The sequence below is a fragment of the Heterodontus francisci genome, chromosome 30 (assembly GCF_036365525.1).
Source record: "Heterodontus francisci isolate sHetFra1 chromosome 30, sHetFra1.hap1, whole genome shotgun sequence".
In the NCBI taxonomy this organism is placed as follows: Eukaryota; Metazoa; Chordata; class Chondrichthyes; order Heterodontiformes; family Heterodontidae; genus Heterodontus; species Heterodontus francisci.
Window position 1 is genome coordinate 62,946,907 of NC_090400.1, and position 57,352 is coordinate 63,004,258.

The following is a 57,352-nucleotide window of genomic DNA, read 5'->3' on the forward strand; positions in this document are numbered from 1 at the left end:
CCTGAGTCACTGGGCAGCTGGCCATCCGACTGACCACAACCCCCTCCCCCACTGCTTCAGTAAGCGACAGAGGGGAATTCCTTGTAGTGATGAATGAGACTTTATTGTATGCTCAGGAAGCCAGCACAGCAGGTCAATGAGAGCTGAGCCACAAACTCACCAGTGCCCGTCCAAATGTTCTCAACGCATCCGGAGGGATCTTGACAGGGTGGATGTGGAAAGGCTGTTTCCCCTTGTGGGAGAATCTAGAATTAAGGATCACTGTTTAAAAATAAGGGGTCGCCCATTTAAGACAGAGATGAAAATTTTTTTCTCTGAGGGTGGTGAGTCTTTGAAACTCTCTTCCTCAAAAGGCAGTGGAAGCAGAGTCTTTGAATATGTTTAAGGCAGAGGTAGATAGATTCTTGATTAACAAGGGGGTGAAAGGTTATTGGGGGTAGGTGGTAATGTGGAGTTGAGGTTACAATCAGATCAGCCATGATCTTGTTGAATGGCAGAGCAGGCTTGAGGGGCCGAGTGACCTACTCCTGCTCCTAATTCGTGTGTTCGTATGTTGCTGATCAACTGATTTACAAAGAAAGAGGCCGCAGTTTTCCAGCTCCCCTGTCTAATGCGGCAGGTGAGGTGAGATCCTAACTGTACAGCTCCAGCTCCATTGATGAGTGACAGCAGTAAGCAAACATTTCTACATTCATACTCATCAGCAAAGGAAGAGATATGGAGAATATTTTTACACAGAGGGGTGTTAGGACAATGGACGTGTGGGAAGCAGAATCTATAATCATAGCCGTTTGATAGTACAGAACTTGAGCACTGCTGAAAATAGAGACATTTTATCAAAGCTTTTCGTCTTGCACTCATCAGGACAATTCACAAGAATACCAATGTAAAGGAAACAACAAATTTACACTGTATGAGAAGAGAGCTGATTGGTTGGCAAGTGAACTCTGATTGGTAGAGGCTTTGCCATGGGAAATGCATCAGTTTACAGTGACTGACAGTTAACTGCCAAGCTTTGTTCGAAATTGAAACCAGGCAGCTTGACTCTGATTGGTCAAGGCATTGTCCTGAGGAATGAACCAGCGAATGGCTGTAATTTACTTTGTTTAACTGAAACAGGCACAATGTTAACTGCCAAGCTTTGTCTGCAAAGAACAGGGCCCTGTGTATTAATATATGTAGCTTCCAGTTTGTGCAAATGTGCCACACTGCGAGCCCTACTGATAGTTAGGTTGTCAGTGTAATTCTTAGCACACTGAGGATTATTTAGCAAATGTTGTCCAATTGCAGAATCACATCTAATGTTGGACACTGTGTTTAGAGTTTTGCAAGCACGGGCTAGTTGGGTACGGTCTGTACCTTGCCTGTTGCAAACAGGAGAAAGGACATGTTGTTTGATATGATCTGTCAGCATGAAACAGCTAGCTTCACCTGTTGCTCAAATTTTTGGGAGACATTACCCTTCCAGGGTAATATGAGGTAGACTGGGCACTTTTCAGAGCCAGTTCATTCCTCAGGACAATGCCTTGACCAATCAGAGTCAAGCTGCCTGGTTTAAATCTCGAACAAAGCTTGGCACTGAACTGTCAGCCACCATAAACTGATGCATTCTCCACGGCAACGCCTCTACCAATCAGAATTCACTTGCCAACCAATCTGCACTCTCTTTCATAGAGTATAAATTTGTTGTTTCCCTTACATTGGTATTCTTACAGACTGTCCTGATGTCTCTATTTTCAGCAATACTCAAAATCTATAATCACTTCTAAAAAGATTAATATTTGTAAAAGAAAAAATGTAAGGGTTATGAAGACAGATTGCAGAAGTTAGGGCTGTTTTCCTTGGAGAAGAGAAGGCTGAGAGGTGATTTGATAGAGGTATTCAGAAGCATGAGGGGGCTGGACAGAGTAGATAGAGAAACTGTTCCCACTTGTGAAAGGATCGAGAACGAGAGGGCACAGATTTAAAGTATTTGGTAAGAGAAGCAAAAGCGAGTGGTTAAGGTCTGGAATGTGCTGCCTGAGAATGTGGCAGAAGCAGGTTCAATTGAAGCATTCAAAAGGGAATTAGACAGTTATATGACAAGGAAGAATGTGCAGAGTTGTGGGGAGAAGGTGGGGAATGGAACTGAGGGAATTGCTCTTTCAGAGAACGAGTATGGACACGATGGGCCGAATGGCCTCCTTCTGCACTGTAATTTGTGATTTGGCCAAGGAGGGGGAGGGGACTGAGGGAGGCACTCTCAGAGTAAAGGCAAAGGGGTGATGGGTCAAATACACAAACGCTGTGTGAAACTAAATTCCGACTGTGGCTCAGTGCAGCAGAGTCCAGTCTGCCAGCCGGGGATACCGGGCGGCCAGCCGGGGTTACAGAGCTGCCTGCCGGGGATACGGAGCTGCCATCCGGGGATACGGAGCTGCCAGCTGGGGATAAGGAGCTGTCAGCCGGGGATACGGAGCTGCCATCCGGGGATACGGAGCTGCCAGCTGGGGATAAGGAGCTGCCATCCGGGGATACGGAGCTGCCATCCGGGGATACCGGGCGGCCAGCCGGGGATACGGAGCTGTCAGCCGGGGTTACGGAGCTGTCAGCCGGGGTTTCGGAGCTGTCAGCCGGGGTTTCGGAGCTGCCAGCCGGGGTTACGGAGCTGCCAGCTGGGGATACCGGGCGGCAAGCCGGGGTTACGGAGCTGTCAGCCGGGGATACGGAGCTGTCAGCCGGGGTTACGGAGCTGCCATCCGGGGATACGGAGCTGCCAGCCGGGGATACGGAGCTGTCAGCCGGGGATACGGAGCTGCCAGCCGGGGTTACGGAGCTGTCAGCCGGGGTTACGGAGCTGTCAGCCGGGGTTAAGGAGCTGCCAGCCGGGGTTACGGAGCTGTCAGCCGGGGTTACGGAGCTGCCAGCCGGGGTTACGGAGCTGTCAGCCGGGGTTTCGGAGCTGCCAGCCGGGGTTACGGAGCTGTCAGCCGGGGATACGGAGCTGTCAGCCGGGGTTACGGAGCTGTCAGCCGGGGTTACGGAGCTGCCATCCGGGGATACGGAGCTGCCAGCCGGGGATACGGAGCTGTCAGCCGGGGATACGGAGCTGCCAGCCGGGGTTACGGAGCTGCCAGCCGGGGATACGGAGCTGCCAGCCGGGGATACGGAGCTGCCAGCCGGGGTTACGGAGCTGCCAGCCGGGGATACGGAGCTGCCAGCCGGGGTTACGGAGCTGTCAGCCGGGGATACGGAGCTGCCAGCCGGGGTTACGGAGCTGCCAGCCGGGGTTACGGAGCTGCCAGAGGGGGATACGGAGCTGCCAGCCGGGGTTACGGAGCTGCCAGCCGGGGTTACGGAGCTGTCAGCCGGGGATACGGAGCTGCCAGCCGGGGATACGGAGCTGCCAGCCGGGGTTACGGAGCTGTCAGCCGGGGCTACGGAGCTGCCAGCCGGGGATACGGAGCTGTCAGCCGGGGTTACGGAGCTGCCAGCCGGGGATACGGAGCTGCCAGCCGGGGATACGGAGCTGCCAGCCGGGGATACGGAGCTGCCAGCCGGGGTTACGGAGCTGTCAGCCGGGGATACGGAGCTGTCAGCCGGGGATACGGAGCTGCCAGCCGGGGATACGGAGCTGCCAGCCGGGGATACGGAGCTGCCAGCCGGGGTTACGGAGCTGTCAGCCGGGGCTACGGAGCTGCCAGCCGGGGTTACGGAGCTGTCAGCCGGGGCTACGGAGCTGCCAGCCGGGGATACGGAGCTGTCAGCCGGGGTTACGGAGCTGCCAGCCGGGGATACGGAGCTGCCAGCCGGGGTTACGGAGCTGCCAGCCGGGGATACGGAGCTGCCAGCCGGGGTTACGGAGCTGTCAGCCGGGGATACGGAGCTGCCAGCCGGGGTTACGGAGCTGCCAGCCGGGGATACGGAGCTGCCAGCCGGGGATACGGAGCTGCCAGCCGGGGTTACGGAGCTGCCAGCCGGTGTTACGGAGCTGCCAGCCGGGGATACGGAGCTGCCAGCCGGGGATACGGAGCTGCCAGCCGGGGTTACGGAGCTGCCAGCCGGGGTTACGGAGCTGTCAGCCGGGGATACGGAGCTGCCAGCCGGGGTTACGGAGCTGTCAGCCGGGGATACGGAGCTGCCAGCCGGGGTTACGGAGCTGCCAGCCGGGGATACGGAGCTGCCAGCCGGGGATACGGAGCTGCCAGCCGGGGTTACGGAGCTGCCAGCCGGTGTTACGGAGCTGCCAGCCGGGGATACGGAGCTGCCAGCCGGGGATACGGAGCTGCCAGCCGGGGATACGGAGCTGCCAGCCGGGGTTACGGAGCTGCCAGCCGGTGTTACGGAGCTGCCAGCCGGGGATACGGAGCTGCCAGCCGGGGTTACGGAGCTGTCAGCCGGGGATACGGAGCTGCCAGCCGGGGTTACGGAGCTGCCAGCCGGGGATACGGAGCTGCCAGCCGGGGATACGGAGCTGCCAGCCGGGGTTACGGAGCTGTCAGCCGGGGATACGGAGCTGCCAGCCGGGGATACGGAGCTGCCAGCCGGGGATACGGAGCTGCCAGCCGGTGTTACGGAGCTGCCAGCCGGGGATACGGAGCTGCCAGCCGGGGATACGGAGCTGTCAGCCGGGGTTACGGTGCTGCCAGCCGGGGATACGGAGCTGCCAGCCGGGGATACTGGGCTCCTGTCCTGGAGCTGGGCTTGAATTCACAACCTGCTGACTCAGGGATGAGAGTTGTGACAGGAATATTCCAGAAAAGCACTGTCAGGTAGCGATGGACTGTCCTGTCTGGTGGCCATAAGGTTAGAGGTCAGGGATGGGGAGCAGGCCAGCAGTGTCCGAATGTACCTCTGAATACAAGGCCATGGCCTGAACGTAGTCCTTTGCTTTGAACCGTGCGTTTCCCCGCTGCTTGAAGTCCAGCTCAGCTCTGGGATCTTTCTGTGTCTGCCACTGGGCACCCAGCTGGTCCAGAATGGCTTCATCCCTGGAGCTGGTCAATACAATAAACACATTAACTCTTTCACTGCTGAATATGCAATGCCATATTTAACCCAAACTTGACATATAACTGACCAGCTGTGTTGCTATGGTAACAGCAGTTTAACCATTTACTGCTCACACAATGCATAGAAACCAGCTTCAGCCACAGAACCTTCCAGAAACATCAACCAGGCCGCACCCGCCCCTCCGCGGCCCCGCCTCGCCCAGTACAGGCCCCTCCCCGCCCAGCACAGGCCCCGCCCCGCCCGGCACAGGCCCCTCCCCGGCCCCTCCCCGCCCGGCGCAGGCCCCGCCCCGGCCCCGCCTCGCCCAGCACAGGCCCCTCCCCGGCCCCCCCCCCCCGCCCGGCACAGGCCCCTCCCCGGCCCCGCCTCGCCCAGCACAGGCCCCTCCGCGGCCCCGCCTCGCCCAGTACAGGCCCCTCCCCGCCCAGCACAGGCCCCGCCCCGCCCGGCACAGGCCCCTCCCCGGCCCCTCCCCGCCCAGCACAGGCCACGCCCCGGCCCCGCCTCACCCGGCACAAATCCCCGCGCCGACTCCGCCCAAGCACAAGCCCCGCCCCCTGTCGCCGTAATCACTCACTCGAGCTGCCGGTGGCAGATGTCGAAGATGCGGCCTAGCTGGGTGATGGAGCTGAAGCGCCAGCGCTCGGGCTGCGGGAGCGCCCGCCACCTCGAGCCGCTAATCAGCCGCCATTCGGCCGCAGGGCCCTGCATCCGGGCACCTTTGACTCGGAAACACATCTCAGCCGGGGTGAGGGCCCGCCACATGACTGACAGCCGAAGCAGCCAATCCCGAGCGGCGCCGCCCCCATCAGACGGAAATAAGGGCGAGGCCATTCAGCCCCTCGAGCCCAACCTTTCCTCATGGAAACTCCAGGAATCAGCCAGTAAACCTGCTCTGAACTGTCTCCAATGCAAGTATATCCCTCCTTCAGTACAGAGACCAGAACTGCACACAGTATCCAAGTGCCGTCAGTTGTAGCAAGCCTTCCCTACTTTTATACTGCATCCCCTTTGCAATAAAGGCCAACATTCCATTTGCCTTCTCGGCATACACAGCATGTGATTCTGGCATGGACGCGTTGGGCAGAAGGGCCTGTTTCTACGCTGTACAACTCTATGACTATGTGGACAAGGACACCCAGATCCCTCTGTACCGCAGCATTCTGCAGTCTCACTCCATTTAAATAATATTCTGCTTTTCTATTCTTCCTATCAAAGTGGACATCACATTTTCCCACATTATACTCCATCTGCCAAATTTTTGTCCACTCACTTAACCTATCTATATCACATTGCAGACTCTGAGTCCTCCTCACAATTTGCTTTCCTGTCTGCAAATTTGGCTACAGTACATTCAGTCCCTTCATCGAGTCATTAATATGTTACAACCGACTGCTCCAGTCAAAGCCCCCAATCAAAATATACGATTCTGATTGTGGTGGGAGAAACGCACTGTTAATTCAACCCTGTTGCTCCACCGATCGCCTGACATATAATTTTAAACTTTCCAATTAAAGACTCAGCCAAATTGTACCATCTATTAACCCCCAAATGAGGCTAACCAAACCTGGTGTCTTTAAATCAACAAATTAACTATTTAATTAGAAAAACTAAATTCTTAAACACTGAAGATATAAACAATATTTAAAATTAGAGTCATTGCAGATTTTTGCTCCTGCTGGATGTGGAACAGTCCAAGGTTGCTTGAACTCCTCACAGCCGTCCAAAGGGTGGGGGGGGCAAAAAGGTTCAACAGTAGAACAGTCCATAGTCCAATTCAGAAGTCAAAATTGTTGCTACTTTTCCAGCTATGAATTTCAACAATTAACAACTTGCAAACACTTTTTTTAATGAATCAATTTGCCTTTAGAATTTTTGAGGGATGAAAGATTGTCACAGTCAAACTTCCCTTCAGTTTAAATTATGAGATCTCTGTTTTGCCTTGACTTTTTAGAATTTTGAGAATAATAAATAAAGACTAAAATCTCATCCTTCAGTTTAAATGGTCTTAGAGCTCTCCTTTCAGGTGCGAACACGCAGCTGTCTGTTTCCACCATAAACCAGTTTCAAAATTAAATTGTAACAATGTATCTCTGGTCCTAAATGACTGTATCCCGGGGCGATGAGAATGCTCTCTTTGAATCACAGTCTCCGAATGACTGTATCCCGGGGCGATGAGAATGCACTCTTTGAATCACAGTCTCCGAATGACTGTAACCCGAGGCGATGAGAATGCACTCTTTGAATCACAGTCTCCGAATGACTGTATCCCGGGGCGATGAGAATGCTCTCTTTGAATCACAGCCTCCAAATGACTGTAACCCGGGGCGATGAGAATGCACTCTTTGAATCACAGTCTCCGAATGACTGTAACCCGGGGCGATGAGAATGCACTCTTTGAATCACAGTCTCCGAATGACTGTATCCCGGGGCGATGAGAATGCTCTCTTTGAATCACAGCCTCCAAATGACTGTAACCCGGGGCGATGAGAATGCACTCTTTGAATCACAGTCTCCGAATGACTGTATCCCGGGGCGATGAAAATGCTCTCTTTGAATCACAGCCTCCAAATGACTGTAACCCGGGGCGATGAGAATGCACTCTTTGAATCACAGTCTCCGAATGACTGTAACCCGGGGCGATGAGAATGCACTCTTTGAATCACAGTCTCCGAATGACTGTATCCCGGGGCGATGAGAATGCTCTCTTTGAATCACAGCCTCCAAATGCCTGTAACCCGGGGCGATGAGAATGCACTCTTTGAATCACAGTCTCCGAATGACTGTAACCCGGGGCGATGAGAATGCACTCTTTGAATCACAGTCTCCGAATGACTGTATCCCGGGGCGATGAGAATGCTCTCTTTGAATCACAGCCTCCAAATGACTGTAACCCGGGGCGATGAGAATGCACTCTTTGAATCACAGTCTCCGAATGACTGTATCCCGGGGCGATGAGAATGCTCTCTTTGAATCACAGTCTCCAAATGACTGTAACCCGGGGCGATGAGAATGCTCTCTTTGAATCACAGTCTCCAAATGACTGTAACCCGGGGCGATGAGAATGCTCTCTTTGAATCACAGCCTCCGAATGACTGTATCCCGGGGCGATGAGAATGCTCTCTTTGAATCACAGCCTCCAAATGACTGTAACCCGGGGCGATGAGAATGCACTCTTTGAATCACAGTCTCCGAATGACTGTAACCCGGGGCGATGAGAATGCACACTTTGAATCACAGTCTCCAAATGACTGTAACCCGGGGCGATGAGAATGCACTCTTTGAATCACAGTCTCCGAATGACTGTAACCCGGCGCGATGAGAATGCACTCTTTGAATCACAGCCTCCAAATGACTGTAACCCGGGGCGATGAGAATGCACTCTTTGAATCACAGTCTCCGACTGACTATAACCCGGGGCGATGAGAATGCACTCTTTGAATCACAGCCTCCAAATGACTGTAACCCGGGGCGATGAGAATGCACTCTTTGAATCACAGCCTCCAAATGACTGTATCCCGGGGCAATGAGAATGCACTCTTTGAATCACAGTCTCCAAATGACTGTAACCCGGGGCGATGAGAATGCACTCTTTGAATCACAGCCTCCAAATGACTGTAACCCGGGGCGATGAGAATACACTCTTTGAATCACAGTCTCCGAATGACTGTATCCCGGGGCGATGAGAATGCTCTCTTTGAATCACAGCCTCCAAATGACTATAACCCGGGGCGATGAGAATACACTCTTTGAATCACAGTCTCCGAATGACTGTATCCCGGGGCGATGAGAATGCACTCTTTGAATCACAGCCTCCAAATGACTATAACCCGGGGCGATGAGAATGCACTCTTTGAATCACAGCCTCCAAATGACTGTAACCCGGGGCGATGAGAATGCTCTCTTTTTATCACAGCCTCCAAATGACTATAACCCGGGGCGATGAGAATGCACTCTTTGAATCACAGTCTCCAAATGACTGTATCCCGGGGCGATGAGAATGCACTCTTTGAATCACAGTCTCCAAATGACTGTAACCCGGGGCGATGAGAATGCACTCTTTGAATCACAGCCTCCAAATGACTGTATCCCGGGGCGATGAGAATGCACTCTTTGAATCACAGTCTCCAAATGACTGTAACCCGGGGCGATGAGAATGCACTCTTTGAATCACAGCCTCCAAATGACTGTAACCCGGGGCGATGAGAATGCACTCTTTGAATCACAGTCTCCGAATGACTGTATCCCGGGGCGATGAGAATGCACTCTTTGAATCACAGTCTCCAAATGACTGTAACCCGGGGCGATGAGAATGCACTCTTTGAATCACAGTCTCCGAATGACTGTATCCTGGGGCGATGAGAATGCTCTCTTTGAATCACAGCCTCCAAATGACTATAACCCGGGGCGATGAGAATGCACTCTTTGAATCACAGCCTCCAAATGACTGTAACCCGGGGCGATGAGAATGCACTCTTTGAATCACAGTCTCCGAATGACTGTATCCCGGGGCGATGAGAATGCACTCTTTGAATCACAGCCTCCAAATGACTGTAACCCGGGGCGATGAGAATGCACTCTTTGAATCACAGCCTCCAAATGACTGTAACCCGGGGCGATGAGAATGCACTCTTTGAATCACAGTCTCCGAATGACTGTATCCCGGGGCGATGAGAATGCACTCTTTGAATCACAGCCTCCAAATGACTGTAACCCGGGGCGATGAGAATGCACTCTTTGAATCACAGTCTCCGAATGACTGTATCCCGGGGCGATGAGAATGCTCTCTTTGAATCACAGCCTCCAAATGACTATAACCCGGGGCGATGAGAATGCACTCTTTGAATCACAGCCTCCAAATGACTGTAACCCGGGGCGATGAGAATGCTCTCTTTTTATCACAGCCTCCAAATGACTATAACCCGGGGCGATGAGAATGCACTCTTTGAATCACAGCCTCCAAATGACTATAACCCGGGGCGATGAGAATGCACTCTTTGAATCACAGTCTCCAAATGACTGTAACCCGGGGCGATGAGAATGCTCTCTTTGAATCACAGTCTCCAAATGACTGTATCCCGGGGCGATGAGAATGCACTCTTTGAATCACAGCCTCCAAATGACTGTATCCCGGGGCGATGAGAATGCACTCTTTGAATCACAGTCTCCAAATGACTGTAACCCGGGGCGATGAGAATGCACTCTTTGAATCACAGCCTCCAAATGACTGTAACCCGGGGCGATGAGAATGCACTCTTTGAATCACAGTCTCCGAATGACTGTATCCCGGGGCGATGAGAATGCTCTCTTTGAATCACAGTCTCCAAATGACTGTAACCCGGGGCGATGAGAATGCACTCTTTGAATCACAGTCTCCGAATGACTGTATCCTGGGGCGATGAGAATGCTCTCTTTGAATCACAGCCTCCAAATGACTATAACCCGGGGCGATGAGAATGCACTCTTTGAATCACAGCCTCCAAATGACTGTAACCCGGGGCGATGAGAATGCACTCTTTGAATCACAGTCTCCGAATGACTGTATCCCGGGGCGATGAGAATGCACTCTTTGAATCACAGTCTCCGAATGACTGTATCCCGGGGCGATGAGAATGCACTCTTTGAATCACAGCCTCCAAATGACTGTAACCCGGGGCGATGAGAATGCACTCTTTGAATCACAGCCTCCAAATGACTATAACCCGGGGCGATGAGAATGCTCTCTTTGAATCACAGTCTCCGAATGACTGTATCCCGGGGCGATGAGAATGCACTCTTTGAATCACAGCCTCCAAATGACTGTAACCCGGGGCGATGAGAATGCACTCTTTGAATCACAGCCTCCAAATGACTGTAACCCGGGGCGATGAGAATGCACTCTTTGAATCACAGCCTCCAAATGACTGTAACCTGGGGCGATGAGAATGCTCTCTTTGAATCACAGTCTCCGAATGACTGTATCCCGGGGCGATGAGAATGCACTCTTTGAATCACAGCCTCCAAATGACTGTAACCCGGGGCGATGAGAATGCACTCTTTGAATCACAGTCTCCGAATGACTGTATCCTGGGGCGATGAGAATGCACTCTTTGAATCAGTTTCTGGGGCTTGCTGCCTTAAAGCAGTACAGCTCCCTTTCCAGCCTTAAAGGCACACCGTATTCTTCCCGAAAAAAAAACAGGATCATAACAATATTGATTGTAAATAGTTGAGGCCCAGCACTGATCCCTGTGATACTCCACTCGTTACAGTTTGACAACCTGAAAATGCCCCATTTATCCTGACTCTCTGTTTCCTGTTAGTTAGCTAACCCTCTATCCATGCTAAAATATTACCCCGAACACCATGAGCTCTTGTGCAGTTACATTTTATGTGGCACCTTATCGAATGCCTTCTGGAAATTCAAATACACAGGGGGATCAGGGAGGGGAGGGAGAGATCAGGGAGTGGGGGTGGAATTAGGAGGGATGGTGGCCGGACAGGGATGTGTGTGGGATCTTCGCTGTCCCATCACGGCCACTGTTCGATGGGTGACTGCTGAATTGAGACTGAGAGGATAAAAAAAGCTCCACAAACCCGCACCAGATGAGAATGAATGCTGCAGCTTGTGCTGTGCTGAGCAGCCTACGGGTCGCAAGACAAGAGCTGCTTACCAGGCGAGACTCCATGGTAGGCAGCCTATTCAACTTGTAGAAGCTTCACAAATCTGGAATTCTCTCTGTGCTTCACCACATGTGGTTAATTGGGAATTCCAGATGTAGCTGACTGCATTCTGGAGCATTAAATAAGTCAGTAATTGGCCCTGTTACTCACATGATCTCAATATTCAGTCACATGGTGTGGTGAACTTGTGACCCTTTTATTCATTTGTTAAAATGCTCAGATGAAAAGATTAACAGTGCTTTTTCATCTTTGTCTAGGAACAGGAGTAGGCCATTCAGCCCCTCGAGCCTGTTCTGCCATTCAATGAGATTATGGCTGATCTGCTACCTAACTCTATATATCTGCCTTTGCCCCATATCCCTTAATAACTTTGATAGATTTTTGTTCACCAATCTCAGAGATTTAAAATTAACAATTAATCCAGCATCCATTGCTGTTTGTGGAAGAGAGTCCAAACTTCTACCACCCCTCGAGTGAAAAATATTTCCTAATTTCATTCCTGAAAGGCCCGGCTCTAATTTTTAGACTCTGCCCCCGAGTCCGAGACTCCCCAGGCAGTGGAAATAGTTTCTCCCTACACTATTTGTTTCCTTTAATATCTTGAAATTGGGGCATGTCCAGGCACGGAGCGGGGGGATGCCCGAGAAGACAGTGGGGTTGAGGTCCGGGAAGAGAGCAGGGGTGGAGTGGGGTGGCTCCAGGCACAGGGGTGGGGGGGCCTGGGGGAGGTTTTCTTGGTCTGTTACTGGTGGGAGCAGGGACTCCCTATGGCTCAGGGAGTCAGAAACAGACTTCTTCTTGTTCTATAATCAGAAATCAATGCAGCAAAAACAAAATACTAACAAAAAAGGCCTGTAAAAAAACACAGGGCCTGAGCCAAGCTCACTGAACTGATCACACAGAGTGGCAGAGAGGGAGAGAGAGACACACACTCAGTGGGAGAGGGGTGAGAGATGGAGAGGGAGAAGGGGAAGGAGGCAGAGAGAGACACACACTCAGTGAGAGATGGAGAGGGAGAAGGGGAAGGAGGCAGAGAGAGACACACACTCAGTGGGAGAGGGGTGAGAGATGGAGAGGGAGAAGGGGAAGGAGGCAGAGAGAGACACACACTCAGTGAGAGATGGAGAGGGAGAAGGGGAAGGAGGCAGAGAGAGACACACACTCAGTGGGAGAGGGGTGAGAGATGGAGAGGGAGAAGGGGAAGGAGGCAGAGAGAGACACACACTCAGTGGGAGAGGGGTGAGAGATGGAGAGGGAGAAGGGGAAGGAGGCAGAGAGAGACACACACTCAGTGGGAGAGGGGTGAGAGATGGAGAGGGAGAAGGGGAAGGAGGCAGAGAGAGACACACACTCAGTGGGAGAGGGGTGAGAGATGGAGAGGGAGAAGGGGAAGGAGGCAGAGAGAGACACACACTCAGTGGGAGAGGGGTGAGAGATGGAGAGGGAGAAGGGGAAGGAGGCAGAGAGAGACACACACTAGAAGGGGAGAGAGACTGCACAAAAAAAAGGGTTAAATCAAACCAAACATTTTGTCTTTTGTGCAAATATTACATCTTCAATTTTTATTTATCATGAATTTTTCGCCCACTGAGGGTCAGAATAATCTACAGATGCAAAACAATTTATATCAAGCATAAAGGTCACTAATAACCAGAGGAATTTATGAAATGCTAAACACAGTCGACATCAACAGTTGCGGCACACTCCAGAATCAAGGAAATTCCAGAATAGGGGAAATTCCAGGATTGGGCTCCAGAATGGGGGACACACTCCAGGATCAGATCCTCTCACAGCAACAGAAGCACCGCACTCCTCTGCTGATATTCCCCGTTCACTTAGGAACTCTTCAGCTGCCCCAAGCAGAGTCTCTCTGCCCTCGGAACTGTGGCATATCCAGGAGCAAATGGTCGGAGTGTTTGGTTAATTCCTTACAGCTCCGGAATTAAACAAGACAAATGCACCATGCGAGGAAGGAGGCGGAGTGCGAGGGACAGGCAGCCAACAGTGCTTGTACACACAATACACAGGACAAGACTAGAGAGAGGATGCATTCCCCTTCTTGCTGCAGATACACAGCTTATAAGGAACACACATCAGATGGTAGGGGAGTTGGTCTGCGATATTATCTTGGTTTTGATTTTCTTTTGATCAGTTGTTGATTGAGTTGAAGGATTCAGAGGTCACAACGCTCTCTCTACACGTCAGTGGAATAGTACAGTGTGTTTCGCTTCAGTTCAGCAATGGAGACCGGGGGATGCTGCAGGTAATACAGGAGAACCTGGACCTGTGTGAGCACAAACACAGTCAGTCACCACTTCCTATACCTGTTCCACCCCCCACAGGCTCCTCCCACCTTGCAAGCCCCATCCCCATGGACCCTTCCCTGTGGCCCCACCCACCCTGCATCCCCTCTCCCCACAGGCCCCTCCGCCTGCAGCCCCGACCCACCCGGCAGGCCCTTTCCCCCCCCCCCCCCCCCCGCCTTCTCAAGGGCAATTAGGGATAGGCAACAAATGATGGACCTGCCATCAATGTTCACATCCCATGAATGAATATAAAAAACAGGATGGCGCATCTGATGCAGCACTCCTGGGGGTGCAGCACTCCTGGGGGTGCAGCCTGGTTGCAGATTACTGACCCATTTACCCCCAATCCCTGCAGCTTCCTTGCCCAAAGGCTGGTGTTCAGTTCCACCTCTGGTCATTCAAACAAGGTGTGGGGGGCATCACAGAAGGGCCTGGTCCAGTCCCAGTCCCAACAACAGGCATGCACTGTACAGCAGGAGGGAGCTGCTGAACCAGAGCTAGTACCTTGATTATCTCATCCCCAAAACAGGCACAGAGGCCAATTGTAGCCCCCATCCTGACGAGACCAGCTCAGCCCAAGGATCCCTCCCGCTCCCTGAGACCAGTTCAGCACAAGGATCCCTCCCCGCCACCCCCAGACCAGCTCAGCTTGAGGAAAGCCTCTGTCCCCACCTTACCCCAGAGGGCTGAGCCGAAGCTCCTCTCAAACAGACTGTGGGGGGTGGGTGGGTCACTGATCTCACTGTACCTGTGCCATGACTTCATGAGACCAGATATCAGACACGATGTTGGCGTGGGCTTTGTGTTCGGATTCAGAGGGTCTCAGCAGCGTGGGACCAAACACTGTCGCCAGATTGTGTAGAGACATTTTATTCACAGGCTCCTTCGCTGCAACTCTGAAAACAGCAAAATCATCACAGATATAACAAACACTGGGACCCCCACCCCGAGTGACCCTCACCCCGAGTGACCCCCCACCCCGAGTAAACAGCAAGTGACCCCCACACCGAGTAAACAGCGAGAGACCCTCACCCCGAGTAAACAGCGATTGCCCCTCACTTTGAGTGACCCTCACCCCGAGTGAACAGCGAGTGACCCTCACCCCGAGTGAACCCCACCCCGAGTAAACAGCGAGTGAACCCCACCCCGAGTAAACAGCGAGTGACCCCCACCCCGAGTGAACCCAACCCTGAGTAAACAGTGAGTGATCCCACCCCGAGTGACCCTCACACCGAGTGTACAAGACCCTGACCCCGAGTGATCCTCACCCCGAGTGAACAAGACCCTGACCCCGAGTGACCCTCACCCCGAGTGAACAAGACCCTGACCCCGAGTGACCCTCACCCCGAGTGAACAAGACCCTGACCCCGAGTGACCCCCACACCGAGTAAACAGCGAGCGACCCTCACCCCGAGTGACCCCCACACCGAGTGACCCCCACCCCGAGTGAACAAGACCCTGACCCCGAGTGACCCCCACACCGAGTAAACGGCGAGTGACCCTCACACCGAGTGACCCTCACCCCGAGTGAACAAGACCCTGACTCCGAGTGACCCCCACAGCGAGTAAACAGCGAGTGACCCTCACCCCGAGTAAACAAGACCCTGACCCCGAGTGACCCCCACCCTGAGTAAACAGCAAGTGACCCCCACACCGAGTAAACAGCGAGTGACCCTCACCCCGAGTGACCCCCACCCTGAGTAAACAGCGAGTGACCCTCACCCCGAGTGACCCCCACCCTGAGTAAACAGCAAGTGACCCCCACACCAAGTAAACAGCGAGTGACCCTCATCCCGAGTGACTCTCACACCGAGTAAACAGCGAGTGACCCTCATCCTGAGTGACTCCCACACCGAGTAAACAGCGAGTGACCCTCACCCCGAGTAAACAGCGAGTGACCCTCACTTTGAGTGACCCTCACACCGAGTAAACAGCGAGAGACCCTCACCCCGAGTAAACAGCGAGTGACCCTCACTTTGAGTGACCCTCACACCGAGTAAACAGCGAGAGACCCTCACCCCGAGTAACCAGCGAGTGACCCTCACCCCGAGTGACCCCCACACAGAGTAAACAGCGAGTGACCCTCATCCCGAGTGCCTCTCACACCGAGTAAACAGCGAGTGACCCTCACTTTGAGTGACCCTCACCCCGAGTGACCCCCACCCTGAGTAAACAGCAAGTGACCCCCACACCGAGTAAACAGCGAGTGACCCTCACCCCGAGTGACCCCCACCCTGGGTATACAGTGAGTGACCCTCACCCCGAGTAAACAGCGAGTGACCCTCACTTTGAGTGACCCTCACCCTGAGTAAACAGCAAGAGACCCTCACCCCGCGTAAACAGCAACTGACCCTCACTTTGAGTGACCCTCACCCTGCGTAAACAGCGAGAGACCCTCACCCCGAGTAAACAGCGAGAGACCCTCACCCCGTGACCCCCACCCAGAGTACACAGCAAGGGAACCTCACCCCGAGTACACAGCGAGGGACCCTCACCCCGGGTAAACAGCGAGGGACCCTCACCCCGAGTGACCCCCACCCTGGGTAAATGGCGAGGGACCCTCACCCCGAGTAAACAGCGAATGACCCTCACCCCAGGTGACCCCCACCCTGGGTGACCCCCACCCAGAGTAAACAGCGAGGGACCCTCACCCCAAGTAAACAGCGACTGACCCTCACCCCAAGTGACTCACACCCAGAGTAAACAGCGAGGGATCCTCACCTCAAGTAAACAGCGAGGGACCCTCATCCTGAGTGATCCCCACTCCAAATGACCCCCATCCCCAGTAAACAGTGAGGGACCCCCACCCCGAGTAAACAGTGAGTGAGCCTCACCCCGAGTGAGCCTCACCCCGAGCTAACAGTGAGGGACCCTCACGCTGAGTGTCCCTCACCACTAATAAACAGCGAGGGACCCTCACCTCGAGTAAACAGCAAGGGACCCTCACCTCGAGTAAACAGCAGTGGACCCTCACCCCGAGTAAACTGCGAGTGACCCTCCCCTGAATTAACAGTGAGTGAGCCTCACCCCGAGTTAACAGTGAGTGAGCCTCACCTCGAGGGACCCTCAACCCGAGTAAACAGCGAATGACCCTCACTCCGAGTAAAAGTGATTGACCCTCACCCTGAGTAAACAGTGAGGGACCCTCATCCTGAGTGACCCTCACCCCTAATAAACAGCGAGGGTCCCTCACCTTGAGTAAACAGCAGTGGACCCTCACCTCGAGTGAACAGCAAGGGAACCTCATCTCGAGTGACCATCACCCCGACTAAACAGCGAGGGACCGTCACCCCGAGTAAACAGCAGTGGACCCTCACCCCGAGTAAACAGCAGTGGACCCTCACCCCGAGTAAACAGCAACTCTGTACAGTTACAGTGAGTGATCTGCAGATACGGCTGGTGGTCAGTATGGGTGCAGGATGGTCTAGTTGGCTGTGGGAGTTTGACTGAGGGGAGGGTTTGGCCTTGGGTGGAGGTTTGATGAATTGTGATCGCCAAACCTGCTCGCCAGCAGTAAATGGAAAGAACTGTCTCCACAGTGAGCTGGGCGAGGTGTCAATCCTGTGACGCAGACTCCAGCTGTGAAGATCCACATGTCCTCTAACACTGTCCTGTTCCCTGGGAGATGGCCCTGGACATCAGGCAGCTTCTTCAGCACCAGGCATTGGGCACTGGCTCCGTGTTTTATCAGCTCTGCTTCTCTCTCCTCTGTCTGGACACTGTTGCCAGAGATTGCAGCCCTTGTTCCCACCATTCATACCCCTGCTGACTGCATGCCCTCCCCCCACCACCAGTCACTGTGTCCTGAGCCACACACTGATCACGGCCAAGGCCTCACAGAGACGGACACCAGGAGAGGCTTCTGCTGCGTCACCGTGCTTTTGGTTCTCTGGCCAATCAGCATGCATTCCAGTCTGAGCAGGAACTGAGCACTGCAGAGGATCAGTTTTGTGCAGCTCCAGGACTGAGTACCTCCAGACACTAAGGAAAGCACTGTCAGATTGGGGTCCCTGATTTACCTGTCTGCTGCTGTGAAAACCCCAGTACATTGCAGGGAGTGGGGCTGAGTCCCTGTTTAGCATTTGCTGGGACAGTGGTTTTGCTGAACTTATCTCTGGCACAGTGAGAAAACCCCTGACTTCACATCGAGTTACAGTATATACAGCACAGAAACAGGCCATTCAACCCATCTGCTCCGTGCTGGTGTTTCTGCTCCACACGAGCCTCCTCCCACCCCCTCTCCATCTCACCCCATCAACATATCCTTCTATTCCTTTCTCCCACTTGTGTTTATCCAGCTTCCCCTTAAATGTATCGATACTATTCACCTCGACCACTCCCTGTGGTAGTGAGTTCCACATTCTCACCACTCTGAGTGAAGTTTTTCCTGAATTCTCCATTGGATTTATTAGTGATTGTCTTACATTGATGGCCCCTAGTTTTGGTCTCCCCCACATGTGGAAACATCTTCTCTATGTCTACCCTATTGAACTCTTTTTATGATATTGACCTCTATAAGTTAGTGTTTGATGTGTCTGATCAGGTTAGAAGCAGGTGGTGGTTGGTGGGTGAAGGGGAGAGGGTACAGGAGCCGAGGGTGCGGACTTGATGTAGCAGGGATTGCTGCACAGGTTCGATCAGGAGCTACACGTCACTGGCTGAGAGTTGAGGGAAGACATTGCTCTGCTGCTTGTGCACACACTCCTGGTTCAGGCTAAACGACTCAAACCCTGTGACCACCCCTCCACCCGCCCCCATGAATGACCCCCAACTCCTACCCTGCAACCCACCAGGGTGGGGGAGGGGATTCCGTACCTTTTCAGATGGTCCAGTAGGAACAGCAGGGTGTTGAGGTTGGGGTCTGGCAGTGACCGCAGCAAGTGTAACAGACAATTCTCCCTTGCTGCTGGGTCAGACAAGGCTGCAACAGAGAAACAACAATAGCCAGAGGCCTCTATCACTAATTCAAGACAAACCCTCAAACTGCAGCCACTCATGTTGTGTCAGCCTGTGGCCTGTCTCCATCCCCTCTATTCATCAGCACGTATTGGTGGGATATTCAACTGGCACAGCATCACCGACCAGCCAAGTTCTGGCCACACACACGAGATGTCATCAGGAGCAGGAAACCTTCCCAATTCAGTGGTACTCAGGACCTGGGGCTGAATTCAGTGATAGTGCAGTCTGTGAGCACAGAGCCTGCTGGTCTGAGCACGCTCCCTGAAGCAATGTCATCACCCATTCATATCAGCAGTGGCTCCGTTTAATTATTCCATCGGTCGAGGTTTTCATTTCTTCATTATGACATTTACCTTCTATGTTCAAAATTCTAAGCAAATGATGTCACTGACGACATAAATTCACAGTGTCATTATAGTGGTAGCACACTACCCAGAGCACATAATCCAGGCAAACACTCGCAGGGCAGTACTGAGGGAGTGCTGCACTGTCAGAGGGTCAGTACTGAGGGAGTGCTGCACTGTCGGAGGGTCAGTACTGAGGGAGTGCTGAGGGAGTGCTGCACTGTCGGAGGGTCAGTACTGAGGGAGTGCTGCACTGTTGGAGAGTCAGTACTGAGGGAGTGCTGGACTGTCGGAGGGTCAGTACTGAGGGAGTGCTGCACTGTCGCAGGGTCAGTACTGAGGGAGTGCTGCACTGTTGGAGGGTCAGTACTGAGGGAGTGCTGCACTGTCAGAGGGTCAGTACTGAGGGAGTGCTGCACTGTCGGAGGGTCAGTACTGAGGGAGTGCTGCACTGTCGGAGGGTCAGTACTGAGGGAGTGCTGCACTGTCGGAGGGTCAGTACTGAGGGAGTGCTGCACTGTCGGAGGGTCAGTACTGAGGGAGTGCTGCACTGTCGGACGGTCAGTACTGAGGGAGTGCTGCACTGTCGCAGGGTCAGTACTGAGGGAGTGCTGCACTGTCGCAGGGTCAGTACTGAGGGAGTGCTGCACTGTCGCAGGGTCAGTACTGAGGGAGTGCTGCACTGTCGCAGGGTCAGTACTGAGGGAGTGCTGCACTGTCGCAGGGTCAGTACTGAGGGAGTGCTGCACTGTCGGAGGGTCAGTACTGAGGGAGTGCTGCACTGTCGGAGGGTCAGTACTGAGGGAGTGCTGCACTGTCGGAGGGTCAGTACTGAGGGAGTGCTGCACTGTCGGAGGGTCAGTACTGAGGGAGTGCTGCACTGTCGGAGGGTCAGTACTGAGGGAGTGCTGCACTGTCGGAGGGTCAGTACTGAGGGAGTGCTGCACTGTCGGACGGTCAGTACTGAGGGAGTGCTGCACTGTCGCAGGGTCAGTACTGAGGGAGTGCTGCACTGTCGCAGGGTCAGTACTGAGGGAGTGCTGCACTGTCGCAGGGTCAGTACTGAGGGAGTGCTGCACTGTCGGAGGGTCAGTACTGAGGGAGTGCTGCACTGTCGGAGGGTCAGTACTGAGGGAGTGCTGCACTGTCGGAGGGTCAGTACTGAGGGAGTGCTGCACTGTCGGAGGGTCAGTACTGAGGGAGTGCTGCACTGTCGGAGGGTCAGTACTGAGGGAGTGCTGCACTGTCGGAGGGTCAGTACTGAGGGAGTGCTGCACTGTCGGAGGGTCAGTACTGAGGGAGTGCTGCACTGTCGGAGGGTCAGTACTGAGGGAGTGCTGCACTGTCGGAGGGTCAGTACTGAGGGAGTGCTGCACAGTTGGAGGGTCAGTACTGAGGGAGTGTCTCACTGTCGGAGGGTCAGTACTGAGGGAGTGTCGCACTGTCGCAGGGTCAGTACTGAGGGAGTGTCGCACTGTCGCAGGGTCAGTACTGAGGGAGTGTCGCACTGTCGGAGGGTCAGTACTGAGGGTGTGTCGCACTGTCGGAGGGTCAGTACTGAGGGTGTGTCGCACTGTCGGAGGGTCAGTACTGAGGGAGTGTCGCACTGTCGGAGGGTCAGTACTGAGGGAGTGTCGCACTGTCGGAGGGTCAGTACTGAGGGAGTGCTGGACTGTCGGAGGGTCAGTACTGAGGGAGTGCTGCACTGTCGCAGGGTCAGTACTGAGGGAGTGCTGCACTGTTGGAGGGTCAGTACTGAGGGAGTGCTGCACTGTCAGAGGGTCAGTACTGAGGGAGTGCTGCACTGTCGGAGGGTCAGTACTGAGGGAGTGCTGCACTGTTGGAGGGTCAGTACTGAGGGAGTGCTGCACTGTCGGAGGGTCAGTACTGAGGGAGTGCTGCACTGTCGGAGGGTCAGTACTGAGGGAGTGCTGCACTGTCGGACGGTCAGTACTGAGGGAGTGCTGCACTGTCGCAGGGTCAGTACTGAGGGAGTGCTGCACTGTCGCAGGGTCAGTACTGAGGGAGTGCTGCACTGTCGCAGGGTCAGTACTGAGGGAGTGCTGCACTGTCGCAGGGTCAGTACTGAGGGAGTGCTGCACTGTCGCAGGGTCAGTACTGAGGGAGTGCTGCACTGTCGGAGGGTCAGTACTGAGGGAGTGCTGCACTGTCGGAGGGTCAGTACTGAGGGAGTGCTGCACTGTCGGAGGGTCAGTACTGAGGGAGTGCTGCACTGTCGGAGGGTCAGTACTGAGGGAGTGCTGCACTGTCGGAGGGTCAGTACTGAGGGAGTGCTGCACTGTCGGAGGGTCAGTACTGAGGGAGTGCTGCACTGTCGGACGGTCAGTACTGAGGGAGTGCTGCACTGTCGCAGGGTCAGTACTGAGGGAGTGCTGCACTGTCGCAGGGTCAGTACTGAGGGAGTGCTGCACTGTCGCAGGGTCAGTACTGAGGGAGTGCTGCACTGTCGGAGGGTCAGTACTGAGGGAGTGCTGCACTGTCGGAGGGTCAGTACTGAGGGAGTGCTGCACTGTCGGAGGGTCAGTACTGAGGGAGTGCTGCACTGTCGGAGGGTCAGTACTGAGGGAGTGCTGCACTGTCGGAGGGTCAGTACTGAGGGAGTGCTGCACTGTCGGAGGGTCAGTACTGAGGGAGTGCTGCACTGTCGGACGGTCAGTACTGAGGGAGTGCTGCACTGTCGCAGGGTCAGTACTGAGGGAGTGCTGCACTGTCGCAGGGTCAGTACTGAGGGAGTGCTGCACTGTCGCAGGGTCAGTACTGAGGGAGTGCTGCACTGTCGGAGGGTCAGTACTGAGGGAGTGCTGCACTGTCGGAGGGTCAGTACTGAGGGAGTGCTGCACTGTCGGAGGGTCAGTACTGAGGGAGTGCTGCACTGTCGGAGGGTCAGTACTGAGGGAGTGCTGCACTGTCGGAGGGTCAGTACTGAGGGAGTGCTGCACTGTCGGAGGGTCAGTACTGAGGGAGTGCTGCACTGTCGGAGGGTCAGTACTGAGGGAGTGCTGCACTGTCGGAGGGTCAGTACTGAGGGAGTGCTGCACAGTTGGAGGGTCAGTACTGAGGGAGTGTCTCACTGTCGGAGGGTCAGTACTGAGGGAGTGTCGCACTGTCGCAGGGTCAGTACTGAGGGAGTGTCGCACTGTCGCAGGGTCAGTACTGAGGGAGTGTCGCACTGTCGGAGGGTCAGTACTGAGGGTGTGTCGCACTGTCGGAGGGTCAGTACTGAGGGTGTGTCGCACTGTCGGAGGGTCAGTACTGAGGGAGTGTCGCACTGTCGGAGGGTCAGTACTGAGGGAGTGTCGCACTGTCGGAGGGTCAGTACTGAGGGAGTGTCGCACTGTCGGAGGGTCAGTACTGAGGGAGTGCTGGACTGTCGGAGGGTCAGTACTGAGGGAGTGCTGCACTGTCGCAGGGTCAGTACTGAGGGAGTGCTGCACTGTTGGAGGGTCAGTACTGAGGGAGTGCTGCACTGTCAGAGGGTCAGTACTGAGGGAGTGCTGCACTGTCGGAGGGTCAGTACTGAGGGAGTGCTGCACTGTTGGAGGGTCAGTACTGAGGGAGTGCTGCACTGTCGGAGGGTCAGTACTGAGGGAGTGCTGCACTGTCGGAGGGTCAGTACTGAGGGAGTGCTGCACTGTCGGACGATCAGTACTGAGGGAGTGCTGCACTGTCGCAGGGTCAGTACTGAGGGAGTGCTGCACTGTCGCAGGGTCAGTACTGAGGGAGTGCTGCACTGTCGCAGGGTCAGTACTGAGGGAGTGCTGCACTGTCGCAGGGTCAGTACTGAGGGAGTGCTGCACTGTCGCAGGGTCAGTACTGAGGGAGTGCTGCACTGTCGGAGGGTCAGTACTGAGGGAGTGCTGCACTGTCGGAGGGTCAGTACTGAGGGAGTGCTGCACTGTCGGAGGGTCAGTACTGAGGGAGTGCTGCACTGTCGGAGGGTCAGTACTGAGGGAGTGCTGCACTGTCGGAGGGTCAGTACTGAGGGAGTGCTGCACTGTCGGAGGGTCAGTACTGAGGGAGTGCTGCACTGTCGGAGGGTCAGTACTGAGGGAGTGCTGCACTGTCGGACGGTCAGTACTGAGGGAGTGCTGCACTGTCGGAGGGTCAGTACTGAGGGAGTGCTGCACAGTTGGAGGGTCAGTACTGAGGGAGTGTCTCACTGTCGGAGGGTCAGTACTGAGGGAGTGTCGCACTGTCGCAGGGTCAGTACTGAGGGAGTGCTGCACTGTTGGAGGGTCAGTACTGAGGGAGTGTCTCACTGTCGGAGGGTCAGTACTGAGGGAGTGTCGCACTGTCGCAGGGTCAGTACTGAGGGAGTGTCGCACTGTCGGAGGGTCAGTACTGAGGGTGTGTCGCACTGTCGGAGGGTCAGTACTGAGGGTGTGTCGCACTGTCGGAGGGTCAGTACTGAGGGAGTGTCGCACTGTCGGAGGGTCAGTACTGAGGGAGTGTCGCACTGTCGGAGGGTCAGTACTGAGGGAGTGTCGCACTGTCGGAGGGTCAGTACTGAGGGAGTGCTGCACTGTCGGAGGGTCAGTACTGAGGGTGTGTCGCACTGTCGGAGGGTCAGTACTGAGGGTGTGCAGCACTGTCGCAGGGTCAGTACTGAGGGAGTGCTGCACTGTCGCAGGGTCAGTACTGAGGGAGTGCTGCACTGTCGCAGGGTCAGTACTGAGGGAGTGCTGCACTGTCGGAGGGTCAGTACTGAGGGAGTGCTGCACTGTCGGAGGGTCAGTACTGAGGGAGTGCTGCACTGTCGGAGGGTCAGTACTGAGGGAGTGCTGCACTGTCGGAGGGTCAGTACTGAGGGAGTGCTGCACTGTCGGAGGGTCAGTACTGAGGGAGTGCTGCACTGTCGGAGGGTCAGTACTGAGGGAGTGCTGCACTGTCGGAGGGTCAGTACTGAGGGAGTGCTGCACTGTCGGAGGGTCAGTACTGAGGGAGTGCTACACTGTCGGAGGGTCAGTACTGAGGGAGTGCTGCACAGTTGGAGGGTCAGTACTGAGGGAGTGTCTCACTGTCGGAGGGTCAGTACTGAGGGAGTGTCGCACTGTCGCAGGGTCAGTACTGAGGGAGTGCTGCACTGTTGGAGGGTCAGTACTGAGGGAGTGTCTCACTGTCGGAGGGTCAGTACTGAGGGAGTGTCGCACTGTCGCAGGGTCAGTACTGAGGGAGTGTCGCACTGTCGGAGGGTCAGTACTGAGGGTGTGTCGCACTGTCGGAGGGTCAGTACTGAGGGTGTGTCGCACTGTCGGAGGGTCAGTACTGAGGGAGTGTCGCACTGTCGGAGGGTCAGTACTGAGGGAGTGTCGCACTGTCGGAGGGTCAGTACTGAGGGAGTGTCGCACTGTCGGAGGGTCAGTACTGAGGGAGTGCTGCACTGTCGGAGGGTCAGTACTGAGGGTGTGTCGCACTGTCGGAGGGTCAGTACTGAGGGTGTGTCGCACTGTCGGAGGGTCAGTACTGAGGGAGTGTCGCACTGTCGGAGGGTCAGTACTGAGGGAGTGTCGCACTGTCGGAGGGTCAGTACTGAGGGAGTGTCGCACTGTCGGAGGGTCAGTACTGAGGGAGTGTCGCACTGTCGGAGGGTCAGTACTGAGGGAGCGCTGCACTGTCGGAGGGTCAGTACTGAGGGAGCGCTGCACTGTCGGAGGGTCAGTACTGAGGGTGTGCTGTACTGTCGGAGGGTCAGTACTGAGGGAGTGCTGCATTGTCGGAGGGTCAGTACTGAGGGAGCGCTGCACTGTCGGAGGGTCAGTACTGAGGGAGCGTTGCACTGTCGGAGGGTCAGTACTGAGGGAGTGCTGCACTGTCGGAGGGTCAGTACTGAGGGAGTGCTGCACTGTCGGAGGGTCAGTACTGAGGGAGTGCTGCACTGTCGGAGGGTCAGTACTGAGGGAGTGCTGCACTGTCGGAGGGTCAGTACTGAGGGAGTGCTGCACTGTCGGAGGGTCAGTACTGAGGGAGTGCTGCACTGTCGGAGGGTCAGTACTGAGGGAGTGCTGCACTGTCGGAGGGTCAGTACTGAGGGAGTGCTGCACTGTCGGAGGGTCAGTACTGAGGGAGTGCTGCACTGTCGGAGGGTCAGTACTGAGGGAGTGCTGCACTGTCGGAGGGTCAGTACTGAGGGAGTGCTGCACTGTCGGAGGGTCAGTACTGAGGGAGTGCTGCACTGTCGGAGGGTCAGTACTGAGGGAGTGCTGCACTGTCGGAGGGTCAGTACTGGGGGAGTGCTGCACTGTCGGAGGGTCAGTACTGAGGGAGTGCTGCACTGTCGGAGGGTCAGTACTGGGGGAGTGCTGCACTGTCGGAGGGTCAGTACTGAGGGAGCGCTGCACTGTCGGAGGGTCAGTACTGGGGGAGTGCTGCACTGTCGGAGGGTCAGTACTGAGGGAGTGCTGCACTGTCGGAGGGTCAGTACTGAGGGAGTGCTGCACTGTCGGAGGGTCAGTACTGAGGGAGTGCTGCACTGTCGGAGGGTCAGTACTGAGGGAGCGCTGCACTGTTGGAGGGTCAGTACTGATGGTTTCATGGTGCGGTTTCTGTGTTGCAATATGACTCACCGATCCCTTCCACAAAGGCTGGGTAGAGTCTGTCGGTGAGAAGTGGTTCCGGTAACTCTCGGAAATACAGCTTGAGTGTCCCGGCGATGGCATTAATGTCCATGTCACTTAACATCACCAGCACATCCTTGGTATCTGAAAGGACAAGGTTACAGAGGTCAGATGGGATGTGACTGGAGGCATACCAGGGATCTAGCACACCCAACATCTTATTAGCAAACACCACACAGGAGCTAGAACTCACTTCCTTGCTGAAATTATTGGGCCAATAGCATCAGCAGCTCTTAGAGTCAGCATCCTGACATTCCCTACATCCCGAGGGAGGATCCACTGTCTACCGACACCTGGTGCAGGGGAGACTGAGGGTGCTGAGCCCAAGGGCTAGGGTCTTCTTGTGAGTATCACTGACCCAAGACACACTCTCCGCAGATCAACCGCCACTCCCAATCAAGAGATTATTCCAGGCGCGGAGCAGGATTATTCTGGGTTTTTTTTATTCATTCATGGGATGTGGGCATCGCTGGCCAGGCCAGCATTTATTGCCCATCCCTAATTGCCCTTGAGAAGGTGGTGGTGAGCTGCCTTCTTGAACCGCTGCAGTCCATGTGGGGTAGGTACACCCACAGTGCTGTTAGGAAGGGAGTTCCAGGATTTTGACCCAGCGACAGTGAAGGAACGGCGATTATAGTTCCAAGTCAGAATGGTGTGTGACTTGGAGGGGAATTTGCAGGTGGTGGTGTTCCCAGGCATCTGCTGCTCTTGTCCTTTGAGGTGGTAGAGGTCGTGGGTTTGGAAGGTGCTGTCTAAGGAGCCTTGGTGCGTTGCTGCAGTGCATCTTGTAGATGGTACACATTGCTGCCACTGTGCGTCAGTGGTGGAGGGAGTGAATGTTTGTAGATGAGGTGCCAATCAAGTGGGCTGCTTTGTCCTGGATGGTGTCGAACTTCTTGAGTGTTGTTGGAGCTGCACCCATCCAGGCAAGTGGAGAGTATCCCATCACACTCCTGACTTGTGCCTTGTAGATGGTGGACAGGCTTTGGGGAGTCAGGAGGTGAGTTACTCACCTCAGGATTCCTAGCCTCTGACCTGCTCTTGTAGCCACGGTATTTACATGGCTACTCCAGTTCAGTTTTCGGTCAATGGTAACCCCTAGGATGTTGATAGTGGGGGATTCAGCGATGGTAATGCCTCGGAATGTCAAGGGGAGATGGTTAGATTCTCTTTTGTTTCAGATGGTCATTGCCTGGCACTTGTGTGGTGTGAATGTTACTATCCACTTATCAGCCCAAGCCTGGATATTGTCCAGGTCTTGCTGCATTTCTACACGGACTGCTTCAATATCTGAGGAGTCACGAATGGTGCTGAACATTGTGCAATCATCAGCGAACATCCCCACTTCTGACCTTATGATTGAAGGAAGGTCATTGATTAAGCAGCTGAAGATGGTTGGGCCTAGGACACTACCCTGAGGAACTCCTGCAGTGATGTCCTGGAGCTCAGATGATTGACTTCTAACAACCACAACCATCTTCCTTTGTGCAAGGTATGACTCCAGCCAGCGGAGGGTTTTCCCCCTGATTCCCATTGACCTCAGTTTTGCTAGGGCTCCTTGATGCCATACTCAGTCAAATGCTGCCTTGATGTCAAGGGCAGCCACTCTCACCTCACCTCTTGAGTTCAGCTCTTTTGTCCATGTTTGAACCAAGGCTGTAATGAGGTCAGGAAATGAGTGGCCCTGGCGGAACCCAAACTGAGCGTCACTGAGCAGGTTATTGCTAAGCAAGTGCTGCTTGATGGCACTGTTGATGACACCTTCCATCACTTTACTGATGATTGAGAGTAGGCTGATGGGGCGGTAATTGGCCGGGTTGGATTTGTCCTGCTTTTTGTGTACAGGACATACCTGGGTAAATTTCCTCATTGCAGGGTAGATGCCAGTGTTGTAGCTGTACTGGAACAGCTTGGCTAGTGGCTTGGCATGTTCTGGAGCACAGGTCTTCAGTACTATTGCCGGAATATTGTCAGGGCCCATAGCCTTTGCAGTATCCAGTGCCTTCAGTTGTTTCTTGATATCACGCGGAGTGAATCGAATTGGCTGAAGTCTGGTATCTGTGATGTTGGGGACTTCAGGAGGAGGCTGAGATGGATCATCAACTCGGCACTTCTGGCTGAAGATTGTCATAAATGCTTCAGCCTTATCTTTCGCACTGATGTGCTGGGCTCCCCCATCATTGAGGATGGGGATATTTGTGGAGCCACCTCCTCCAGTTAGTTGTTTAATTGTCCACCACCATTCACAGCTGGATGTGGCAGGACTGCAGAGCTTAGATCTGATCCGTTGGTTATGGGATCGCTTAGCTCTGTCTATAACATGCTGCTTACGCAGTTTGGCATGCAAGTAGTCCTGGGTTGTAGCTTCACCAGGTTGACACCTCATTTTAAGGTATGCCTGGTGCTGCTCCTGGCATGCCCTCCTGCACACTTCATTGAACCAGGGTTGGTCTCCCGGCTTGATGGTAATGGTAGAGTGGGGGATATGCCGGGCAATGAGGTTACAGATTGTGGTTGAATACAATTCTGCTGCTGCTGATGGCCCACAGCGCCTCATGGATGCCCAGTTTTGCATTGCTAGATCTGTTTGAAATCTATCCCATTGAGCACGGTGGTAGTGCCACACAACACGATGGAGGGTATCCTCAATGTGAAGGCGGGACTTCATCTCCACAAGGACTGTGCGGTGGTCACTCCTACCAATACTGTCATGGACAGATGCATCTGCGGCAGGCAGATTGGTGAGGACGAGGTCAGGTAGGTTTTCCCCTCTTGTTGGTTCCCTCACCACCTGCCGCAGACCCAGTCTAGCAGATATGTCCTGAAGGACTCAGCCACCTCGATCAGTAGTGGTGCTACCGAGCCACTCTTGGTGATGGACATTGACGTCCCTCACCCAGAGTACATTTTGTGCCCTTGCCACCCTCAGTGCTTCCTCCAAGTGCTGTTCAACATGGAGGAATACTGAGTCATCAGCTGAGGGAGGGCAGTAGGTGGTAATCAGCAGGTTTGCTTGTCCATGTTTGACCTGATGCCACAAGACTTCATGAGGTCTGGAGATGATGTTGAGGACTCCCAGGAAAACTCCCTCCCTCCCGACTGTGTATCACTGTGCCGCCACCTCTGCTGGGTCTGTCCCGCTGGTGGGACAGGACATACCCGGGGATGGTGATGGTGTTTGGGACACTGTCTGTAAGGTATGATTCCGTGAGTATGACTATGTCAGGCTGTTGCTTGACTAGTCTGTGGGACAATCTCCTAACTTTGGCACAAGCCCCCAGATGTTAGTAAGGAGGACTTTGCAGGGTCGACAGGGCTGGGTTTGCCGTTGTCATTTCCGGTGCCTCGGTCGATGCCAGTTGGTCCATCCGGTTTCATTCTTTTTATTGACTTTGTAGCAGTTAGATACAACTGAGTGACTTGCTAGGCCATTTCAGAGGGCATGTAAGAGTTAACCACATTGCTGTGGGTCTGGAGTCACATGTAGGCCAGACCAGGTGAGGACAGCAGATTTCCTTCCCAAAAGGACATCAGTGAACCAGATGGGCTTTTACAACAATTGACAATGGCTTCATGGGTTTTAATTCCAGATTTATTAATTAAATTCAAATTCCACCTTCTGCTGTGGTGGGATTCGAACACATGTCCCCAGAGCAATACCCTGGGTCTCTGGGTTACTCGTCCAGTGACAATACCACTACGCCACTGCCTCCCTGGTTGCGGAGTGCGATTTTATAGCATTGGGCAGCAAATCAGTGTTGAATCTGTCACTTACTCATGTCAAAGGCTGATTTCAGTGTCTGAATATCTGTGGCTACTCCAGAAATACGATAGATTCCCACTTCCTCAATCCCTCGCTTCTCCACCTCCTCGATGCACTGGCGGACAATATACGGCACCTTCGAGCGCTCCCGCCTGGTAACAATGCAAACAGCGATCAAAACATCAAATATCCTGGACACTGGCTGGTTAACAAGGGGCCAAGGGGATGCCCGGCCCGTTGCCGGAGGTCGTGGGGGGATGCCCGGCCCGTTTTGAGTCGGACTTCACTGTCGAAGATGCAAAAAACATCCCAAAGATACTTGAAAAATTAGGGAAAAGGAAGGGAAAAATTTAAAACAATCACAATCACCAGGGAATAGGTCCTGGGACCTGATGGCCTGCATCCTTGGGTCTTAAAAGAACTGGCTGCAGAGATAGTAGATGCATTAGTTGTGATCTTCCAAAATTCTCTAGATTCTAGAAAAGTCCCAGTGGATTGGAAAATAGCTAATGTAACACCTGTGTCAAGAAAAGTGGAAGACAGAAAGCTGGAAACTATCGGCCATTTAGCCTAACATCTGTCAAAGGGAAAATACTGGAATCCATTATTAAGGAGGTTTTAGAAGGACATTTAGAAAATCATAATGCGATCAGGCAGAGTCAACATGGTTTTGTGAAAAGGAAATCGTGTTTGACTAATTTATTAGACTTCTTTGAGGAAGTAACAAACAGCATGCATAAAGGGGAACCTGTAGATGTGGTGTACTTGGGTTTCCAAAAGGCCTTCAATGAGGTGCCACACCAAAGGTTGCAACACAAAATAAGAGTTCATGGTGTAGGGGGTAACATATTAGGATGGATAGAGGATTGGTTAGCTAATAGGAAGCAGAGAGTAGGAATAATTGGGTCATTTTCGGGTTGGCAGGATGTGACTAGTGGCGTGCCACAGGGATCAGTGTTGGGCCTCAACTGTTTACAATCTACATTAATGACTTGGATGAAGGGACTGAATGTACGGTAGCTAAATTTGCAGATGACACAAAGATAGTTAGGAAGATAAATTGTGAAGAGGACATAGCGTCTGCAAAGGGATTTAGATAGGTTAAGTGGGTGGGCAAAAATTTGAACTTGTCCAGTTTGGCATGAAGAATAGAAAAGCAGGATATTATTTATATGGAGAGAGATTGCAAAACTCTGCAGTACAGAGGGATATGGGTGTCCTTGTACATGAATCACAAAAAGTTAGCATGCAGGTACAGCAAGTAATTAGGAAGGAAAATGGAATGTTGTTGTTTATCACAAGGGGGATGGAGTATAAAAGTAGGAAAGTTTTGCTACAGCTGGACAGGGAATTGGTGAGACCCAGACTCGAATTTTACCTTAGAGCAGAGGCCCCACCCACTGGCAATAATGTGGGGAGTGAGTCCGCCTCTGCTGGGGCTGGAAGCCGTGCCATGATTTGTATGGCCCAGGCCCCTAATTGGAAGAGGCTGGGGCTCCGCCCTCTGAGGCAGAAAGTCCCACCTCCGAGCTGCCAGCCAATCAGCGGGCCAGCAGCTCCTCAGTCCCAGCTGTGGCCCTGGGAATGGTGGCCACTGCTGGAACTGCACCCAGTGAGAGGACCAGCAACAATGGAGGAGACTCTGGAATAGAGGCAATTGTGTGGGGCTTCGCTGGGGACAACCAGCTGGGCCTCACAGATGGTGGTGGGTATTGCTCGAGAGGGCGGGGACAGATGTTCCAGTTGGGGCGGCTTGTGCCATGGGGAGGAGCCCTCCGTGGGGCACAGGGTGCCCAAACAGGGGGGTACCCCACCACCCAGCCCGCAAGGAGGCTATCAGGTTTAACTTGCGGCCTCCCCAGGTGGCGAGGTTCCTGGCCGCAGCTGATAATACCAGGAGCGGCAGGAGGAGGCCCTTCAGGGCTTTAATTGGCCTGGGGTGGGCAGGCTGTTTGTCACCTCCCTTGCCACACAAAATTGCAATAGGGGCAGTGGGACAAAGGGAACAGCTCTCCCCCACGGGGGACATAAAATTCCAGCCCACACCTACACCTAAGGAGCTGGCCTCAGACACCGGAAATATCAGAGGAATGTATGATGGCATTAAGAGAGCTTTTGGGCCAACCATCAAGAAGATCGCCCCCCTCAAATCCAAATCAGGGGACACAATCACTGACCAACACAAGCAAATGGACCACTGCCTGGAGCACTACCTAGAACTGTACTCCAGCGAAAATGTTGTCACTGAGACCGCCCTCAATGCAGCCCAGTCTCTGCCAGTCATGGATGAGCTGGACGTACAGACAACAAAATCGGAACTGAGTGATGCCATTGATTCTCTAGCCAGTGGAAAAGCCCCTGGGAAGGACGGCATTACCCTTGAAATAATCAAGAGTGCCAAGCTTGCTATACTCTCAGCACTACATGAACTGCTATGCCTGTGCTGGGACGAGGGAGCAGTACCCCAGGACATGCGCGATGCCAATATCATCACCCTCTATAAAAACAAGGGTGACCGCGGTGACTGCAACAACTACCGTGGAATCTCCCTGCTCAGCATAGTGGGGAAAGTCTTCGCTTGAGTCGTTTTAAACAGGCTCCAGAAGCTGGCTGAGTGTGTCTACCCTGAGGCACAGTGTGGCTTTCGAGCAGAGAGATCCACCATTGACATGCTGTTCTCCCTTCGCCAGCTACAGAAGAAATGCTGCGAACAACAGATGCCCCTCTAAGTTGCTTTCATAGATCTCACCAAAGCCTTTGACCTCATCAGCAGACGTGGTCTCTTCAGAGTACTAGAAAAGATTGGATGTCCACCAAAGCTATTAAGTATCATCACCTCATTCCATGACAATATGAAAGGCACAATTCAACATGGTGGCTCCTCATCAGAGTCCTTTCCTATCCTGAGTGGTGTGAAACAGGGCTGTGTTCTCTCACCCACACTTTTTGGGATTTTCTTCTCCCTGCTGTTTTCACATGCGTTCAAGTCTTCAGAAGAAGGAATTTTCCTCCACACAAGATCAGGTGGCAGGTTGTTCAACCTTGCCCGTCTAAGAGCGAAGTCCAAAGTACGGAAAGTCCTCATCAGAGAACTCCTCTTTGCTGATGATGCTGCTTTAACATCTCACACTGAAGAATGCCTGCAGAGTCTCATCGACAGGTTTGAGTCTGCCTGCAATGAATTTGGCCTAACCATCAGCCTCAAGAAAACGAACATCATGGGGCAGGACGTCAGAAATGCTCCATCCATCAATATTGGCGACCACGCTCTGGAAGTGGTTCAAGAGTTCACCTACCTAGGCTCAACTATCATCAGTAACCTGTCTCTCGATGCAGAAATCATCAAGCGCATGGGAAAGGCTTCCACTGCTATGTCCAGACTGGCCAAGAGAGTGTGGGAAAATGGCGCACAGACACAGAACACAAAAGTCCGAGTGTATCAAGCCTGTGTCCTCAGTACCTTGCTCTACGGCAGCGAGGCCTGGACAACGTATGTCAGCCAAGAGCGACGTCTCAATTCATTCCATCTTCGCTGCCTCCGGAGAATCCTTGGTATCAGGTGGCAGGACCGTATCTCCAACACAGAAGTCCTCGAGGCGGCCAACATCCCCAGCATATACACCCTATTGAGTCAGCGGCGCTTGAGATGGCTTGGCCATGTGAGCCGCATGGAAGATGGCAGGATCCCCAAAGACACATTGTACAGCGAGCTCGCCACTGGTATCAGACCCACCAGCCGTCCATGTCTCCGCTTTAAAGACGTTTGCAAACGCGACATGACTTAGCAGTTGGCAGGAAAAAAGACAGAAGCGCAAGGGGAGAGCCAACTGTGTAACAGCCCCGACAAACAAATTTCTCTGCAGCACCTGTGGAAGAGCCTGTCACTTTAGAATTGGCCTTTATAGCCACTCCAGGCGCTGCTTCACAAACCACTGACCACCTCCAGGCGCTTACCCATTGTCTCTCGAGACAAGGAGGCTAAAAAGGGAAAAAAAGGGCTGAAGGAGGGATATACTTGCATTGGAAGCAGTTCAGAGGAGGTTCACTAGGTTGATTCCTGGGATGAAGGGGTTTGTCTTATGAGGAAAGGTCGAGCAGGTTGGGCCTTTACTCATTGGAGTTTAGAAGAATGAGAGGTGATCTGGTTGAAACATATAAGATCCTGAGGGGGCTTGACTGGGTGGATGCTGAGAGGATGTTTCCCCCTCATGGGGGAATTGAGAACCAGTATGGCACAGTTTCAAAATAAGACAGAGACGAGTAAAAAATGTTTTCTCTGAGGCTCGTGAGTCTGGAATTTGCTTCCTCAGAGAGCAGTACAGGCTGGGTCATTGAATATATTCAAGACTGAGTTAGATAGATTCTTAATGGACATGGGAGTCGAGTGTTATGGGGCAGACAGGGAAGTGGAGTTGAGGCCACATTCAAATCAGTCATGATCTTATCAAATAGTGGAGCAGACTCGAGGGGCCGAATGGCCCACTCCTGCTCCTAATTCGTATGTTTGTATGTGACAGAGGGAGGCTCGATATTCTGGCAATTGCAAGAACTCTGCACACTGCATCAGCAGAATGCTGTCACACAAAGTATACAGGGAGGGAACAGGCTCCGAGGACACATGTCCAGTCAGGCCAGACCCTGGGATGGGTGAGAAAGGTGGGGACTTACTTTGTGACAACGTTAATTTTCACACCAAACACCCCGCTCTGTTTTTTCGATGGGGTGCGTTTGAGACTCAGATCACGGCTGGTGAATTTCATAGATAATTCCACCTCAATCTGAAAAACACAGAACATTTAATTCATTAAAATATCGCAGTCACAATCAGCTTCTTCCCCTTTATCTCCTCCCCCACCCCTTCCCAGGCTGAGCCAATTAGGACCAGTGTCCAGTAGGTGGACGATGGACTGAGGTTCCAGACCAGGAATGGTCTCAGCCCCATCGAATCGAGTAATGGCTTCAGTCTGAGATTGACCAGTGTCCCCTGAACAAATTTCAGTCATTGCTCAAAGGTATTGTTGATCAATCCCTTGTGTAACAGATTGCTTACACACCCGAGTTTGGGATCTTACACACTTGGTGGCTCCCAACAATGAAACGTCTTCCAATTCCCAGAGTCCCTAGCGGAGCAAACACTCACCCCGTTCATCTCGATCACCGCTGTCTGCCAGCTCCTGCTCTGGGCTGCCTGTGTGTCCAGCTGTCAAAGAAGAGAAACAATGAGCTGAAGGACACAGGACACAAAACCTCATTGTCTCTGCTTCACACCCAAGCCTTCAGGCCCCAGGCCCCAGCCCACTAAAAACTCAGAGCCCAGAATCACAGCAACATTGAAAGTGGAGGTGATAGTCTGGGACAGGCAGGCTGCAAGCAACAGGGTTGTCTGATCCAAGTGTTTAACCCTCAATGCCTCACTCAGTGGGCCCCTGGGCCTTGGCTGCAGACTTGTGGACGAGTTCAGGTCTCAGGCGAGGCTCTGATGGGTTTTTCAAACCAATAGAAGTGTCAACATTAAAAATACAACAGAAATGGTTTCACTGCATGCAATCTTGTTCAGATAGGAAGTTACAACAATCTGGGAACTTTTCAAAAATAACATACTGATCATGTATGAAATATATTTCTTCTGTCAGCACTTTTCAAATGAAAATTTCCCATTCCTCAGCCCCCTCTGACAGCATCTCCCACCAGCCCCCACATCTCTCTCCTTCCCAAACAGCTGCATGTTTTCACAGTGAACTATAAGTAATATAAATTCGATCAAAATAAACACAGAATGTATAACTTTAAAATAATGACAGAATTACATTTGCAGCCCTGATTCAATTAGTGTGCATCCACTGCTCTCACACACAGGCGGCGCCTGTGGCGCAGTGGTTAGCACCGCAGCCTCACAGCTCCAGGGACCCGGGTTCGATTCTGGGTACTGCCTGTGTGGAGTTTGCAAGTTCTCCCTGTGTCTGCGTGGGTTTCCTCCGGGTGCTCCGGTTTCCTCCCACAGCCAAAAGACTTGCAGGTTGATAGGTAAATTGGCCATTATAAATTGTCACTAGTATAGGTAGGTGGTAGGGAAATATAAGGACAGGTGGGGATGTTTGGTAGGCATATGGGATTAGTGTAGGATTAGTATAAATGGGTGGTTGATGTTCGGCACAGACTCGGTGGGCCGAAGGGCCTGTTTCAGTGCTGTATCTCTAATCTAATCTAATCTAATCACACAGAGGCAGACAGACACACACAGAGGCAGGCAGGCAGACACACACACAGAGACAGACAGACACACACACACACACACACACAGAGGCAGGCAGACACACACACACACACACAGACAGGCAGACAGACACACACAGAGGCAGGCAGACAGATACACACAGAGGCAGGCAGACAGACACACACACACAGAGACACAGGCAGATAGACACAGAGACAGGCAGACACAGACACAGACAGGCAGACAGACACACACACAGAGACAGGCAGAGGCAGGCAGACACACACAGAGAGGCAGGCAGGCAGACAGACACACACAATAACAGGCAGACAGACACAGAGACAGACAGACACAGAGACAGACAGACACAGAGACAGACAGACACACACACACACACACACGCAGACAGGCAGACGCACACACAGAAGCAGACAGGCAGATGCACACACACAGGCAGACACACAGACAGGGAGACGTGCACACACAGAGACAGACAGGGAGACAGACACACACAGAGACAGACAGGGAGACGCGCACACACAGAGACAGGGAGACGCGCACACACCCAGAGACAGACAGGCAGACAGACACACACAGAGACAGACAGGGAGACGCGCACACACAGAGACAGGGAGACGCGCACACACAGAGACAGGGAGACGCGCACACACAGAGACAGGGAGACGCGCACACACAGAGACAGGGAGGCAGACACAGACAGACAGGCAGACACACACAGACAGGAAGACGCGCACACACAGAGACAGACAGAGAGACACGCACACACAGAGACAGGCAGGCAGGCGCACACACACAGAGACAGACAGGGAGACGTGCACACACAGAGACAGGCAGGCGCACACACACAGAGACAGACAGGGAGACGCGCACACACAGACAGACAGGGAGACGCGCACACACAGACAGACAGGGAGACGCGCACACACACAGACAGACAGGCAGATGCACACAGGCAGGCAGATGTGTGCGCGTGCACACACACAGACAGGCAGACACAGACAGGCAGGCAGACACAAACAGACAAACAGACACAGACACGCGCACACAGACACAGGCAGGCAGAGAGAGACGGAGACAGTGAGAGACGGAGACAGTGAGAGACACATGCAGAGATACACAGACAATGAGTCACAGACAGACAGACCGGGGTGGCGGGGGTGGAATTTGTGACCAGGTGCTCAGGAACAGGACGAGGCCATTCAGCCCCTCAGACCTGCTCCCCCATTCAATCTGATCATGGCTGATCTGTAACCTAACCCCATCTACCTGCCTTTGGCCCATATCCATTAATTACTTCATTAACAAAAATCTATCAATCTCAGATTTAAAATTAACAATTGATTGAGAATCGATTGCTGTTTGTGGAACTGATTTCCAAACTTCTACCCACTTTGTGTGGAGAAGTGTTTCCTCATTTCACCCCGAAAGGTCTGCCTCGAAATGTTAGACTCTGTCCCCTCGTCCTAGACTTTCCAACCAGCGGAAATAGTTTCTGTCTTTCTACCCGATGTGTTCCCCTTAATATCTTGAAAACTTCAATAAAATCACCCCGATCCAGCTAAATTCCAGGGAATATAACCAGAGTTTGTGTCATCGCTCTTAAGGCAGTTCGTGACAGATGATGCTGGAGCCTATCTATCCCTTCCTAACAGCACTGTGGGTATACCTACCCCACATGGACTGCAGCGGTTCAAGAAGGCAGTTCACCACCACCTTCTCAAGGGCAATTAGGGATGGGCAACAAATGCTGGCCTGGCCAGCGACGCCCACATCCCATGAATGAATTAAAACCTTCGGGTCTGGGTATCATTCTGGTGAATCTACACTGCACTCCCTCCAAGGCCAAATTCTCCTTTCCAAGGTGTGGTGCCCAGAACTGCTGCCAGTAACTCCAGGTGTGGTCTAACCAGGGCTTTATAATCTAGTCCTGCAGATCGGTATTCCATTAGCCATTTTGATTATTTTCTGTAGTTGATTGTGACGTTTTAATGTTTCTAGTTGGAGAATAATTGCAAAGTGACTGTGATTGCGCAATCCATGACAGGGTTAATACAGCAACATTGAACAGTTAAAATCCTGAGTCATTTTCCTGTGTTTGTTAATAAATCCTGTCCCAATTCTGACCTCTCAGGAGATTGTGGAATAAAGACTGCACTGTCATTCTCAACACTGACAGCCCAGTGGATAAAGAGTTAAATAAATGTTTCAGTGTTTTGCAGCAGATCAAACAGACAGCATCAGGCTGATAGAGCAGTGACAACCGAGGGAGGATAGAGCAGAGACAACCGAGGGAGGATAGAGCAGAGACAACCGAGGGAGGATAGAGCAGTGACAACCGAGGGAGGATAGAGCAGTGACAACCGAGGGAGGATAGAGCAGTGACAACCGAGGGAGGATAGAGCAGAGACAACCGAGGGAGGATAGAGCAGAGACAACCGAGGGAGGATAGAGCAGTGACAACCGAGGGAGGATAGAGCAGAGACAACCGAGGGAGGATAGTGCAGTGACAACCGAGGGAGGATAGAGCAGAGACAACCGAGGGAGGATAGAGCAGAGACAACCGAGGGAGGATAGAGCAGTGACAACCGAGGGAGGATAGAGCAGAGACAACCGAGGGAGGATAGAGCAGTGACAACCGAGGGAGGATAGAGCAGTGACAACCGAGGGAGGATAGAGCAGTGACAACCGAGGGAGGATAGAGCAGTGACAACCGAGGGAGGATAGAGCAGAGACAACCGAGGGAGGATAGAGCAGAGACAACCGAGGGAGGATAGAGCAGTGACAACCGAGGGAGGATAGAGCAGAGACAACCGAGGGAGGATAGAGCAGTGACAACCGAGGGAGGATAGAGCAGTGACAACCGAGGGAGGATAGAGCAGTGACAACCGAGGGAGGATAGAGCAGTGACAACCGAGGGAGGATAGAGCAGTGACAACCGAGGGAGGATAGAGCAGTGACAACCGAGGGAGGATAGAGCAGAGACAACCGAGGGAGGATAGAGCAGTGACAACCGAGGGAGGATAGAGCAGAGACAACCGAGGGAGGATAGAGCAGTGACAACCGAGGGAGGATAGAGCAGAGACAACCGAGGGAGGATAGAGCAGAGACAACCGAGGGAGGATAGAGCAGTGACAACCGAGGGAGGATAGAGCAGAGACAACCGAGGGAGGATAGAGCAGAGACAACCGAGGGAGGATAGAGCAGAGACAACCGAGGGAGGATAGAGCAGTGACAACCGAGGGAGGATAGAGCAGTGACAACCGAGGGAGGATAGAGCAGTGACAACCGAGGGAGGATAGAGCAGTGACAACCGAGGGAGGATAGAGCAGTGACAACCGAGGGAGGATAGAGCAGAGGGGGTCTGGGTTCTCACACACCAATAGTTAGTGGATATTCTGGGGACTTGAAGAAACTGGGATATAAGATTACTGATATATATCAGCTCCAGTAGCTCAGCTGCAAGATTCCAAAAAACTTAATAAAAAATAAATGAATGCAACAACCTTTGCTCCCAGCAGTTTGCTGCGAACACGGTCCCACAGGTTAGCTCCAGTGTTTGAGTGCCTCTTGTTCACAGCTTCCTCCAGTACACAGCCCTGCTCCATTCGTTCACACACAGAGCCCAGAATATCCATCATACAAGCAACTTCAGACAAACCTCATACAGAAAGGCCCCAAGAGCAGCGAGTCACAATTACAAATCCTCCCTGCTTTGTGACTGGGGATTCCAGGGTCCTTCCATTGCTGTGCTACTGCAAGTCCACGATCTCCCACACGGACACCTCCCTGGGGAAAAAGCCAGGTTCCCCAGAACTGCAGGAACAGACTGTGGGGGGAGATCCCCCTTTCATCAAGTGGAGTTCAGGGTTAATCCAATCAGAGGCTCGGCCCACATTTGGACCTGGGCTGCCCAGGAGTGCCGTAGTCTGCACCTGAAACCAGCACAGCGAGGCAGCGGAGACCTGGAATTCCCAGCACTGTGGCTACTGCAGTCACTCCGACTCGGAGAGGCTGGTGTGCATCTGGCAGAGACTGGGAGTGGCCAGTCTTGATCCGAATGCTCTCCCTCCCCCTCTCTCTCTCAGAGTCCGGCTCTCATTTGCTGAGTGCTGTCTGAGATCTGGCCCTGGGTTAAGCAGCAATCCTCAGTTTTAACCCCTTCAACAAGCTAGGGGCTGTGCCATCGCTGGGACTGAGATCAGGGGAGTTCTCCCTGGTGTCCTGGGGCCAATATTTACCTCTCAATCAACATCACTAAAAACATTATCTGGTCATTATCACATTGCTTTTTTGGGATCTTGCTGTGCGCAAATTGGCTGCTGTTTCCTCTAATACATCAGTGACTACACTTCAAATGTACCTCATTGGCTGTAAAACGCTATATGTCGAGTGGTTGTGAAAGGTGCTATATCAATGCAAGTCTTTGTCTTCTTTGAGCACCCCTCCTGCAACCACTGGTTATTTTAATGATAGATTTTTAAAATTAATTTAGTCTTCCCTGTAATTCTGGTTAAAATAGTCTAACTTCCACAGTGAGAGAGCTGAGAAAACAACATTTCACCCACAGTCAACAGCCGATGCACAGGCGGTGAGGAGACTGTGGAAGAACTCAAACTCCAGGGAGGGGGCATTGCTGCACTCAGACACCACTCCCAGGACTGCATCCCGAGACTCTGACTAAATTCTCTTCAAAAAATTTGGAAATAAAGAGCTGGTCACAGTAACAGTGAGCATGAAGCTGCCAGATTGTAAAACCCAACCAGTTCATTAATGTCCTTCAGGAAATGAAACCTGCCAGCCTGACCCGGTCTGGGACTATACGTGACTCCAGTCCCAGATCAACCTGTTTTGCCCTTAACTGCCCTCGGCTGAGCAAGACTTTCATTGTATCAAGCCCAGAAGGAAAAGGCTCAACAACACCCTCCCGGGGCAGCTACTGATAGGCAATAAATGTCAGTGACGCCAACATCCTAAGAATGGATAAAAGCAGAACATTACAACCAGATGGTCAGTACTGAGGGAGTGCGGCACTGTCGGAGGGTCAGCACTGAGGGAGTGCTGCACTGTTGGAGGGTCAGTACTGAGGGAGTGCGGCACTGTCGGAGGGTCAGCACTGAGGGAGTGCTGCACTGTCGGAGGGTCAGTACTGAGGGAGTGCGGCACTGTCGGAGGGTCAGTACTGAGGGAGTGCTGCACTGTCGGAGGGTCAGTACTGAGGGAGTGCTGCACTGTCGGAGGGTCAGTACTGAGGGAGTGCTGCACTTTCGGAGGGTCAGTACTGAGGGAGTGCTGCACTCTCGGAGGGTCAGTACTGAGGGAGTGCTGCACTGTCGGAGGGTCAGTACTGATGGAGTGCTGCACTGTCGGAGGGTCAGTACTGATGGAGTGCTGCACTCTCGGAGGGTCAGTACTGAGGGAGTGCTGCACTCTCGGAGGGTCAGTACTCAGGGAGCGGTGCATTGTCGGAGGGTCAGTACTGAGGGAGTGCGGCACTGTCGGAGGGTCAGCACTGAGGGAGTGCTGCACTGTCGGAGGGTCAGTACTGAGGGAGTGCTGCACTGTCGGAGGGTCAGTACTGAGGGAGTGCTGCACTGTCGGAGGGTCAGTACTGAGGGAGTGCTGCACTGTCGGAGGGTCAGTACTGAGGGAGTGCTGCACTGTCGGAGGGTCAGTACTGAGGGAGTGCTGCACTGTCGGAGGGTCAGTACTGAGGGAGAGCTGCACTATCGGAGGGTCAGTACTGAGGGTGTGCTGCACTGTCGGAGGGTCAGTACTGAGGGAGTGCTGCACTGTCGGAAGGTCAGCACTGAGGGAGAGCTGCACTGTCGGAGGGTCAGTACTGAGGGAGTGCTGCACTGTCGGAGGGTCAGTACTGAGGGAGTGCTGCACTGTCGGAAGGTCAGCACTGAGGGAGTGCTGCACTGTCGGAGGGTCAGTACTCAGGGAGCGGTGCACTGTCGGAGGGTCAGTACTGAGGGAGTGCGGCACTGTCGGAGGGTCAGCACTGAGGGAGTGCTGCACTGTCGGAGGGTCAGCACTGAGGGAGTGCTGCACTGTCGGAAGGTCAGCACTGAGGGAGTGCTGCACTGTCGGAGGGTCAGTACTGAGGGAGTGCTGCACTGTCGGAAGGTCAGCACTGAGGGAGTGCTGCACTGTCGGAGGGTCAGTACTCAGGGGGCGGTGCACTGTCGGAGGGTCAGTACTGAGGGAGTGCGGCACTGTCGGAGGGTCAGCACTGAGGGAGTGCTGCACTGTCGGAGGGTCAGTACTGAGGGAGTGCTGCACAGTCGGAGGGTCAGTACTCAGGGAGCGGTGCACTGTCGGAGGGTCAGTACTGAGGGAGTGCGGCACTGTCGGAGGGTCAGCACTGAGGGAGTGCTGCACTGTCGGAAGGTCAGCACTGAGGGAGTGCTGCACTGTCGGAGGGTCAGTACTGAGGGAGTGCTGCACTGTCGGAGGGTCAGTACTGAGGGAGTGCTGCACTGTCGGTGGGTCAGTGCTGAGGGAGTGCTGCACTGTCGGAGGGTCAGTACTGAGGGAGTGCTGCACTGTCGGAGGGTCAGTACTGAGGGAGTGCTGCACTGTCGGAGGGTCAGTACTGAGGGAGTGCTGCACTGTCGGAGGGTCAGTACTGAGGGAGTGCTGCACTGTCGGAGGATCTATCTTTCAGATGAGCTGTTAAACTGAGGCCCTGTCAATTGCACGTGAAGGATTCCACGATGATTATTTCAAAGGAAGTTGGGGAGTTCTCCCCGGTCTCCTGGAGACAATATTTATCCCTCAACCATTGTCACTAAAAACAGATTATCTGGTCATTATCACTGTGCTGCTTATGGGATCTTGCTGTGCACAAATTTGTTGCCATGTTTCCATTACAACAGTGACTACACTTCAAAAGTACTTGACTAGCTGTGAAAGGCTTTGGGATGTGCTGCGGTGATGAAAGGCGCTACAGAGATGTAAGTTTCTTTTTCAGTCGGCTTAATTTGCTGCTGTGTTTGCCTGATTACTGCAGAGTGCAGACTCACTGCCAGGCTGTGGGGGGGGGTAACCGACGTACACCGGTCTATTTCCGTATGTGAATTGCCCCGTGTCAATGACCTGTGACCACTCTCCATGACGCATCATTCACCAGGGAACGGGCGGGGGGAGGTGCAGAAACTCTCTCACTGAATCATGGTCGGAAATTCCCTGACCTCCAGGGCACAGCTCCAGTGAATGACTTGAAAATTGTCCTGAGATCAAGTATTGAGACTGATGGAGCTGCTCCTGCTCACGTAGCCCCTCTCCGCGCGTAGCCCCTCTCCTGCCCCCACAGCTCCATCAACCTGTCTGTCACCTTCCACCACCCACACCCTCCCAAAATAATAGCTCAGTGATTATCTCTCGTTCTCCCATCTCAGAGTCATAGTGGGATCGAAATCCCACTGCAGAGACGTGAGCACAAAATCCAGGCTGACAGTACTGAGGGGGTGCTGCACTGTCGGGCGGTCAGTACTGAGTGAGTGCTGCACTGTCGGGGGGTCAGTGCTGAGGGGGTGCTGCACTGTCGGGGGGTCAGTACTGAGTGAGTGCTGCACTGTCGGGGGGTCAGTACTGAGGGGGTGCTGCACTGTCGGGCGGTCAGTACTGAGTGAGTGCTGCACTGTCGGGGGGTCAGTGCTGAGGGGGTGCTGCACTGTCGGAGGGTCAGTACTGAGTGAGTGCTGCACTGTCGGGGGGTCAGTACTGAGTGAGTGCTGTACTGTCGGGGGGTCAGTACTGAGGGGGTGCTGCACAGTCGGGGGGTCAGTACTGAGTGAGTGCGGCACTGTCGGAGGGTCAGTACTGAGGGAGTGCTGTACTGTCGGGGGCTCAGTACTGAGGGAGTGCCGCACTGTCGGAGGGTCAGTACTGAGGGAGTGCCGCACTGTCGGGGGGTCAGTACTGAGGGGGTGCTGCACAGTCGGGGGGTCAGTACTGAGTGAGTGCGGCACTGTCGGAGGGTCAGTACTGAGTGAGTGCTGCACTGTCGGAGGGTCAGTACTGAGGGAGTGCTGCACTGTCGGGGGCTCAGTACTGAGGGAGTGCCGCACTGTCGGAGGGTCAGAACTGAGGGAGTGCCGCACTGTCGGAGGGTCAGTACTGAGGGAGCGCTGGACTGTCGGAGGGTCAGTACTGAGTGAGTGCTGCACTGTCGGAGGGTCAGTACTGAGGGAGTGCCGCACTGTCGGAGGGTCAGTACTGAGGGAGCGCTGGACTGTCGGAGGGTCAGTACTGAGTGAGAGCTGCACTGTCGGAGGGTCAGTACTGAGTGAGTGCTGCACTGTCGGGGGCTCAGTACTGAGGGAGTGCCGCACTGTCGGAGGGTCAGTACTGAGGGAGTGCCGTACTGTCGGAGGGTCAGTACTGAGGGAGCGCTGGACTGTCGGAGGGTCAGTACTGAGGGAGCGCTGGACTGTCGGAGGGTCAGTACTGATGGAGCGCTGCACTGTCGGAGGGTCAAAACTGAGGGAGTGCTGCACTGTCAGAGGCTCAGTGCTGAGAGAGCGCTAGTACTGAGGGAATGCTGTACTGTCGGAGGGTCAGTACTGAGGGAGTGCTGTACTGTCGGAGGGTCAGTACTGAGGGAGTGCCGCACTGTCGGAGGGTCAGTACTGATGGAGCGCTGCACTGTCGGAGGGTCAAAACTGAGGGAGTGCTGCACTGTCAGAGGCTCAGTACTGAGGGAGCGCTAGTACTGAGGGAGTGCTGTACTGTCGGAGGGTCAGTACTGAGGGAGTGCCGCACTGTCGGAGGGTCAGTACTGAGGGAGTGCCGTACTGTCGGAGGGTCAGTACTGAGGGAGCGCTGGACTGTCGGAGGGTCAGTACTGAGGGAGTGCTGCACTGTCGCAGGGTCAGTACTGATGGAGCGCTGCACTGTCGGAGGGTCAAAACTGAGGGAGTGCTGCACTGTCAGAGGCTCAGTGCTGAGGGAGCGCTAGTACTGAGGGAATGCTGTACTGTCGGAGGGTCAGTACTGAGGGAGTGCTGTACTGTCGGAGGGTCAGTACTGAGGGAGTGCCGCACTGTCGGAGGGTCAGTACTGATGGAGCGCTGCACTGTCGGAGGGTCAAAACTGAGGGAGTGCTGCACTGTCAGAGGCTCAGTACTGAGGGAGCGCTAGTACTGAGGGAGTGCTGTACTGTCGGAGGGTCAGTACTGAGGGAGTGCCGCACTGTCGGAGGGTCAGTACTGAGGGAGTGCCGCACTGTCAGGGGGTCAGTACTGAGGGAGTGCTGCACTGTCAGGGGGTCAGTACTGAGGGAGTGCTGCACTGTCGGAGGGTCAGTACTGAGGGAGTGCCGCACTGTCGGAGGGTCAGTACTGAGGGAGCGCTAGTACTGAGGGAGTGCCACACTGTCGGAGGGTCAGTAGTGAGGGAGTGCTGCACTGTCGGAGGGTCAGTACTGAGGGAGTGCTGCACTGTCGGAGGGTCAGTACTGAGGGAGCGCTAGTACTGAGGGAGTGCCACACTGTCGGAGGGTCAGTACTGAGGGAGTGCTGTACAGTCGGAGGGTTGGTACTGAGGGAGTGCTGCACTGTGAGCAATGCCATCTTTTGGATGGGATGTTAAACCGAGGCGCTGTCTGCCCTCTCAATTGACGTAAAAGCTCCTGTGACACTATTTGGAAGACGAAGCGGGGGGGGGAAGAATTCTCTCCGGTGTCCTGAGGCCTATATTCATCCCTCACCCAACGTCACAAAAACAGATTATCTGGTCATTGCCACATTGCTGTTGGTGGGATCTTGCTGTGTGTAAATTGACTGCTGTGTTTTCTACATTACAACAGTGACTATATTTCAAATGCACTTTGTGCCAACTTGAGGATATGAAAGGTGCTTTCTAAATGCAAGTCCTTTCTTTCTTGAACAGTGATGAGATGTCCTGGGACTTGATTTTTTTTAAAGATTCTTTCCTGGGATGTGAGATTCGCTGACGAGGGTCCGACGTGGAATCTAACATTTGGCAGCAGCACCATCTCCCCACACTCACATAGGAATAGAGGGCTCAGCCCACCGCTGCTGTTCAGAGTCCTGACCATGTAAGGTTGTGTGTTACAGACTTTCATTCCTTTCAATACCCATGGGGTAAAAGAAAATGTGCCCTGGGGTAGAGCCAGGTCTGACGTGGGCTCCAGGGCTAGTTATGTGGAGAGCAGCCAGTGGGGGATCCTTGGCCAATGAGCAAGCAGCCGAGCACCATTCCACCTCACATCCCAGCTTGCTGTCAAGGAAAAACATTTCCTTGGATTTGTGCCAATGGGAAGGAATCAATTTGGGAAAATAAACAGAGCTGGCACGACCCCTGGGGCACGACCCCTGGGGCACGACCCCTGGGCTGTATTTGGGTTTGACATGACTGGAATGACAATCCTCCAGTTAGTGATTCTCCAAGAGGGGGATTGGCTGTGGTAATCACCTGAATATTTCATTCACAGGAACAGGAGGAGGCCATTCAGCCCCTCGATCCTGTTACACAGGAACAGGAGTCGTCCATTCAGCCCCTCAAGCCTGTTACACAGGAACAGGAGGAGGCCATTCAGCCCCTCGAGTCTGTTACACAGGAACAGGAGGAGGCTATTCAGCCCCTCGAGTCTGTTACACAGGAACAGGAGTCGTCCATTCAGCCCCTCAAGCCTGTTACACAGGAACAGGAGGAGGCCATTCAGCCCCTCGAGCCTGTTACACAGGAACAGGAGGAGGCCATTCAGCCCCTCGATCCTGTTACACAGGAACAGGAGGAGGCCATTCAGCCCCTCGAGCCTATTACACAGGAACAGGAGGAGGCTATTCAGCCCCTCGAGTCTGTTACACAGGAACAGGAGGAGGCCATTCAGCCCCTCAATCCTATTACACAGGAACAGGAGGAGGCCATTCAGCCCCTCGAGTCTGTTACACAGGAACAGGAGGAGGCCATTCAGCCCCTCGATCCTGTAACACAGGAACAGGAGGAGGCCATTCAGCCCCTCGATCCTGTTACACAGGAACAGGAGGAGGCCATTCAGCCCCTCGATCCTGTTACACAGGAACAGGAGGAGGTCATTCAGCCCCTCGAGTCTGTTGTCAGTGTTCAATACAAACGAATAAAAAAAGGAGAAACACTCACCTGAACCTGCCCCTTGCCCATGATTTTATCCAAAATTTCATTGTCGTCTTTGTTCAGTTTGATCTTGTCGTACGACTTCTCGTAACAAAGGATCCGCAGTGACTGTGAACCTTCCAACTCGATCTCAAACTCCTGTTAGCAACAGATCAAAGATAAATTCATTGTGTCAAGGCAACAGTCTCTAAACACATGCTATCCATCACAGGAGGAGAAGGCCATTCAGCGCATCGAGTCTGTTACATGATTCTATTAGACCATGGCTGATCTGTACCTTGACTCTATTTATCCCTTGATACACTCACCCAACAAAAATCCCTCCACCTCAGTTTGGAAAGCTCCAGTTAACCCCCATCCTCACCAGCTTTTTGGGGGAGAGCGTTCCAGATTTCCATTCCCCTTTGTGTGAGAAAGTGCTTCCTGACATCACCCTGATCGGCCTGGCTCGAACTTTCAGGTTCTGCCCCTTCGTTCTGGACTCTGCACCGGAGAAAATAGTTTCTCTCGATCTATCCTGTCAAGGCCTTGGAGAGGATGTGGAGGAGATCGACCAGAACAGTCCCGGGATGAGGGACTTCAGTTACTGCACAGACTGGAGAAGCTGGGGTTGTTCTCCCTATAGCAGAGCAGATTAAGTGGAGATTTATCATGAAGGATTTTGATAGAGTAAATAAGAAGAAATTGTTTTCAGTGGCAGCAGTGTTGGTAATCAGAGGACACAGATTTAAGGTAATCGGTAAAATAACCAGAGGCAACATGAGAAATTTTTAGGCAGTGAGTTGTTGTGATCTGGAACGTGCTGCCTGAAAGGGTGATGGAAGCAGATTCAATAGTAACTTTCAAAAGGGGGAATTGGATAAATAGTTGAAGGACAAAAATGTGCAGAGCTGGGTAAGAACATATATACTTGAACATTTTAGCATTGAAAGGAAGTATTAGCTGTTTTAGTGGGCTTAAAAGTGGATAAATCCCCAGGCCCAGATGAGATGTATCCCAGACTGTTATGTGAGGCAAGGGAGGAGATTGCACGGCCTCTGACACAAATTTTCAAATCCTCTCTGGCCACAGGAGAGGTGCCAGCGAATGTGGTGCCATTATTCAAGAAGGGTAGCAGGGATAAACCAGGTAATTACAGGCCAGTGAGTCTAACATCAGTGGTTGGGAAACTATTGGAAAAAATTCTGAGGGACAGGATTAATCTCCACTTGGAGAGGCAGGGATTAATCAGGGATAGTCAGCACGGCTTTGTCAGGGGGAGATTGTGTCGAACTAACTTGATTGAATTTTTCGAGGAGGTGACTAGATGTGTAGATGAGGGTAAAGCAGTTGATGTAGTCTACATGGACTTCAGTAAGGCTTTTGATAAGGTCCCGCATGGGAGATTGGTCAAGAAGGTAAGAGCCCATGGGATCCAGGGCAATTTGGCAAATTGGATCCAAAATTGGCTTAGTGGCAAGAGGCAGAGGGTGATGGTCGAAGGTTGTTCTTGAGAGTGGAAGCCTGGGACCAGTGGTGTACCACAGGGATCGGTGCAGGGACCCTTGATGTTTGTAGTGTACATTAATGATTTAGACGTGAATATAGGAGGTATGATCAGTAAGTTTGCAGATGACATGAAAATTGGCGGTGTCGTAAATAGTGAGGAGGAAAGCCTTCGATTACAGGATGATATAGATGGGCTAGTAAGATGGGCGGAGCAGTGGCAAATGGAATTTAATCCTGAGAAGTGTGAGGTGATGCATTTTGGGAGGACTAACAAGGCAAAGGAATATACAATGGATGGTAGGACCCTAGGAAGTACAGAGGGTCAGAGGGACCTTGGTGTACTTGTCCGTAGATCACTGAAGGCAGCAGCACAGGTAGATAAGGTGGTTAGGAAGGCATATGGGATATATGCCTTTATTAGCCGAGGCATAGAATATAAGAGCAGGGAGGTTATGATGGGGCTGTATAAACCGCTAGCTAGGCCACAGCTGGAGTACTGTGTACAGTTCTGGTCACCACACTATAGGAAGGATGTGATTGCACTGGAGAGGGTGCAGAGGAGATTCACCAGGATGTTGCCTGGGCTGGAGTATTTCAGTTATGAAGAGAGACTGGATAGGCTGGGGTTGTTTTCCTTGGAGCAGAGAAGGCTGAGGGGGGACCTGATTGAGGCATACAAAATTATGAGGGGCATTGATAGGTTAGATAGGAAGAAACTTTGTCCCTTAGCGGAGGGATCAATATCCAGGGGGCATAGATTTAAGGTTAAGGAGCAGGAAGTTTAGAGGGGATTTCAGGAAAAATATTTTCACCCTGAGGGTGGTTGGAATCTGGAACACACTGCCTGAAGGGGAAGTAGAGGCAGGAACCCTCACAACATTTCACAAGTATTTAGATGAGCACTTGAAACACCATAGCATACAAGGCTACGGGCCAAGTGCTGGAAAATGGGATTAGAATAGTTAGGTGCTTGATGGCCGGCACAGACACGATGGGCCGAAGGGCCTGTTTCTGTGCTGTATAACTGTATGATTCTATAAGAGAAGGGAGTGGGGATTAACCAAAGAGCCAGCACAAGTACGATGGCCAAATGGCCTCCTTTGGCGCTGTGAGATTCCATGGCCTTGATTAATCACTTTACAAATGTCTAGATTTACGGGATTTCAAGCCACATTTCTGCAACCTGTCTGCAGAATTATCATAAATTATCTCTTTGGGGAGGGGGAGAAAGAGTCAGCACCTTCAGGGGAGGGGGAGAGAGAGTCAGCACCTTCAGGGGAGGGAGAGAAAGAGTCAGCACCTTCAGGGGAGGGGGAGAGAGAGTCAGCACCTTCAGGGGAGGGGGAGAGAGAGTCAGAACCTTCAGGGGAGGGGGAAGAGAGAGTCAGAACCTTCAGGGGAGAGGGAGGGAGGGTCAGCACCTTCAGGGGAGAGGGAGAGAGAGTCAGAACCTTCAGGGGAGAGGGAGGGAGAGTCAGCACCTTCAGGGGAGGGGGAGAGAGAGTCAGAACCTTCAGGGGAGGGGGAGAGAGAGTCAGCACCTTCAGAGGAGGGGGAGGAGGAGGGGGAGAGAGAGTCAGAACCTTCAGGGGAGGGGGAGAGAGAGTCAGAACCTTCAGGCAAGGGGGAAGAGAGAGTCAGAACCTTCAGGGGAGAGGGAGGGAGGGTCAGCACCTTCAGGGGAGAGGGAGAAAGAGTCAGAACCTTCAGGGGAGAGGGAGGGAGAGTCAGCACCTTCAGGGGAGGGGGAGGGAGAGTCAGAACCTTCAGGGGAGGGGGAGAGAGTCAGAACCTTCAGGGGAGGGGGAGAGAGTCAGAACCTTCAGGGGAGGGGGAGAGAGTCAGAACCTTCAGGGGAGGGGGAGAGAGAGTCAGAACCTTCAGGAGAGGGGGAGGGGGAGAGAGAGTCAGAACCTTCAGGGGAGGGGGAAGAGAGAGTCAGAACCTTCAGGGGAGGGGGAGGGAGGGTCAGCACCTTCAGGGGAGAGGGAGAGAGAGTCAGAACCTTCAGGGGAGAGGGAGGGAGAGTCAGCACCTTCAGGGGAGGGGGAGAGAGAGTCAGAACCTTCAGGGGAGGGGGAGAGAGAGTCAGCACCTTCAGGCAAGGGGGAGCGAGAGTCAGCACCTTCAGGGGAGGGGGAGAAAGAGTCAGCACCTTCAGGCGAGGGGGAGCGAGAGTCAGCACCTTCAGGGGAGGGGGAGAGAGAGTCACCACCTTCAGGCGAGGGGGAGAGAGAGTCAGCACCTTCAGGCAAGGGGGAGAGAGAGTCAGCACCTTCAGGCAAGGGGGACAGAGAGTCAGCACCTTCAGGCAAGGGGGACAGAGAGTCAGCACCTTCAGGGGAGGGGGAGAGAGAGTCAGCGCCTTCAGGGGAGGGGGAGAGAGAGTCAGCACCTTCAGGGGAGGGGGAGAGAGAGTCAACACCTTCAGTGAAGGGGGAAAGAGTCAGCACTTTCAGGGGAGGGGGAGAGAGAGTCAGAACCTTCAGGGGAGGGGGAGAGAGAGTCAGAACCTTCAGGGGAGAGGGAGGGAGAGTCAGCACCTTCAGGGGAGAGGGAGGGAGAGTCAGCACCTTCAGGGGAGAGGGAGGGAGAGTCAGCACCTTCAGGGGAGGGGGAGAGTCAGCACCTTCAGGGGAGGGGGAGAGTCAGCACCTTCAGGGGAGGGGGAGAGAGAGTCAGCACCTTCAGGGGAGAGGGAGAGAGAGTCAGAACCTTCAGGGGAGGGGGAGGGAGAGTCAGAACCTTCAGGGGAGGGGGAGGGAGTCAGAACCTTCAGGGGAGAGGGAGAGAGAGTCAGAACCTTCAGGGGAGAGGGAGAGAGAGTCAGCACCTTCAGGGGAGAGGGAGAGAGAGTCAGCACCTTCAGGGGAGGGGGAGAGTCAGCACCTTCAGGGGAGGGGGAGAGTCAGAACCTTCAGGGGACGGGGAGAGAGAGTCAGCACCTTCAGGGGAGAGGGAGAGAGAGTCAGAACCTTCAGGGGAGAGGGAGAGAGAGTCAGAACCTTCAGGGGAGAGGGAGAGAGAGTCAGCACCTTCAGGGGAGGGGGCAACACTGATTTTTTTTTAATTCATTCATGGGATGTGGGCGTCGCTGGCCAGGCCAGCATTTATTGCCCATCCCTAATTGCCCTTGAGAAGGTGGTGGTGAGCTGCCTTCTTGAACCGCTGCAGTCCATGTGGGGTAGGTATACCCACAGTGCTGTTAGGAAGGAAGTTCCAGGATTTTGACCCAGCGACAGTGAAGGAACGGCGATTATAGTTCCAAGTCAGGATGGTGTGTGACTTGGAGGAGAATTTGCAGGTGGTGGTGTTCCCATGCATTTGCTGTCCTTGTCCTTCTAGTTGGTAGAGGTCGCGGGTTTAGAAGGTGCTGTCTAAGGAGCCTTGGTGCATTGCTGCAGTGCATCTTGTAGATGGTACACACTGCTGACACTGTACGTCGGTGGTGGAGGGAGTGAATGTTTGTGGATGGGGTGCCAATCAAGCAGGCTGCTTTGTCCTGGATGGTGTCGAGCTTCTTGAGTGTTGTTGGAGCTGCACCCATCCAGGCAAGTGGAGAGTATTCCATCACACTCCTGACTTGTGCCTTGCAGATGGTGGACAGGCTTTGGGGAGTCAGGAGGTGAGTTACTCGCCTCAGATTCCGAGCCTCTGACCTGTTCTTGTAGCCACAGTATTTACATGGCTACTCCAGTTCAGTTTCTGGTCAGTGGTAACCCCTAGGATGTTGATAGTGGGGGATTCAGCGATGGTAATGCCATTGAATGTCAAGGGGAGATGGTTAGATTCTCTTTTGTTTCAGATGGTCATTGCCTGGCACTTGTGTGGTGTGAATGTTACTATCCACTTATCAGCCAAGCCTGGATATTGTCCAGGTCTTGCTGCATTTTTACACGGATTGCTTCAATATCTGAGGAGTCACGAATGGTGCTGAACATTGTGCAATCATCAGCGAACATCCCCACTTCTGACCTTATGATTGAAGGAAGGTCATTGATGAAGCAGCTGAAGATGTTTGGGTCTAGGACACTACCCTGAGGAACACCTGCATTGATGTCCTGGAGCTCAGATGATTGACTTCCAACAATCACAACCATCTTCCTTTGCGCTAGGTATGACTCCAGCCAGCGGAGGGTTTTCCCCCTGATTCCCATTGACCTCAGTTTTGCTGGGGCTCCTTGATGCCATACTCGGTCAAATGCTGCCTTGATGTCAAGGGCAGTCACTCTCACCTCACTCTTGAGTTCAGCTCTTTTGTCCATGTTTGAACCAAGGCTGTAATGAGGTCACGAGCTGAGTGGCCCTGGCGGAGCCCAAACTGAGCGTCACTGAGCAGGTTATTGTTGAATGTGGTGACGTTGTCTCCTGCTAATCTGATGGAATCACAACCTCTCAAGTTCATGAACAAATGGAGTCCATTTCCCAGAGGATATCTCATCACTCTGACCCTTACACCACACACCCCCATCCCCAGCTCCACCCTCCCCGTCCCACCCACACCCTCCCCGTCCCGTCCCCACCCCTACCACCCCCCCGGCCCCACCCCCACCCTCCCCGTCCCATCCCCACCACCCCCCCCGTCCCATCCCCACCCTCACCATTCCGCCCCCACCCCCACCTCGTTCCAGTTTGGTTCAGTTGTATCCCTGAAAACTCTGGTCTTTGCTTTGCTGACAAAATAACCAAAGGAATCGACTTCGAGAGTGCAGTACAAACCTGCAGAGAGAGAGAGAGAGAGCGTCAATAAATAAACTCAGCCGAGTGTCACAGAGGCCAAGATACAATGAACAATTCTGATTAAACTCATTTTATCTTCTTCTGATGCCAGGGAGGGAGGGAGGGAAGAGGGAGTGGTAGTGGGAGGGAGGGAAGGAGGAGGAGGGGGAGGGAAGGAGGAGGAGGAGGAAGGAGGAGGGAGGGGGGGAAGGAGGAGGGGAGGGGGGGAAAGGGAGGAAGGAGGGAGGGAGGGACGGAAAGAGGGAGAGGGGGAGGGAGGAAGGCGAGGGATGGAAGGGCGAGGATCGAAGGGGGGAGGGCGGAAGGGGGAAGGGGGGAGGGAGGGTGGGGGGGATGGGGAGATGGGGAGGGGGGAGGGAGGATGGAGAGAGGGAGGATGGTGGGGGGGAGGGAGGGAAGGATGGGGAGGGGGGAGTGGGAAGGGGGGTAGCGGGAAGGGGGGGAAGTAGGGAGGTGGAAGGAGAGAGGGGGGACTGAGGGAGGGGGAGTGAGGGAGTAAGTGATGGGAGTGTGAGGGAGGGAGGGTGAGGGAGGGTGAGGGAGGGAGGGAGTGAGGGAGGGAGAGGGAGGGAGGGAGGGAGGGAGGGAGGGAGAAGTGAGGGAGGAAGTGAGGGAGGGAGGAAGTGAGGGAGGGAGGGAGGAAGTGAGGGAGGGAGGGAGGGAGGAAGCAAGGGAGAGAGGAAGTGAGGGAGGAGGAGGGGGGGGAAGTGAGAGAGAGGGGAGGGGGGGAAGTGAGAGAGAGGGGAGGGGGGGGAAGTGAGGGAGAGGGGAGTGGGGCAGTGAGGGAGAGGGGAGGGGGGAAGTGAGGAAGGGGGAGGGGGGTAAGTGAGGAAGGGGGGAGGGGGTAAGTGAGGAAGGGGGGGAGGGGGGTAAGTGAGGAAGGGGGGAGGGGGGTAAGTGAGGGAGGGAGGAAGTGGGAGGGGAGGGGAAGTGGGAGGAGGGGAGGAAGTGGGGGAGGGGGAAGTGGGGTGGGGAAGGGGGGAGGGGAGGGGAAAGTGAGGGAGGGGAGGGGGAGGGGGAAGTGGGGGAGGGGAGGGGAAGTGAGGGAGGGGAGGGGGAGGAGAAAGTGAGGGAGGGGGGAGGGGAAAAGTGAGGGAGGGGGGAGGGGAAAGTGAGGGAGGGGGAGGGGAAGTGAGGGAGGGGGAGGGGAAAGTGAGGGAGGGGGGAGGGGAAGGGAAGGGAGGGGAGGGGAAGGGAGGGAGGGGGGTAGTGAGGGGTGAGGGAGGGGGAGGGGGGAAGTAAGGGAGGGGGGAGGGAGGAGAGAGAGGAGGGGGGAGGGAAAGGGAGGGAGGGAGGGGGATGTGAGGGGGGGTAGTGAGGGAGGGGGTAGTGAGGGAAGTGAGGGAGGGGGGAGGGGGAGTGAGGCAGGGGGGAGTGGGAGTGAGGCAGGGGGGAGGGGGGAGTGAGGCAGGGGGAGGGGAAGTGAAGGAGGGGGGAGGGGGGGAAGTGAGGGAGGGGGGTGGGGGGAAGTGAGGGTGGGGGGATGGGGGAAGTGAGGGAGGGGGGATGGGGGGAAGTGAGGGAGGGGGGAGGTGAGGGAGGGGAGGGGGGAAGTGAGGGGGGAGGGGGGAGGTGAGGGAGTGGCGAAGTGAGGAGTGGGGAAGTGAGGGACGGGGGAAGTGAGGGAGGGCGGAGGGGAAGTGAGGGAGGGGGAGGGGAAGTGGTGGAGGTGGAAGTGGGGAGGGGGGAGGGGGAAGTGGGGGAGGGGGAAGTGGGGAGGGGGAAGTGGGGGAGGGGGAAGTGGGGGAGGGGGGAAGTGAGGGAGGGGGGAAGTGAGGAGGGGAAGTGAGGAGGGAAGTGAGGGAGGGGAAGTGAGGAGGGGAAGTGAGGGAGGGGAAGTGAGGGAGGGAAGTGAGGGGAGGAGGGAGGGGAGGGAAAGTGAGGGGGGGAGGGGAAGGGAAAGTGAGGGGAGGGGAGGGGAAAGTGAGGGAGGGGGAGGGGAAAGGGAGGGAGGGGGAGGGGAAAGGGAGGGAGGGGGAGGGGGAGGGGAAAGGGAGGGAGGGGGAGGGAGGGGGAGGGAAATGGAGGGAGGGGGAGGGGAAAGGGAGGAGGGGGGAGGGGAAGTGAGGGAGGGGGAAGGGGGGGAGGGGGAAGTGAGGAGGGGAAGTGAGGAGGAGGGGGAAGTGAGGGAGGGAAAGTGAGGGAGGGGGAGGAGAAAGTGAGGGAGGGGGGAGGAGAAAGGGAGGGAGGGGGGAGGAGAAAGGGAGGGAGGGGGGAGGGGAAAGGGAGGAGAGGGGGAAGGGGAAAGGGAGGGAGGGGAAGGGGAAAGGAGGGAGGGAAGGGGAAAGGGAGGGAGGGAAGGGGAAAGGGAGGGTGGGGGGAAGTGAGGGTGGGGGAAGTGAGGGAGGGGGGAAGTGAGGGAGGGGGGAAGTGAGGGAGGGGGAGGGGGTAGTGAGGGAGAGGGGGAGGTGGGGAAGTGAGGGAGGTGGGAGGGGGGAAGTGAGGGAGTGAGGGAGGAAGTGAGGGAGGGAGCGAGGGTGGAAGCGAGGGAGAGAGGTGAGTGAGGGAGGGAGAGGGGGGAAGTGAGGGAGGGGGAGGGGTGAAGTGAGGGAGGGGGGAGGGGGGTGTGAGGGAGAGGGGAGGGGGGAAGTGAGGGAGAGGGGAGGGGGGAAGTGAGGGAGGGGGAGGGGGGGAAGTGAGGAGGGGGGAAGTGAGGGAGGGGGAAGTGAGGGAGGGGGTAGGGGGGGAAGTGAGGGGGGGGAAGTGAGGGAGGGGGTGGTGGGGGAGGGGGGAGGGGGGAAGTGAGGGAGGGGGGGAAGTGAGGGAGGGGGGAGGGGGGAAGTGAGGGAGGGGGAAGTGAGAGACGGGGAAGTGAGGGAGGGGGGAGGAGGAAGTGAGGGAGGGGGGAGGGGGAAGTGGGGGAGGGGGAAGTGAGGGAGGAGGAAGTGAGGGAGGAGGAAGTGAGGAAGGGGGAGGGAAAATTGAGGGAGGGGGAGAGGGAGGGGGAGGGGAGGAGAAAGTGAGGAGGGGGGAGGGGAAAGTGAGGGAGGGGGTGGGGAAAGGAGGGAGGGGGAAGGGGAAAGGGAGGGAGGGGAAGGGGAAAGGGAGGAGGGGGAAGGGAAAGGGAGGGAGGGGGAAAGGGAAAGGGAGGGAGGGGGAAAGGGAAAGGGAGGGAGGGGGAAAGGGAAAGGGAGGGAGGGGGAAGGGGAAAGGGAGGGAGGGGGAAGGGAGGGCGGGGGAAGGGGAAGGGGAGGGCGGGGGAAGGGGGAAGGGAGGGCGGGGAAGGGAAGGGAGGGAGGGGGGAGGGGAAAGGGAGGGAGGGGAGGGGAAAGTGAGGGAGGGGGGAGGGGAAAGTGAGGGAGGGGGGAGGGGAAAGTGAGGGAGGGGGAGGGGAAAGTGAGGGAGGGGGGAGGGAAAGTGAGGGAGGGGGGAGGGGAAAGTGAGGGAGGGGGAGAGGAAAGTGAGGGAGGGGGAGAGGAAAGTGAGGGAGGGGGGAGAGGAAAGTGAGGAGGGGAGTGCAAAGTGAGGGAGGGGGAAGGGGAAAGGAGGGAGGGGAAGGGGAAAGGGAGGGAGGGGGAAGGGAAAGGGAGGGAGGGGGAAGGGGAAAGGGAGGGAGGGGGAAGGGGAAAGGGAGGGAGGGGGAAGGGGAAAGGGAGGGCGGGGGAGGGAAAGGGAGGAGTGGGTAGGGAAAGGAGGGAGGGGGGAGGAGGGTGGAGGGGAAAGGGAGGGAGGGAGAGGGGAAGTGAGGGAGGGGGAGGGGGGAAGTGAGGAGGGGGAGGGGGAAGTGAGGGAGGGGTGAGGGGGGAAGTGAGGGAGGGGGGAGGGGGGAAGTGAGGGAGGGGGAGGGAGGAAGGAGAAAGGGAGGAGGGGGGAAGGAAAGGTGAGGGAGGGGGGTAGTGATGGTAGGGGGTAGTGAGGAGGTGGGAGTGAGGGAGGGGGGAAGTGAGGGAGGGAGGAAGTGAGGGAGGGAAGGAAGTGAGGGAGGGGGAAGGGAAGTGAAGGAGGGGAGCTGGGAAGTGAGGGAGGGGAGGGGGAAGTGAGGGACGAGATGGATGGGGGGGGGGAGAGAGGAAGAGAATGTGTGCGAGGGAGGGAGGAGATCAGGCGAGGGAGGGGGGGTCATCGAGGGAGGGGGGACCCGGGGTCATTGGGCGAGGGAGGGA

General features: G+C 54.4%; 2 protein-coding genes across 4 annotated transcripts in view; both read right to left on the reverse strand.

The window, feature by feature from the left end:
- The window catches only part of smyd4 (SET and MYND domain containing 4), a 23,012-nt gene extending 17,171 nt beyond the window's left edge, over window positions 1–5,841 (reverse strand). For all 3 annotated transcript variants that reach the window (XM_068010829.1, XM_068010831.1, XM_068010830.1), the window contains exons 1-2: window positions 5,570–5,841; window positions 4,832–4,976 (exon numbers count right to left, since the gene is read on the reverse strand). In XM_068010829.1, coding sequence (XP_067866930.1) covers window positions 4,832–4,976; window positions 5,570–5,826 — 402 coding nt within the window. In that variant the 5' untranslated portion in view covers window positions 5,827–5,841. The remainder of the gene's footprint in view (window positions 1–4,831; window positions 4,977–5,569) is intronic.
- A 7,347-nt stretch (window positions 5,842–13,188) lies between these two features.
- On the reverse strand, window positions 13,189–39,924 carry abr (ABR activator of RhoGEF and GTPase). Its single transcript, XM_068010009.1, has 8 exons — window positions 39,401–39,924; window positions 34,803–34,862; window positions 34,331–34,440; window positions 29,675–29,814; window positions 25,849–25,983; window positions 18,777–18,882; window positions 14,710–14,857; window positions 13,189–13,939 (listed from the first exon to the last, which is right to left on the reverse strand). The coding sequence occupies exons 1-8, from the start codon at window positions 39,533–39,535 to the stop codon at window positions 13,850–13,852; spliced, it is 924 nt and encodes a 307-aa protein (XP_067866110.1). The 5' UTR covers window positions 39,536–39,924; the 3' UTR covers window positions 13,189–13,849.
- Window positions 39,925–57,352: the final 17,428 nt, after the last annotated feature.

Bases quoted from the DNA above. Each gene is read 5' to 3' on its own strand.
- abr (XM_068010009.1), bottom strand. From the start codon at position 39,535: ATGATGGATATTCTGGGCTCTGTGTGTGAACGAATGGAGCAGGGCTGT. The intron at 34,441-34,802 runs GTGAGTGTTTGC...TGTGTTTTTCAG, and splicing joins CGGTGATCGAGATGAACGGG to ATTGAGGTGGAATTATCTAT. The intron at 18,883-25,848 runs GTGAGTCATATT...TCTCTGTTGCAG, and splicing joins AGCCTTTGTGGAAGGGATCG to CCTTGTCTGACCCAGCAGCA.